This window comes from Polyodon spathula, chromosome 13 (assembly GCF_017654505.1).
Source record: "Polyodon spathula isolate WHYD16114869_AA chromosome 13, ASM1765450v1, whole genome shotgun sequence".
NCBI classification, from domain to species: Eukaryota; Metazoa; Chordata; class Actinopteri; order Acipenseriformes; family Polyodontidae; genus Polyodon; species Polyodon spathula.
The window spans coordinates 43,009,101-43,081,189 of record NC_054546.1 but is presented as its reverse complement, the minus strand read 5'-3'; the positions used below and the strand labels follow the sequence as shown (position 1 = coordinate 43,081,189).

Here is a 72,089-nt window from a genome sequence, read left to right as displayed (position 1 = left end):
GTGAAACACTAATCCTTGGTTATAATACAATACCCAAGCATTTCTAGGACTTGCGAGACTTAATGATCATCACCATTCTTACTGTCTGTCTTCAGCTGATGCTCTATAATGACTTTATTTCAGAAAAAATACCTTGTACTATCTGCTCTCTCTCTCTCTTATATATATATATATATATATATATATATATATATATATATATATATATATATATATATATACACACACACACACACACACACATCACATACATACATACATACTTAAATATACACAGTGGTTTGCTGAGTTATAAATAATATGTGCACAGTTTTTCAAACAAACTTTTTTTATTCAACGCTGTAGTGGTTAAACTGAACACTGTTATATGAGGAGGAGGTTAAATGTCAGCAAAATTGGTGGCATAAGTATTCAGCCCCTTAAGTCAGTACTAGGTCTCTACTAGCTTTGCACTGTAGGAATGTGACATTTTTGTTCATTCTTCACTAGAAAATTGCTCTAGTTCTGATAAATTTTTGATTAGATTCAAGTCAGGACTTTGACTGGGCCACTCAAGAAAATTAATTCTCTTCTTGTTCAACCACTCCATTGTGGCTTTAGCTTTGCGCTTTGGGTCGCTGTCCTGCTGAAATGTGAATTTCCTCCCCAGTTTCAGAGTCTTGGCTGACTCAAACAAGTTTTCCTCAAGGATTCACCTGTACTTTGCACCATCCATTCTCCCCTCTATCCTGATAAGCTTCCCAGTCCAGAAGAGAAGCATCCCCATAGCATGATGCTGCCACCACCATGCTTGACAGTTGGGATGGTGTTCACTGGGTGATGTGCAGTGTTGGGCTTGCGCCAGACTTAACGCTTGGAATTCAAACCAAAAAGCTAAATTTTTGTCTCTTCTGACCAAAAAACCTTTTTCAATATGTCTACGGTATCATCTACATGCTTTTTTTCACAAACTCCATACAAGTTTTAAGATGAGGCTTTTTGAGTAATGGCTTCTTTCTTGCCATCCATCCATACTGGCCTCTCTCTCTCTCTCTCTCTCTCTCTCTCTCTCTCTCTCTCTCTCTCTCTCTCTCTCTCTATATATATATATATATAGAGAGATATAGAGAGAGAGAGAGAGAGAGAGAGAGAGAGGAGAGAGAGAGAGAGAGAGAGAGAGAGAGAGAGAACTGCCTTTTGCAAAGAGAAAAAAAACACATGTATCTGTTCAAAACTATAGCACATTGACATTCAACTATTTTTGTGTGATTATTTGTGGCATTACTATTGTGAAGAAAAAAGTTCCTCTAAGTAGGTGTTCCAGTTTACAGGCCACAGTACAAACGTCTTTCGATGTCTAGCATTGCTTCTTATTTACTTAATTACTATTTGTACTAAAATCAGTTGTGAGGTAAAACGTGTTACCCTTTTTTTTTTGTATACTAGCTAACTGTGCAGGAATATGTGATAACCTTCATCTTAGACAGAAACAGAGACTAAGTGCCATTGTAGTGAGTTGTAGACCACCATGATTTAAAAGCTTACAGCATTTCTATTAAGGAGTGCTTGAATCCAACACAAAGTTTATAGAACAAAAAAAAACACTTCTCAATAGTCATCAAAAGACAATAACTGAACTAGCCAATAATATCAATGGTGAAAAGAGCGGACCACAGCACAGCTTTTCAGGGTGTTGTACAGAGATTAAGGGAGAGACGGATGTTATTACAGAGTGATTGGCACATTCACACAGAGGAGGCTGCTGGTGAAAAGGTCTCGTGTCAGAGATGGCACCTGAGCAGCCAGGAGGGACTAGACAGGCCCTTTCCTTACCAGACTCTGCCATCATTTAAAGCAGATGGTGCATCATCTGTCTGGGCTTATTTTTGGGAGTTGTTCTCTGGCAGACATTTTCATAATTGCTGTTGGGCATGTGCTAACCTCACTAGCCCAGGCTTCAGCCAAACCATGAGGGTTTACACAGATCTCAGTGGAATCCCTTCAAATTTGTGACATTTGCTTTCCTCATTCCAAGTCTTCTCTGATGGCAGAGTTTCTCTTACTCCAGACCTGTCCCCCGTCACTACCCCCCCTTCCCCTTCCCAGACCCCCATATCTTGTTGTCCACAAGACAACATGAGGACTACTATCCCTCAACCACGTTGCTTTCTCAAATAACCAGAGCTTTACATGGGAGTTAGTCCTCGATTCGTGTTTGCTTTCATTCACGATCGGCCACCTCCTCCACCCAACTAACCTCAGTCTGCCTGTAATTCTTCAAAGAGAGTCAGTCGTCAATTATCTGTCCCAGGAATACAATCTATCCCAATGTACTGTGTCCTGAAACACTGTTAGAATGTATCTGAACTGCAGGCAGTTTTACAGGTCTATATAGGTGTGTTAATGCAGGGGCCTGATGTTAGTTTTGAAACTCATGACCAAGAGTTCAATTGAAATGTTCTAACAATCATTTAACTATGTCTCCCGGAACCAGATAAGAAATTATAGCCTTTTAGAAATTTGACTAAGGAATATTCTTATCTTTATACAGGCTTCTGCAACCCCTTTTAAACCCAGATCAGATGAACGAGCGTTCGGAGACAACCAAGTTGAGTTTATTTCCATTTGATTTAATAGTAGTGGAAAATGCCTGTTTGGATAACAGGGTAGTTTGGAAAAGAGGGCAGTTCAGATAAAGTGGTGGTGAGGTTTACGTACATATGAAGAATAAAAAAAATCACTGGTAAAAGAAAATAAAAATGCTATTTAAAAAAAAATACAATATTGTCACAAACAACTAAGGGGGTCAGTTATGTGAACATGGCAATATTTCCCAGACTGAGACCTAAACATTAATTGGCACCTGGCTATGCTTATCTATGTGATTCTTCTTATCCTCCTCCATTTTAGAACTACCTTTAGGAATGACCTCCAGCTAGGTCTGGCCCTTGTTCCATCAAGCTTGACGCTTCTTTTTTTTTTCCTTCAGAAAATAAATTAAAAAGGTGTGACCTTGCTGAGGGCTTGCAGCGAAAATGAGGTCCATCTTGTCACAAGCTGAAGAGACGATTTGAGACAAGGTTTGTTCAATTTGAAAGGCTGCTGCTGCGCTCTGATCGAGAATTAAGATAACAGAGATGGGATGAAAGGGGAGGGGGATGAAACATTTTCAAGAGACAAAATGAAAATACGACACTGGAAATTTGTATGGCAACACACTAGCCCCATTGTGAGCAAGTGTGTGAGTGTTTATATAGGCCTCATTGGCCACACCTAGTCCCTGCACTCGGAATACTGCTCTCAAAGCCCTGCAGTGTCAGCGGAAATGAAGAGGATTGCTCACCGATAGGAATCAGAGGACACGTTTGCCAGGCAAACACTACACCCCTTCCTCACAGCAGGTCACCGCAGAGATGAAACAACCTGCCCAGATTTTACACACTTCACAGAGAAGTTGGCCAATCACTTCATCTCTGCAGCTGTGTCTTCAACTCTGTACTTTCAGGCCTGTTGTACTGTTGATATCAATTAGGCATGTCAGTTACTTGAAAAGATCCCTTGATCGGTATCTAAAAATGTGTTTACTTGGCTGGAACGTACTGTTGGGCTTGCTCAGGGTTATGTACCAAGCTAAAATTGATTTACAAGAAGATTTATTTTTTTTAAACACTTGTCATAAATTTTAAGGTTGAGTGGCTTCAAATCGAACGTGAACATTTTTTTAGATGTATGTTTTAGATTAAAAAAAATCAAAATATTACGCAATGCAGCAAAGAACCACTAAATTACAGCTCCTGTTATGTCCTTATGTTCTACCTCACGATTTTAATGTGTTTACAAACATCGGCCAACTTCTCAGTGCTTTTCATTTTTATTATTATTTGAATACCAGTTTACTAAATCCACAAGACAACAATAACAGTGCCACAGCGTTTACAAAAAAGAACACGTGGTTTTGAAACAGCTGCTTACTGTACATTTTGGATGGCTCCTTTCAAGACGTGTTTTACTTCAGGATATGTGTTTTTGAAGACTCTGTACGCCGAGGGCAGAAATAGATGTTTACCAACTGGCAGACCTACAGACTGCTTCAAAAATGTGCATCTTATATATACCAATACATTGAATTAGCATTAACCAGGGATCTAGCCATTGGCTTCCCCATCAAACACTACATGTTAAACCCATACACCAGTGTAGATCCTTTAACCAAACATCGCTATAGTATGTAAACTCCTTTCCTAAAATATGTATTTCATTACTCGTATTGAACGTGACCATACCAGTGGTGGAGTGAAAACTTGTACTATAAAAGCAATATTGATATAAAACACTACATGTTTCTTTATGAGACACTGCACTTCACCTCCAAGTTCTTTGCCTTATCTTGCATGCAAAGGACTTGACAATCATGCTTATGGGTTCTACAGTGTTCAAATCATCTTTTAGTTTTCTCTCAGCAATGCTTTCTGTCTGTTGTAATTTTAAAGCAAGACTAAAAGAAAATAAGAAAAGTTGATGAATGTTTGAGCTATTGCACACAGATAGGTAGGCAGGCTCCTGGAACTGGGGTTGGGGTAGAGGTTGGGACTGACCCTGGGGCTGTGCCTGTTAATAATTAAATCTCATTAATCCTGCAGTGGTCCTAGTGTTAAATAATGTTGTGTGTGTCTTGAACACTGCTCCTGTACATGTACTCATAATTAATCTACAGCTGCTGCTGCATTTTTAACATGTGTAAGGGCACTGTGTTAATTTATTTGACAGTTTTTGTAAACTTTAGTTTGTCTGTTACTTTGTTATTATAGTTTAATATCATACACTTGCCTATTGCTTTTCTTCTGTTAATTTCATATGTTGATGCACATGCGTCATGACAGGTAATACATATTTATTTATTTATCGATTCATATTGTGCCTGCTGGTCAACTCCATCTTAGAAAACACTTCACTTGCTACTCGAGGGGTGTTCTCTTAGCCCAAGACTACTGTATGTGTGTAATATATTATATATATATATATATATATATATATATATCTATATATATATATATATATATAGATATATATATTTAATTTCTAAAAGATTTGCCTTCTCACCTATACATGATGTACTATAGACCCGTATATCAAACTGCTAAAGTGAGGTCTATCTTTGATTTAAGCTGTGCTAGTGCTGCATGTCAATGCCTAATGCATTGCAAGGTTTAAAGGTATCGTGTATCATGGCTGTAATTAGGAATGGAATGCAGAATGCTCCCTCAATCCTACCACAATATGCTTTAATTGACATCCAGAGGAAAGGATGAATAACAGACTCTTCCTATTTGAGTCGAAGGTCGTCCATCGCCAGCGTGTAACAGTGAATTTGAAGAGTGACAGAGCTACAGCAAAGGTCAAACTGACCTCAGAACTCGAGCAATGTCAGGCTCATTAAACCCTAAGCTGTACAAAGACACATGACTTGCAGGCACACACTCCTAAAAGGATTAAGGGAAGTGTCCCACCTAAAAGCCTATGAAAACAAAGATTAATCTTGAGACCTGGAGAAAAGGAGTTTATTTTAGTTTAAGCAAAAGAGGTGGGGGGGGGGGGGGGGGGGGGGGGGGGGGGGGGGGGGAGGGGGGGAGGAGCTACTGGTTTATACTGCTGGAAGGAGTAATTACTAGAACAATACAAGCTATTTCAGGCTAAAGCTAGTATCTCCTTGCAGTTTGGTTACTGTAGAAACCATGCAATAAGGACTAGGCTTAACGGTTGTTTTATGTTAGGGATGATTATGTTTCCAATGAAATCAGTGTATTTAACTATCAACCTAATTTCCTATCAAATTTAGACATCTAAACAACCATGCCTCTATTTTTTGGGGGCTCTTAAAAGAAACAGAGTCTATCTGGATTTTCATGTAATTTTTTTTTTTTGTATTGTGTTCAATATTTAAACAAATTGAAATACATGAGACCCAAACTGGCGTTTCATTTTCTCTTCACTCCCCTTAATTGTCAATTTGTGTTTCAAAAGCAAGTGAAAATGTATATAACAAAAAACTATCATCCTCAAAAAAGGATTGATAATACCATGCAACTGAAGCATGATGAGCTTTAACAGACAGTAGTTAATTCCTCTTCACAATGTCATCGGAGCAAGGTGGACATGACTCTGAATACTCATCTCTTGTGTTCATCTGGTTTTTACAAAGTTTGCTGATTGAAACTTGTAAGTTTTCTCTGCCTGTCATGCACTGCTCAAGATCACTGTAACTCCCAGAGCTTTATGATGCGTGGGATCACATTTACGACCAGCACGCCCGGCCACGGCAGCAGATCGGAATAGGTAATGTCTCAATGACTGTCATCTCAGGTCCCCATTTCTTATGAGCACCTCTAATAATGGATCAATAAGTTTAGGAAGACAAAATTGTAGGACGACAATAGCATAGTATAACAAAACAAGTGATGAAAAAGTCAAACACCCCAAAAAAAGAAAAAAAAAACAGGGTTATTGCACTACATGGTAAGCAGATATAGGTTTTCTGACGGGGTTAATGATATGACCCTGTTCAACCCATCAAGGCTCATCTACTGAAAGCACTATTATGTCTGAAAGTAATCCAAATCCAAAACCAGGGCAGAATTCACATTTTCAATTTATAGTCTATAACTTTCTTATAACATTTTATAGCAAATGTAATTTTAAATATAGTTGCGATCCAGTGTTATAGTTTCTTATCACAGTTTGTACCTGTTAATAGCATGTTTACAGATCGCACATAACTACTTATAAGGGTTCCCTAAACTGAAGTGTTTTTCTAGTCTGGACAAGTCTTTCAGCCTGGTCCTGTAGCTCACACCATTAACTCCTGGGATTGGCCAGGTTGCCTGGATTAGCTGGGATTATCTCCTGTCAACTCACCTTTAAGGAGCAGGAGGCTGCAGCTTCACTCATGAGGGAGCCACTCTCACTCTTGAGGGCCTGGGTGTCACAGTGCAACTCCTGCCAGCCCTCGGGGCTCCCCTCATGAGCTGGAGACACCCCAGAATCACTCGCTGCACTTTCACAGGCTTCCTGGAACAAAAAAATAAGAAACACAAATCCTCACTATTCTTTTTAGATGCTGTTTCCACAGGAAATAAATCCTAAAAAAAAAAAAAAATTGTTGCTTTTCCATGTAAGATCTGAATGATTTGAAACAGAATTATTTCAGATAGTTAAATAGTTTTTAAAACCACTGGCTCGATTTACACAATGGGCAAATTGCCCATGTACTATGTATTATCCCTAAGGATTTGCCCATAGCAGAAAAAATATAGACTTGTATCTCATACCCAGACTTATACCTGAACGCTTCTGGGCAGGAATGTGGTAACAGTGCTATACTACAAAAAAACAATATTTAGGAGAATCAGCCACTATTGTTTCCTCCTTCAGAAATGCCATCCCATTATGCAAAATAACATTCCAGCATAATGGAAACTCCCAACTATACATTCATATCTCTTTGAAAATGAACAACATGTAGTTACACATTATAATTAGAACAGAAGGAAAGTTGGGGAACGAGAAAAGGCCATTCGGCCCATCAAGGCTCATCCCTTCCTGATAATATCATATATTTACACCTACAGTGACGTGGCCATTGAAATACACTCATGTTGCACTTTGCAAAAGTCATTTTTCAAAATGGGAATAGTTACAGAAAACACTTGTTTCATGAAGTGTTTAGCACCATATCACTTCTACATAGGGTGCTACAGAACAGAAGCCATACTAATCAGATTTTCTGCTGTAAAATGACCTGCGGTAAGTTATTAGAAAAATAAGTTTTGTAATGCAGAGTACAATTAGTTTCTTTCTGGTTGGTTGGTTTGATGTAAAATAAATAATATGTTTGTGTAATCTTTAGAGAGTTTTCAAAATATTGTAGGTTTTGAAACACAATCGTGCAAAAAAACAAATGTAATCATAATATGCAACGATTTTCATTATACCCTTCCTCCCCAAGAACGACTCCATGAGAGAAACAAACACATCCATTTCAACAGCAGAGCAGGTTTTCGTTTTTGCTTTGGCGTCTTACAAAATTACCATACAACTATTTGCAAAGCTATAAAAATGTATTGTTGCATCTGTGAAAGTTACATCCTTCACAATCATGGAACAAAATGAAAATACCTGCATACTTGTTGCATGCAATTAAGATTCAACAAAAGACTGCATCAGCAGTTTAACATTTCATAAGGCAGTCATTATTCTTTAACTGTTAGAAAGTGGTGTCCCCCAGGAGCTAATTACAGAAAAGCGCTCATCACACACAAGAAATATACAAACAAATCCTTCAAGCACAAAGTAAATGTTTAAACATTAAAACGGGATGAGTATAGGAAGCCATACCAATCAGTTTACTTCAGTTAATTACTAATAAGAATTATAGCCTTGCTGTGTTAGATAATTATGACACCAAATCACACCTCAAAAGAAAGGCCTCTGGCTGACTATAATATAGATCTAATAAAGCAGTGTAAAAGTGATCAAGCAAAAGTGTTGATAGGCTGCAAGCAACGTGTATAGCACAACAGGCTTATTAACAGGAGAACACTATTTCTTCTGCACCAAGGAGGGAGATGATGGAAACATGCGTAAAACAGAAAATTGAAGCAGAGAGAAAATGAAGGCTCCCCTTAGAATGATCGTCACATCCGGCACTATTCGATGGAGGGGATGCAATAAATTAAATGGATTGGTATTGAAAACATATGATCTAGAGCAATTGCTTTTGTGTTGTGCTAGCACCATAAAGTAGACAGCAGCAGACAGACATTTTTATTTATCAAATAATTAAAAAAAAAATAAAGTAAAATAAATAACTCACAGTCACAAAGCGTTCTTTGCTAAACAAAAAGCACATGCTCTCTACTGTTTAAGGAGATTTCTTGCAAATCAAAAGACAGAGCACAACAGGGCAGGGTGCAAGATATTCTTTAAGAAAGAACATCCAGTCAACTCAAGGACGCCTTTCAACAGCAGATTATCCTACCTGCTTAAACACTGGTAATGCATATCTTTAGTTCAAAGAAATCTGTGAGATAAATACATCCTCCCATGTGTGTTTACATTGCTGAGTGCACTTCAAAAGTGCCACAATCCTTCACATGTTTGCTTAGCTAGGGGTTGCAAATCAAACTATTAATGAATACAGCAGTAAAACACACTTGTTTTGGTTTGTCAAAAGTAGCGTGAACATGTATATGAGAACGCCCCTTGCTTCTGTACTGGAACACCCCACTTTTGTTTTTGTTGTGTGGATGAAAACCACTGTAACTGAAAATTTTGGAAAATTGTCAAAACAGGCAAATTAGTGATTACCTAATGTAACCGATCATTTTAATAGGCCACGTGTAGAATTCACTTAATATAGTAAAGAGAAAAAGATTACATAGCCACAAATGGTAAAAGCACATTTGAGTGCCTATTGTTTCTATATCCCCGGTTCCTGACTGAAAATTGTAATTCTCACATCCAGAGGTTTCATGCAGGTAGGTATATAAAGGATACAAATGACACATATTGAGGTTTTCCAGTAAAATTTGCATATTACTGAATGAAGAATTAACATGTTATTAAAGCAGAAGTATTAATAAAATGCATATCAATGCTTTAGTGGAAGACAACAGAAATGCTATGTAATTAATTATGAATGAAACTCTATAGTGTTAACCATGCAAGTCAAACGATTAATATAAAGCACTTATACGAAAATGTGACCAAAACATCTGCAGCATAACCAGCTTGAAATGTATACCTCTATTTAAAGAGACTTGGATTGCCAACCTTTAAACAAGCTAGTATTTCTGTAACACTTTACATGGGTAGTTATGGGTCATTATAAAGCAGGCATGCAGTGTTCTGAAAGTCATCTATATGCTTAGCAGTAACCCTCTCGTATATCGAAGCATCTACTTCAAGTCCCCATTCCTCTGCAACCGAGTGTGTGCAGCACATGAAACTGGATAAATGTGCAATTACTGTACCGTCAATAAGAGTTTCAATATGCGCCTGAAATAGAGACACAAACAAAGCTGTGTAAATCCTATTTGGGTTAGAAGCTGCCCATATGTAAACTCACAGACGACTCCTAATGCCGCTAATAGGATGTTCCACTCTTAATGGAGCTTGTGTTAATACGGAGATTTTCATTCATGCTGGAAATTGTAGTTTTTAAAATTACACTTTAAGGAAAAATCTAAAATTAAAAAATTTTTTCCGTCACCACCCCCACCCCCCCACCCCCCCAAAAAAAAAAAAAACACCTTTACAGCAACATGAAAATTACCAGTCTTGGAATTTAGCTTCAGCTTCTCCATTGTGGACCAATTACTATGCAATCTTTTTCTTATGACTGAATAGCTCACTGTTAGCAAATAATGAAAAGGCAATTATGGCAAAGCTGTGTTCATATTATCCTCTTCATTTTATGCAGGCTGTAATTATTGTCAATCCTGGAGGCTTACTGTACCATGTAAGTGGCACCGGGGAAGAAAATGGAGTGGGCTGGTGCATAGAAAATTGCAAATGTCACAGCTACTTTATTTATTCTATCTATCTATCTATCTATCTATCTATCTATCTATCTATCTATCTATCTATCAGCACCATTGGACCTCTACCATTAAAAAAAAAAAAAGCAGCAAAAGGTCTGTGTGTTTTGCAAATTCTTTCCCTCAAGCTGCTGCAGTGACTACAGTACTGGCAGCATCATTTTTTTATTTTTTTTTTTAATCATAAGCTGCTTTTGTTCTTTTTTCATCAATTCCCAGAAGACACTGCTTTTCTGCCAGTGCCTGTCTAGAAACAAAGTCATGGAAATATTCTCTTTTGCCATGCCTCTCATTAACTGCCTCCATGCTGTTCTGCAATGGGGAGTGGCATATAAATGATCCACTTTCAGGGGGTTTGATCTGTAATACTGAGAAGAAGTCTGCAGCATATGGGTACCCTTCCTTTCCAGCAACAAAAAGAATAATAGAAGGATTATGACAAGTGGCTTGCAGTGTTATTATTTTGATGGGCGACTTTGACCCCTAAAAAATAAAAAATAAAAACACATTTCAGTGTTTCCCTGTAGTACCAATATATAAAGTACATCCTCACATTAATGAAACAATATGCACATGAAAAACAAAACAGTTGTGAATGGCAGAGCACTGAAAATAAATAAATACATAAATAAATAAATCTCTTTTGTCAGCATGGTTACATGGTTTTGACAAGTGAAGATTCAAGGTGAGACCGAAAGCCCCTAAACTGTCATGTGTAGAACTGCACCCCGAGCTCGTACAGACACTCTTGTATTGGGTACGCAGTTATTACAATTTCAGAAGCTACTGCTCCTTTTGTGTTTAACAAGATTATTGAAAAAGGAGCACAAGTGTAATTAAATATATATATATAATTTATTTTTCTTAAAGAAATGTGCTGCATATATAACCCTCAGAATCTGCTTTTCCAATCTGTAGCGAAAGCTGTCAGAGCTGTAAAGTAATTTCCCCAATCAGGTTCATCCCAAAAAGAACACAGAGATACAGCAAATTGCGATTCAGCACAAAGGCTTCTTTTAACTTTGGAAAAACTTTGAGTTCTAAGCCCAGACAGACACAGTTGTGAACAACTAGTTCATTTCTGCTCCAGACAATGCAAGCACTACCACCTGCATATCTGTCAGCCTCCCAGATGCATCTATAGCAATATTTTTGTCTTTATCTATGCCGTTTGGATAATGCCCATTATTTAAGACTTGAATTATGTAAATACTCTTTAACTCTATAGTAATCCAGCTGGGATGCTACTTACAATACAATACTGTATTGTGAAATGTAGCTTGTAAAAAAAAAATATATATATATATATATATATATATATATATATATAATATATTTAAATATTAAAATTTTTAAGGCTTTAGTATTAAGATCTGCCATTGTTTGGATCATTAAAAAAGGCTGATATTCAGCAACGTAATCAATAGTTAATACATTGATTTTATGCAGTGGGGGCAAAAAAAAAAAAAAAAAAGATGTTAACCTTTATTTTATCTTTAAGATTGCTTAAAGAATAAATGTTTTAAACAATATCTTGGACCGATTTGAAATCAATCTGAATCCGTCCTGTTTGCTGGTTACATACAGGAGATCTTTGAGCCCTGTGTTTAAAGTCTGATAGTAGACTGGGTGGCTTTAATTTCCACTTGAAATGGCAGAGTTGACAAAGTACCAGGTGCAATTAAAAACACAATACATTCAAAGCCAGTACACTTAAAACACAATAAAATGCTGATCAAATGAATTAGCTGTGTCTTTTAAACAATACTATATAGATGAGATAAAGTGGCAGTGGAAAATAGTGAACACAGTAACTCGTGTTAATCCTCTGCTATTTAGCCTGGCTAACCCACTCCTACTTCTGCATTTCATGCCACAATCTTTTGACTAGACAGCATTGTTTTGCAAATTAAAATATACACAGTACTGGTTCAATAATGATGCACTGGTTCCAAGCTGAAAACTAATTCATTTACATTTTGATAACTTTATACATGTGCAGGTGCTTCAGGAAAAAAAAAAAAAAAAAAAAAAGCTACAAGGAAAAATGAAATAAATTTTTAAAAGCATCTTACTGCTGAGCCCAATATCATGGTTTATGCAAAGCTGGCAATTAAACACTAATTTAATGCTGTCATTGTCACAATACCTTCAAATAATTGTCCTCTATATTGAATAGAAAAGACACAATTCTCTTTGAAGTTTTCCCTGCCATATATCATTTTCTTCAGCTTGATGTTCTTTGAATATGTTTAGATGCAGTTTGGAAAATTCATTAAAAAACAAACAAACAAAAGTTTCACTTTTTTTTCTTCAGCTCCAATTGAGTTAAAATGTTAATTGATTGTACAATCTTCAGATCTGTGAAAATTCTAGTCAATTGAAATATAAAGGCAACAGAGTATGTTCATAAATAAATGCAACAGCTTATTTAAATACTGAACTGAACAGACAGACACAGTCAAACAGATGATCATAAAAAAGATGATGTGTAATTGTATTTGCTTTTTAATTGACAGAACTATTGACTTTCTGGCTTGTGTTAAACATACATCATTATGCACTGAGTATGCAACACCTAAAACAATACAATAATCAGCAGCCTGAAACCTAAAGGGTTTAAATGTGCTGACAACAGCAGTAGTTTGGGTGCAGGAGGATGCCTCAGATGGAGGGTTTGTAGTGCTAAAATAGAGTTTTGTACATTTCCATGCTCCTAATTAAGTTGTAAAATCTCTACTTCAGATTAAGCTAAGTCTACAGCAGGTTTTATAGGTGTCTTCACATCATCAGTGGCTAAAGATCTGGAACACCTGTTAATCTTGACTAATTAAGCCAATAATTGGTTCAATTAAGTAACTGAGAGATTGGTTGAAATGAAAACCAGCAGCCACAGTAGCTCTCCAGGACGAGGGTTGGAGACCCCTGGTCTAACAGATCACAGTTTAAAACTTTGTTAACTTAGTGGTCCGACTGGGAGCCAGAGAAACTTAATCGTACTATTTTGTTTTTCATTGGTCTTATTCACTCAATGTGTAGCTAACTAGCTGTCAGCAGTTTATCTACCAGGGTGCTTGTGGTTAGGGTAGATGAAGTGTTCTCATTTAGTACCAGTATAGAACCTGTTCTATTTCTTGCTCACCAACAGATGCGTTATACAAAACAAGTGGAACTATGCAAATCCTGTGTTTTATTTGGAAAATGACACCTTATTAATCTTTTGCTTCTGGTTTTAAAAATAAAACAAACAGACAAACAAAACAAAAAAAAAACTGCTGTAGAAAAACACACGATTTATTACAAAGTTCTGTATGATGTCAATGCAAATTGATATATCCCACAGGCATACTAATAAGCTCCATGACAAAATACCTTGCTACATTACACCAGTGGGACATTAAAATGATTCCAAAGATAACACAGTGCAGCCCCCCCGAGCAGCAGGACACTTCCACACCGGGTTTTAGATGTTTAATAGTTACTAATCGTGGGTTTGTCTGGAAAAATGAAGAGGAAATACACGATTTTAAATGCGAGATACTAAATGAAGTTCCTACCTCAGAGGGATTTATAAATTATACATTGGGGAGTAAAACATGTAAACCTACAAGTGTGGGTGTGTGCATTTATACAGAAATATAAAGCAATGAATCTCTTTGCGTAAATACAAACCTTTATATTTACACAGCATTCTAAAAATTAACATCTTTTCAGTGTTCTTAGAAAATATATGTAGTGGCTCATTTTGAATTCATGAGATTCATTTTATCTGTATTTGTATTACACTCTCTGGGGACTGCATGCAGTGAACATACTTCTAACAGCCTAGAAGAACTAATATTCTGAAAGTATCTTGCTCTTAATTTGAACAAGTGTGCACAACGATTTGATGTGTTTCCAAGTTATTTAACGTTCTAAGCTACTGGTCATACTGTTAAACTCACACCGTTGCAGTGGTTAATGTCAGGTAGGTGGATATATTATATAAAAGCATGATTATTTTATATCTAAAAGCAGAATTAATTTGATTTATAAATTGAGAGTTTAACAAAAGGTTATCTTCCAGAACATTTGTTTTTAAATTTTGTTTTAATTAATTCTAAATTAGCATTCCAATAGAAGCCTTCCCAGAAGACCATATCTTGTCTTCTGCCTAATTTAAAACAAAAATACAATAAACAATAATGATATTGATATTATTAATAACAACAATGTTTGATTTGATTGTTAAACATTTGTATGTATAATCTAAAGCTTTCTGCTCTTGGTCATTGCTAAATAGAACACTTCAGTCTCAGTGACACTCACACCTGATAAATATGGATATACTTATAAAGTATCATAGCCATCTGGAATGAGAACTACAGTAAGGAGGAGATAAATGAATGGATTCGGTTGCAGGTGTAATATTGCATTGCTGGCATGTCAGTTTTAAAAGATAACACATGTTGAATATTGCATTAACACCCAGGTTAATTGACATTTTTCAGTTGTTAAAGGCCTTTTAAAATGCGAATATATGCTTCCTGTGCTGAAGAGACAATGAAGTTAATGATACATTTATTTTCTTGTGGCATCGGGCTGCAGCAGCCGCAGCAGAAGCTGTATCTTCGTGATTCTAATTATGCACAAGGATCTAAACTACTATCATAGCCCTGATGTGCCTGCTCTTTAGTTCAGTAGTTACGTTTATCCTTTAATTAGCTTCCTGGAATGGGATTTGTTTTGTGGAGCTCTGACTGTCAGCTTCTGCGATGCTATTGCCTTTCAAACTGTTATGGCAGCTACACTTGTTTTCAGCTTTGACCTGGGCTGCACAGGATTTTTAGTTTTGAAGTGCGTAAAACACAAAACATAAAACATAATTTGCTAAATACCGTACAACAGTAATTGTAATCAAACAGGCAGTGTTCCTGGGATAATCAGTTAGCCATACCATATGAATATAGTTCACTGTTACAGTACTTGGTCACGTTCCAAATTTGTATTGTCAAGTGTTGGAATATGGCACATTAAACCTGGTATACAAATGTACCATGTATATTAACTGCATTCTGTGTGACCCATCTAGCACTGGAATGGTTCTGAAGATCTGTGATGTTGCTCTCAGCTGATCAAGTAGCCTGGTTTACAAACATTCTACAACATTTCTACAGTATGGAGTACAATCATATCAGTTCTAAATAGGTTAAATATCAAGGTGAAAAAAACACAAATCATGCAACGTGTGTCTTTGTAAAGCTTTGTAAAACAACAAAAGGTCAAAGCTTTTTCCTTCAATTTGTAAAAAATGGCACCTGGACACCAGATACAAGGCATTCTTTCTTTTATAATATTCTATTAAAGTCAACAAGGAAAGAAAATCAAAGCGTTTCCTGGCTGCGCATAGGATAGCTTTTGAAGACAAACACTATTTTTAGGCTAACACAAACCAGCAGTTCCAGACTGAAGCACGGCATTGTGCGCACAGATGTTCCGATAATCATGAAAGAACGGACAAGTGTCAGCTTCTAATGGTTTCCTTTCTGATGACATCATCATCATCATCATCATCAGTTCAATCAAAGCCACCGTGTCCTATAGGTGACAAGTTATAAACATGCAGGAATTAAGAAATCTCCTATCTATAATGATATATTAAAACAATGTATATATAGCTTCAAAATGCTGAATAAACAGTTGTCAGATGCCCCCACCCGTTTCATTTTATTGTTTCCCCTGAGATTTTAAAAGCAAGGAGATATTTTTGTCCCTCTTCCTCTTTTCCTGTACAGTTAATATATTCCCAACTTGGTTCCACTGTGGTGTAAAAATTGATAGAGGATTTTGTAATTATACATTTCAATGCATTAATCAAACAATTTGCTCTATTGAAGTCCTTGACGCGTATGTCATAATCTGCAGTCTTTTCATTCTGCTTTCTGGGATTGCATAGTCTACGCGAGGAGTGAATGCAAAGTCCTTTTATGAAAAACTCGGCTTGTGTAAAATTATTTTTGAGGTCAGACTCTTTGTACGCTCCATGCAGTTTTGGAAAGGTTGTTCATGCAAGCTTCTCTCAAAGTGACTGTTAAACAGAGGAGCGATCGTTTAGAAGTCTTTAGTTGAATTAAAAGTGTGGTCCGCATACTGCTACTCACATAACATGGTAAATGTACAGTACAGTGTCGGTTTACAGGGCTTATAGAAAGCACAGGCCATGTCAGCAAGAACTTTGAAGACATTTTTTGTAATATGTTTTTATTACAGTAGACATTCACACAGTAAACAGAATTTTAAAATATATATATATATATATATATATATATATATATATATATATATATATATATATATATATATAATACACAGCAACAGTGTTGTGGAATGGGCCTTGTGCAGGATTCTAGCTGGCTAGTTCCAGTAAAGTGAATTCACCAAAATGCATTTCAGCCCAGCCAAACACTAAGCACTGTAAATTGCATCTCACTCACTAATGCAGGCATCTAATCCTATTTGCATTCATATTAGTCCGAGTGGTATCCGAAGATTTGCCTATTTGTATGCTTGTGTGAGTTAAATAACTGTATGCATGATAGCGGTATCTTTATAATTTAAACCTATAAAAACCCAATCCCTTTTTAATATACTTCCCCAAGAGCAGGTGAAGAGAAACCTAAACTTATTTCAAAAGCTGTACAGATCAGTAAACATGTACACTGAACAGCAGGTAATGGACTCTATTATAAATGTACTCAGAATTAAATTCTCATATAGGATCCACTGTAGTGTGTTGGACAGGCAAAGCTTAAATCTCTCTGCATGCATTTTGACATGCAGTCAGGATTAAAAAAAATTCATCCAACACAGGTCTATTTATTCTGCTGTTGATATGTTGTGTGTGTGTGTGTGTGTGTGTGTGTGTGTGTGTATAAATATATATATATATATTATTATATATAATAGATATAGATATAATATCTATATATAGATATATAATATATTGATATATTTAGATATAATAGAATATATATTATATGATATAATATGGGTGTATGTATGTTAGATATAAGATCTAATATATAAATATATATATATATATATATATATAAATATAATTTTTTTTTATTACATATATAATTTAAATTTTTTTTTACTGTATATATTAAATAGATTAAAACAACTTCATATAGCAAGTGTCCTTCTGATTTTACATGATTTGCATTACTGTGCCATTTACAAATTCGACTTAGTCATATTTGTATGAATCTTTCATAAAGTAAAATGCCAATGCAGCACGGCCATACAGAAATGCTATTGGAGATCATTTCTTGGGAGAGACTACACCTTCTAGTCCCCTCCATCCCTCCTTATCTTACTCCCCACCAACTGAAGGGAACCTGTGTCCATTCTGGGTTCATCAGGTATACTAAAAAAATGAAGTATATTAGCAAAAGGTAACAGGTTTCATTGATTCAATGTATTCATTATTGACATGACTGGGGCAAGACCTGGACTGGAAGGGCCACTGTTGCCTTATGTGGGTTAGGGCATGCATGCTGTATGTCTGTGAATCGGATTCAATATTTAACTAATAATAATTGATTATAATATTTTACAAGCCAATAACAAGAGGATTTTACTGGTGGAAAAAAAATAAAAATAAATAAGGCATTTAACCCAACATGTAGATTTTAAACCGGTGCAATAGTAGCAATGTAAAAAAATATATATACAAACTGAACATCTAAATAATAGTATCAACATCTAAATAATATGCGAGTATCCAAGCAGTATAGGTCACATGCAAAAAGGCTGGGGTCATGAAGAAATTGTCCATCAGCCAGACAAGCAGAACTGATTCGGATGCTAAATAATGGTTTAGATATTCAAAATTCCATATATATGCGAAAGGCTTCACTGAGCATTGGATCTTCCCATCAGAGCGCTACTCTACTTATACAATCCTTTATGCAGCTTTAGTAAAATGCAGATGAATTTTAAACACACAGGCTTGTATGGAAGAGCGGCTGTTTAGCGAGCGTTTGCAGGTCAGAGCACACGCCCAGCTGGGAGTTTAGATTTCTTTGCACATGTGTGCCCAGGTCAGCTCACACCACACCTCCACATGGGAGGAGGAGCAAAATACATGCAACACCTCACAGCATCCTTCTGTTCAGCAGACATTATAAAACTGCACGTTGTGACAAACGCCTTTTGTATCCATTTAAAAATCTAACTTAGAAAAATTAATTGCTGGGTCTAATTAATGAATGCAATTAGCCAAGTATTGTAATACAGTAGAGATTATAAAAACAAACTTGCAGCGGCAGAATGTTATACATATCAATCCATTTTTATATTTCCATAGTACCTTTCCTGCAGAACATCTCAAAGCGTAATGTCTGAAATGCATGGTAAAAGTAAATGTGTTCTCAATCGATATTTGCAATCATAATTATTAACCTGAAATGTTACTGTCCTATGAAGTAGCTGTGAAATACACAAACCTGACATTCAAGTACTGGGAGGCTGAGAAACTTGAGAAAGCAAAGCTGCCAAAATAACCAGATCAAATACTGAGGTGTGCATTTTAAAACGCTAGCATTCAAATCAATGGCTTGGCTCATAAGGTAACAACCACATAACCACATATAATCCTAATGGACTACATACATACTAACACACACATATACTGTTCCACAGTTGTTTTAAAGATATTGGTTGAATATAACTGGTAATTCACTCTGCATTAAATAAATATATTATCCCTGTGCACAAACATGTACAGTTACAAGGCATTCTTAATATTTTTTTTACTGTTTTAAATTAACCATGCGAGACAGAATTCAAACACAATGTAAAAAACAAGCAACTAACCAAAAAAAAAAACAAACACTCACCAGGTCTAGCTCTAGCTCTTGCTGTGCTGGGAGCTTGAGGGCTGGAGTCTGTTTGCATATGGTAAAAGCAAGACAACATAAACCATACTTCTTTCAGACATACCTTTGTAGATAAAAAGAAACAGATGACACCAACTCCACATGCCCCACGGATACCAGCCAGCGCTTCTAAACAGGTTACAAGAACACTCACAACCACAGAAGATATATACATATCTATATATCTATATCTATATATAAACGAGGATTACATTTTATTTGTGGTTCCAGTGGCTTTATAAAAAAAAAAAAAAAAAAAAAAACTATGATAGAGATAATGAATCTCTTTGGAAAAATTAAGCAATGACTTTCTCCTTTCTCACAATAGAGTGGTATTATAATTTAAAACTTTATCTCAGACAGTGTACACATACAACTTTTTTGTTCTGTTGCACAATTATATTTTCCCTATGGCAAGAGTAGCCTTGACAGGCATTATACACACTGCTTCACCGAAACTCTAAACCTGGCATTGAAATAGTGCTCCATCCATGAAGTTGTTTGTACTGGTTTTTATCTGTAGGCAAGCTAACATTTGCAAGCCATTTTATTTTGCAGGTCTTGACTGTTGTGCATTATATCTTTAACAAGCATATCACTATAGGGTTCCTCTTGCTGCATGCCTGTTCCACATCATTACCATCCGGTTAGCGTTCTTTTTATTTCATGCATACCTGTTAGCTTGCCATTATCTGTATTCTACCTATACCCTGTCAGTTTATAATGAAGCAGCTTGAAGTTTGAGATCAAACAAACAAACAGCTGTATGCACCACAACATTGAACTGTTACCTAATTGGAACTAATGGCAACACTTTCTAATTGGCATCTTCATTTTTAATTGGCGTTTTCATTCTAATGTATTTACATATGAACAAGCATACGATTCACTGTTAAATTCAAAAGTAGTAACCAATAATTCATACTTAACCCTAACGCTAACATTAATTTATCAAAATAAGCACTTTTTTCTTCTTTTTAAAAAAAAAATCATTATGTATTGAATATACTCTGAATTGATGCTTGCTTCATAGGAAGTATTTCAGTTCAGACATCATTGTATTTCAATTTCTGACACTTATGTGTAACCAGTTCAATTGCGGAACATCAATATGTTCCAAAGATAGTTATGGAACATTGCAATAAAACTGGATGGAATGATGCCGTTTTAACATTATTACAGGACATGTGTATGGTTTTGATGCTCTTATGCAAAGTATTTGTTATTAAATAAATAAAGTATTTTTCACTGACATGACCACAGTTATTTGATCACATGACACATTAGCATGTTTCCATTGAGTATGATGGATTTAACATCATTCCTGGAATTAGAGTAAGTGATTAAGTCATCTCGGTACACACACACAGTCTAAGCAACATGCTGCCTGTATTCGTTTGCATATAGTTTTCAACAAGCATTTAAACGGTTGCCTTTAGAGAGGCTGTATAGCCTGTTCACATAACAATTACCAGAAGCTGATAATGTTTTATTTATTTTTTATTGCCTTGCATTTTGAGTTGCAAAAAAAGCTACAAGTAAATCAAAGCATATGGATAACGTATAAATAAAAATGAGCTGCTTGTTTCACAGATAAACGCAATTTAAAACAAACTTTAGCTGAAGAATGAATGATGCAGACATGTAAGTAACTGTGGGCTGTAGACTGACAGACACTGTTTTCTTTTGTGAGCTTTTTTGAAAGAAGAAGAAACAATGCAATTACTTTAAATGGACCATACTTACCATGCACAGTATTCTGTATTACAAACAACTATAACAAGACCTTGCAAGTGTATTTGATAATACAACGGTGTGGTTTCATTTATGCACCTTATACATTTATAATGTATTATAAAAACACTTCTTGAAGTGGAAGGAACTAGCAATCTATAAAACAAAATCAGATCAGTGTCTGCTGTACAGTGTCCAGTCAAGCATTAGGATCACCAATTAAGAGGTGACAACATAAAAGCAATTGCATTTTCCTGTAGGGGCTTCTTAAATAGGGCACTGAGCTTAAACTGATATATCAGTTTACTTTCTTTCAGAAAACTTCAAAAGAGAGGACCACTTTGGCTTGTTGTGTCTGTCCCACATCAATCACTGTTCTCATTTGGTATCATCGCCTCTGCAAGCTCTGGATCGCTGAGCCCTGTTAAAGTCTCCCCATCGCATGGCTCATGTGCTTACAGGAACATTTCTTTGATATCCCAGTTCATTGATACAAGAAAACATAACAGTTTTATCAACTCACTGTTTGCAAATACATGTAAAAAAAAAAAACAACCAGCTATAAGAAACATAAACCTTGTCGGCTCTATTAGAAATATTATAAAAAGAAAATAGCTGTATAACAGACTTTTTAGAATAAGCGTGTTACTTAGTCTGTGGGTGGTTTGCATTTATATATATATAAACTTACTTTAATGGTTTGTCAAATTCATCAGGATAATTCCAAATGTATGACACTTAGCATGACTAACTAAGACAAGCTTTTCTCTTCTCTATTTACTCAGCTTGGCGTTCTTTTTAAAGATATCAAAGGCGTTGTGCAGCATGAGCCCCGGAGGGCTGGAACAGCACTTCCATTGCAACACCTCGACAATGAGAAAGATCTTCTATGCGGGTATAAAAGGAATCTTTGTATTAGTTTGTACTTCAAACTTTGACTTAACCAGTTTTGTCAAACAAATCACAACTAAATACAGTGACACAGTACACATGCAACAGGATCTGCCACAGCAAGGGACTTGGAAATGAATACATTTCATCCCTGTTTAGACATTGTTAAAAACTGAAAGGCCTATTTATGCTGTACTGTATCGTCCCTAAAGATCTACTTTAAAGTTTGGAATGTCTGCAACTCTGAGTAAAATGAGCTTATGAAGGGAATCTGTGTTTAGGACAGTGCAAGCCAATTCACCACCCTGAACTTACTTACTTTCTTTTTCTCCGTTCCATTATAGACACAGGCCACATGTACAGTAACATCACTTCCATGTATACAGTGACTTCTGGTTCCCATATGGTGCATCTCACTAAAAAAATATATATTTTCAACTTGGCACAATGTAACATTAGCAGCTTCAATGCTTGAATAATCACATGTACTTCTTAATTTAAAAAAATAAAACACAGCTATGGACAAAACCACTAATCAGAAATGCAAAATACCAAAACATGCAATTAAAATCTGAGGAAAGACATTCAAGAGCACTAAATTAGCCGAGATTAAAAAAAATGGAGAAACTGTCAGCAGTGCTATTTATTTGAAGTGATCAGAGACATCATTTAGAGTGAGAACAAAGACAGCAAATGTTTTAGGAAAAAAGGGTCCACACGCGAAGAGAGAAAACAAAGGGGTACAAGTGTAGTGTATATCAGCTGAAATTTATGAATACAAATCAGCCTAGATGAGAAGGAATTTTACATCAGGTTGGGTCTATCACCCACCTCATCTGCCTGTGTGATCACTACTTCTGGTGTGCCGATACTTCTGTCAGCTGTTTCATCTTCACACCGTTTCTCTTCTGTCGGCTTCAGCTTCGGGATTCAAGGAATCCCAGTCTTGCACCTTGGCAGGATCATAGTCCTCATCCTCATCAGGGAAATCAATGCTGACAGAAGTCTCTGAGCAGTCTGCAGAGGCTGGCAGCACAGGTTACCTGAGGCTGCTTGGAAGACTTCGGTACTACATAGGTCGATCCCTGGAAAGCAACACAAGACCCAAATTACCTTTAAATACAGCACACTTTAGATTAATAACTATTATGTGTTGTCACCATGGGTTGCAGAAACAAAGCAGTCTTTCTAGGTTTGTTTGTGTTACATCATTTTTTTTTAGGTCAAAAAAAAAAAAAAAAAAATCTCGTTCTACCTTTCCATGCAGCAGCAGCAGCAACAACAATTTGAAATCATTCATTTTGGGAAGCGCTGCACCCAAGCAGCTCACAAGGGTGAAGTAGTGTGTCACAAACCAGGTGTTTTCATTTGTTTCAATTTGAAATTATAATTTCGATTTTGTACAAGGATGGTAATCTGGCATATCGTGTCTGATAACATCTCATAGTCTAGTGAACCACGCTGTTACTGTTGTTGGTGATTATTGCTTCCACGTTTGCTGAAATCCAGCTCCCTCTAATATATTATGCATGGTGTGTATACCATGTTTGTTTTTACATTCACCCAACCGGAGAATACATACGTTAAACATTTCTGATATTTTAGAAAAATACAAATCATCACTCCTGGTACTAAATAAGCAATTAATGTCTTGCTACAGTACTGCCACCAGCAATTTGTCAAATGTTAGACTCAAGGCATAAGATCTTTCTTTTACTTGCATTTTAGTCACCATGCGGTTTTCCATGCTAACTTGTTCTTAAATGTTGTTTATTTTCTGGTTTGAGTTTTGCTTTCCAAATTAACACACACACACATGTTCTTGTTCTGGGCTGCCATGGTCTGGATTAAATCAAGAATTATAGCACCACTTCAGTCAGTTTAAGGCTACATCTTATTGCATGGTTATATAATTGTTTGGATAATGGAACATTTCTTTAAAACAGTGGTATGAAATTTAAACTGCAATCCAAAATGCATTTTAATTAATGCTGATCCCCTTGTTTTTTAATTTTTTTATTATTTAGTCCCAAGCCCTTATCAGCTCTGCCTATTTTTAAGACACTTAACATTGCAAACAGAAAAAAAGGTTTCAAGATGCAATCATTACCTCAGTTTGATCTCTACAACAAGACGTTGCCCAAACGACTAGCAAATTTGAAAATTGGCAAGTTTGTCACCGCCTAAAGCAAGTATACAGGGATGTTCAGTTAATATCAGCAACACACTTATTAAAAAATAGGACTATTTATTTTATTATGCTAACACTGTATGCACACTGTATTAGTACTGCATATACAGGTTGTATACATAGCATTTTGTTTGACTATTTCTATTCCACAACAAATTATGTATTCAGGTTGTGTAGAGCTGTTTGCAGGGCGAGGTTCTGTGTTTGGCAGTGGGAGGTTTGTTTAGTGAGAGTGCTTTGATGCTGTTGATATTGATGTTGAACAGAAATTTTCTAGTAAGTGATATTCAAACTGTAAGGAAGGTTCAAGATTGAGGATACACAGCAGTTAAATGGCGCTTGTGACAACAATTCACAAAACACTGTGCTCTTAAGACAACTTCAAATATCAGCTTAAGGTTATTTAAAAACATGCAAGAAACATCTCCAGAATTTCAGACATTGAGCAAAAATGTTGGCATTTAAAATTTATATTAACACTACTTTATTTTTAGAAATGACCTTGTGCAGTATTTGAAATTAAGTGTTATTAGCATGCCCCACCCTAGTAAAATATAGAACATAGAAAATTTGACCCTATAAAAAAATGCATCAAACATTCATTAAAATATTGTTACCAAAATATATAATATGATCTGCAATTCCCCCCACTGTATAGATTAAAAAATATGCACAGCTATGCATGTTAAAAGAAACATAATAATGTGTGCAACCTTCCAATTAACGGGAAAAAGTTCCATTAGGCTTTCTTGAATTTTTAGAAGCATTTCAATAATTGCTATAGAAGTACTTCAGACATTACTGCAGGGTAGGTGTGTAAATGTGTCAGGGCTGTATGTACATGTGTGTGTTTGTTCGTGAAAGCGATGAGGTGTGTGTGTGTGTGTGTGTGTGGGCAGGTATCACTATCAATGTGCGGACAAAAATGTCCCCCTAAAGACAGTAATTCTTGAAAAAAATTCACAATAAAAGTGCCAAAATATTTAGTTTGTTGTCGACTTTCACTGTGTGGAGTTTTGTTAGTAATAGTAAATAAAAATATAGTGAGAGTCAATGAGAAGTCCCCACAAGTATAGGAATGCAAACATGTGTGTCTGTGTGTGTGCACAATGCTCTACTACAGGGGAAGACAGTCATATTGTGGAAATGAAATGTTAAATGTTTGCCAAAACAAAGCAGAACAGTAATTAGATAAGTGGGCACAGCTCCACACCTTCGTGGCTTAATCCAATTATGTTCAAACGTTGCTGTGATGAGCAATATTGCTGTTAAGTAGCATCAATTCATTTGCCTTCACATTTGTGGGGATGATTCTTTTTACTGTCAGCGATGCAGTGCAGGACAGGTTTGTTACAGTTCAAGCGTAAAGACAGAAAGAAACTCAGTTCACTGACAAAGTGGAACACTGCACTGTGGAAGAAGCTGGCATTAAATTCGAGTGAGAGGTTACTTCTAAGGGTGACAGAAACCTGATCCAGCCTGTCTAATTACAGAGTCTTGCCTTCACAAAAACTGACACAAATGTTGGGCTGAATTAAATGTTATCTAATTAAACTTACACAAGGCTTCAAAGCAGACCTGCTACATGTTACTTAATGAAGCTGCAGGAACATCAGGGCCTGAGAATGTATCAGTCAACAGAGACTTGCCATCTCAGCTAACTGCTACAAGGTTAGAGCAGCTTTCATTTCCTCCCATCGCTCCTCTTAGTGCACTGTCTGCTTGTAATATTGCCAGACACAAAAACGGTTAACAGCTTCACACAATAAGGGCAGAACTTCCATTGACTCTGAAGTCTCCTGATGATCTGCCAGGAGTGGTTGTGAATGGCCTGGCTGATGGGCTGATGACTGATAAAAGGAAAACAAACATTGTGGGTAATTCAAGAAAATATACACTGCTATGACAACTAAAACTGCTGAGTGACAGTTGTTTACATAAAGACTCTTTCAAAAAGACTCCTTGTTTGTATATATACACACACTGCATACACAACTGTTTTGTGTAAATTGAAAAGAAATCTGATTTGCTCAGTCAGGATCTGTCCCTCAATCTATCTGGCGTATTTTATTTTATTTTTGTGATCAATACTGTGTCGCACAAACGCTGGAAGAAGGGTAACGTTTTTCAGAAGTCTCACTTTCTTCCGAGGCACAAAGGACTTGTATTCTCTCTGGAAAAGCTCATGAAGCTTGAGTTTTCTTCCGTGTACTGTCATCTCAATAGAATCCTACATATTCTCGGACTGAAACAGCCTGGGATCGCCCAAATAGCATATCTGCTTCAAGTGTATAATGTAGATTACCCTAAAAGGAAAGTTTGTGGGTCCATACATCCATCCGTCCCCACCCCACCCCACCCCTTCTAACACATGGAATTAAATAATGGATAACAACGGAGTACAGGTTTTACAGTATCAACTGGAAACTATGCCTAGTGAGCCCTGCACAGTCCATGTGGTCTGCAATGCAGAATTCCAATAGGGTTCATTTGAAACAGATCTGGTTGTATGATAGAAATTACTATAATTCCTTTCCACTTGTATTTCAAGCACCAAAGAAACCACAAAGGGTACTTACTATCCGCAAAAAGACATTAGGCATTAAGACTGCTACAAGATGTAATGGTAACTTGACATCCTAATGATTTAATTTACTGATTAATAAAATGTTTACCTACATAACGAGAAAGAAGCAATCACAGTGATACTCAAGCACAGAGGCTGTAATGTTTGAAATAGTCTGAAATACTTATTGTTACAAAGGCCGACAACACACACACACCTGTTGCAAACACTCTGCAGTTCAATGGTAATGTTTTAAGAAATGTATTTTTAAAATTATAAAATTGTTTTAGGAAAATATATAGTATACTGTACAAATATTAAAAATGTTTTTCTTCAGAGATTTACATTATTTTGATACTGTGGTCTGATTTGGAAAAGGTATACAGTAATATAAATCATATGATATGATATATATATATATTTTAAAGAAAAATCAGACTGCCAACAAAGTGCTAATGCTGAATTCACTCGAAAAAAAAGTTTTGTGTTTTTTTTGTAAAATTAGCCGGTGTTAATTTAAACAAATTTTTAGATGAGAAGGTCAAAGCGAGGTCAGTTCTGTTGAAATATTTTAAGCAGATTATCTTTCTCCCTCTGCTTTTTCCAAATATGAAGGAGCCAGTTCTTTTAATGATGTTATAATTGCAGCTACTAAAACTACTTTCACATATTGTTTATAAATCTAAAATCCTAGTGCGAGCTGAGAGCAAAGACGTTTAGTCTAAATAATTGTTATTATTACTTATCAGTAGGTAACCTAATGCCGCTTGATAAACAGAGCCTTTGCAGCAGTCGAGTTCTAAAGCCCCTGCACGGCGTGTTTAAAATGAAAAGGGAGCAGTCGAGTTCTTAAAGCTCCTGCATGGCTCATTTAAAATGAAAAGGGAGGCAGCTCTGTAGCTGGCTTAAAGTGCAGCTCAACTGTCAGTGTGTCCAAACCAAATACTTCTCTGCAGTTAATTTGGTGAATGAATCCCTCAGGGTCTGCAAGCATTCCCCACTACAGCTCATTAAAGCTCAGTTTCAGACTTTTCATGTTGTATCACTGAAAGCAATTGCACTCAAAATGTAATTACACTTTAACCAAACAAGAGCCCATACCCCAACCACCCCCTTCTCTGCATTTGTAAAATGACAAAAACATGGAATCATGTCAGGGGGTATTTTGGGAGAAAGCTAAGGGTTTCACCCACTCATGGCAAGACATTGGCAGGGAGTGTTAGTTAGAAATGCAATTCATGCAATTAGAAATCTAAATACTTTGGGTAATGCGTTACCCCTGGGAATTAAACTTGCAGATTTCTTACAAATGAGTAATGTGGCAAGACTAGCTGTCCAATGAGGTGTCTTATTGAAATATCCCAGGCTGTTTCAGTTGTCTCAGCTGTCGTTTCAGCCATTTGCACTTACACTGCATTTCTTTCATTACCAAAATAGAAATTTGTGTCCCAAGTGCTGTAACATTACTAATGCTAAATATTTAATTCCCCGGGGTACTAATTATGGCTGAGTACTGGCAACACGGATTCCACTTTTTTATAACAACTGTAAAAGCAATTTGAGCATTTTGCAATTAATTAAACACAGAGTCTACGAGTAACCTCTTGTCATTTTGCCCTCCAGGACCTCAGCTAATGTGTAGAATAAAACCTTCATATATATTTATTCTACACAAATTAGTTGGAGGTCCTGGAACTAACTAAACCACAGTGCTTAGGATCTCCTGACCTGTAAGCTGTAAACCTGTAAGCAAACAATGAATTACTAATTAATTAATTTTAAAATAAATAAGTACTACTGTTAAAACACATGCAGAACATGGTGCTAAACTGAATTGGAATCCTGAAAGTGAATCATTTTGAGTTAAAATCACATTCTCTTACATATCGTCATTCATGGTGTCTCTTATACTTTCACATGGGTACACGGGTCGGAACGTCGACTTGTTTGATGGTTGCAGTTCAGATGCAGGTGTGAAAATTTAATTTTCAGGTCGGGCTTGGGTATGAATTTAAAAAAAAAAAAAATTGTGTACAGGACTTAGCCTTTTCTCACATATTGAATGTGCAAAACGAAAAGGTTTCTTCATTGAAAACGCAAATGCCTTTCCATTCCACTGAACAAATTTGAAGTTCACATCTTACACAAAATCATCATGTTCATGCACCCAAAACTGAAAAGTTTCTAACTTCTGGAAAGCGAGGAGGACATTTTAAGTGTCCATAATGAAGTGCAATGCATGATGACTGAGATTCTGGACCAAAAGGAACAACCCTGTGCCACAGCAGGTACAACAAAATGCATACCTGCAAAGAAAATGACCGGGAAGATTGACAATTTAGCCGATGTTGAGAACTCCAGTGATGACACAAACGTTTTGCCACCAGTTGAATTATAATGTTACATCAACTAACAAAGACTTTCATTTGGATCTCCTGTATGGGTTGAAGGACCACACTTCTGTTCATCCAAGCTTGGCTCAAATGGCTCACTTCGTGTTGGCAATCCCAGCACCTGGTTCTCCAACAGAGAGATTTCTCAACTGCTGGGCTCGTTGTACAAGAAAGAAGAACTGAAACCAAGTAGAAGATATCCTTTTCCTACACAGTAACTTCAACAATACATTTTAAAAGTACAATTTCAGTTTAAAGCAATATGTTTCAACTTAATTTAGTAGTGACTGGAATATGCGATTACTTTTTTTTTTTTTTTTAATTAATAGTTTTGTTTTGAAAAGTAGACATTATTGGAAATGCATTTTGTTTGTCATTACTAATAACAGCAAGTTTAGGAGCAAACATGGTATATCTTTTTTGGAATATGGTATGTCTTTGTTTTGTCCCATATTGCAAAAACATTTTCCTGACTCTTCTTGTTACATGATTTAAATTTAAACTATACTGCCATAATGCGGCAACAACAATTTAAATATCATCTTTTCATATTGGTTTTATTTGGAATAAAGCTCTTGCAGTTTCTCTTCTCTTTATTTTCGTGTCACTGTGGTTTGAAAAAGTGATTCTACAAATTGTCATTAGAAACAGGTTTCAATATGTCATTTATCGTAGTCAAAATAGAAATAAACAAACAGGAACAAAGAACTTTTAGATTTAATGAAAATTAGTGCTTTAAGTTAACAGAGCAAGAATGTCATTTAATTATTGGATTGCCAGTTCGGGTCGGGTTGCGGGATAGAAAATGGTGTTCAAGCGGATTGCGGAGTCGGGTTGTGTAGTAGTGGGTCCCGGGCCGGGAGCAGGTCATAAAAATCAGACCCGCACATGACTTTGCCACGTGGCATAAAACTGTCAACTCCTGAACAGCCTTTGTTCATATGCTACATATAATATAGTCCAGCAGCCGTTAAAAAATAAATAAATAAATAAATAAAAAACTGCCTGGGTAGCAAATCATGAGATACTGTTGAGTTTACACTTCTTGGAAAGGATTGGTTTCCAACCCACAGTGCCGAAAGAGTTACTGTGATGTTACTGTTCTGCTGACAAGCTTGTGAACCATGAAATGAAAAGGGTTTAACAACTATGGAATGTTATGGCAGGAGGTGAAGTAAAACTCCTGGAATCCACTCCTGGATAGGAATGTAGGGATGGTAAAATAATATAGGTTTAAAAAATCCTAAAGTGTGTTTTACTCATCTCTTACAGCATTAACACAGCATTTTAAATGATAAAAAAAAAAAAAAAAAAAAAAAATGCAATCTTGCTGTCCCACATTGAATGCCATAATAGCGACCCCCTGATCGCTCTGCATGCATCGTACAGTCTCAATGCGTGTTGCTGGGGAGTTTACTTAAAAGGCGGACAAAAAATTTTAAAAAGTCCCAACTCGTTGGTTAGATGTGATTTAAGGCATACGGCAAAAGGGGGTAAAACACAGAAATGAAATAATTCTCGTGAGCCATAAGCTTTTCGTTACTGAAAGAGTGAGGACTCTTACAGCTCCTCGGGTTGGCTGACAGAGGGTCTCGTGCAGCAGTTCCAGCCCAAGACAGCTGCTTAATGTGTCCTTGCGATGCACACCTGAGAGTGGGCAGAGATCACAGTGAAATTATATTTAATAAGACAAAGGCATCAGTGATGCAATGAAATTGATCAACATGCATGCACACACACACTGCAGACAGACTTTCAGACAGCTACGTCTTGTATGAAAAATAAGTAGCTGTGAGATTGACCAATGACAGGCCTCCAACACCCATCAATTTGAGCCTGGATATATTATTATTATGGTTTAGGATTGAGTAGATAAAATACAATGTCTTACCAGAGGGTAAGATATTATTACTATGATGATGTTCAGGAATTTACTAGATAAGAGTTCTAAGAGCAAAAACATTTTTTTCACAAAATACTTCAAAAGCTTGCACCATTTTTTTTATTTTTCAAAAAATACACTTCATGGGAGATAAATGACCTCTTCTAAAAAATATTTTGTATACCGTTTAAAAAAATAAAAACATTAAAAGGTATCAATCAATCTTTATTTTAAATACCACCTTTCATAATGGACCACCATCACATATGCATTTAGTTTTGTACAGAGGAGGCTGTGGTCCCAGTGAACTCATTTGTTTCTGGCCTGAGTCAATAACAATATTTTTATTGGAGTCTGGCATCATTTCATGGTTTCTCAAATGCAGGCCCACTAAGGGTTTTGCAAGGTCTCATTTCAGGACCAGCTTCTTTGTTTTCTTAGATGACTGCTTCCAAAAATACTGAACCAAAGCTTAACTTTCGTGTCTGCAAAACATTAGAGTGATGTTGAAAGACAAGGAAGCACAAGTCAACCCACCTAGTGCTAAGCTGTTGGTAGAGTAATTACACGCAACACTGCACAGAGTCTGATTAGCCAAAGTTGTCTGTTAAAAATGTACTCTGAAACACAAATATGCTTGAGCTTAACAACGTTTCCATTGATTCTCTTATAATGATGTTCTTTTTTCTGGTGTGAGGCTTTACTTGTCAGGCTTCTTTTGTTTACTTTCAGCATCGCTCGCAGCAAACCACTTGAAAATGTGCCTCTCCCCAGTCACCTGATGCTTCAGTAAATGTATGCTGACATTTTCAGGAGGATGTGCTTCAGCAGCATGCCTTTGATATTGCCACATATCCATTTCTCTTTCTCTCATTTGCATTCGTTTGGTGTGTGTGTGTGTACCAGTTTGGGCTGCAGATGTTTTAATGCTGAAAGGTAAGCAACCACAGATGGAAATGATACTATAAACACATTAAGCAGGAAAAAGAAAAAGAAAATCCCAAGAAGAAAGTAGCACAAGATTAGGAAACAAATAACCAGCAATAAGAGTGTTGTGTGCGTGTGCTCTCAAAAGAAAATAGAAATAAAAAATATCAGCATTCGATTTGAAACATAACAGCAGACACACTAATGTCTACAGTAAAAAAAGTCGAATTTAAAAGTAATGAAAAAAAACAAAACACAAGGCAACCTCAGAAACATCCTCCTTTCTTCAGCCCTAAACTAAACTTCTTGCAAGCATGGATAATAATTTGCTTTGGTTGTCCAGCTTCAAGAGAGAGAGAGGTTCTTGGACTCTGAAATGTAGAAATGTGAATTGTTAAATACCCCCCTACTTCAAAGTCTTCAATCGCAAGTTAGTTTTGGATCCTTTTAACGGCTCCCTAGCACAAGGATATCAAGTTAAGAGCAACAAAAAGTACGTACTTCCTGAGGTTAAGCAGAAGCTTGTTTTTGCAACCTAAAGGTTTGTCAGAGGTCACATGGCCTCCTTTCCTTACTGTTTAGATTTGCAACTCATTTACAAGGAGGCTGTGAAAGGACTGCCTTGGACACAGGCAGGCTGTCAGTGAAGGCTAATACAGTACAGGATTTAACAAGTATAGGCTAGAATAAATTAATTATATATATATATTACACACACACACACACACACACACTGATAGACAATGAAAAAGCAACAGTAAGTTTTACATTAACAGCTCATTGGACACATACATAATGTTATTTACATTTTAAATAGTAAGCAGATAGGTTTGTTGATTGTTTGAGTAGTATTGTTCCTTGGGATAACAAAATACTGAGCTCAAGTCATTTGATTTCATAAAAACGGCAGGTGCTCAGTGTTTGGTATTTGCGTTGAGTTATAATTGCCAAAATTAGTTGATTAAGAATCTGTATAATGAGCCATTCGAAAAGACATAATTTTAATCAACGCAAGAACAGTGAAAAATATGACCATGCCTCGCTTGAGTAATGAAGATCGCCTGGTTGCTATCAGCATGACTGACACACTCAGGGAGGTCATACCTGACACTAACCTGGTAATGTTTTAATTTTGACAGTGTGTCACATTTCATACTGAAAACTTCTGACTCTTTGATCTGTATTTTTGTTCACATTTTCTGTAATTTTGTTTGATATCTATGTTTAAAAGATTTGATTAAATCCATTAGAGTCCTGCATTTCTTATGTACATAAATAATATAATATTCAAATGACAAATAACATTATTTTTCCCCCAAATAATGTTTAGCCTGTGTTTAATGTTTCCAATGCATTTGTTGAATTATATCTTAATATTATTGAGTTCACTGCAGTAGATCAAATACCACTACTGGCTGATCACAAGTTTAAAAACATGTGTAATTTGTGAATTCATGTGCAATAACATGAATGCAATTAAAGAAGTTATGTATACACAGATATTTAACATGATTTAAACAGAATATACAAATAGCATTATTTAACTGAATAAACAAATCAAACAGTAAAATACTCCTTTATTAAACCGCTTAATTAAACTGCAGTTATTTTATAGATAAAATGTACATTTTATCTGCCTATTAAATATTTCTTGAGTCTACAAAAGCACTGAGAAAAGTGTATAAACTCATAACTAATTACAACATCAGTGCATTCTTTATATCATCCAGCTAGTTAGCAAAAGTAAGACAAACAACATATGCCAAGGACAGGTGCATGTCCTGCAAGTGATTGATAACCATGGCTGTCTAAGATGTTAAGCCTGGGAAATAATTACATACTGCTTTCTGTCCTTGCAGAAAAAGAAAAACACACCTCTCATTAAATAAATACAGCTGGATAGGACAGTGAAACTGTTCAGATTACTTCATAAAAAATACATCTCCTCGATTTGGTCCACAAGGTGGATTTACTTTAAAATGCACTGTTAGACCTTCAGAGAGGAAACCTTCATTTAGGATATTTGCAAGACTGCAAGTGTTTGTTTGTTTTGTCCAAAGTAATAATACAGCAACTCAAACATAGCCATCGCTCATCAATTGTGGCTTTTTCTATGTTTAATTACATCTACAGAAAGGTTATGTATGTTGCAACAATACATTTTCAAATTAGGTTGTTCAAGTTGTTTGTTCATGTGGATATTCTGTTGACTATGTTTATAGACAGGGCTTGTATATAAAAATGTATACAACCCAAAAAATAAAACAGTATTTCAGTTTATCCGTAATTGTTCTTGTTTGATGGAAATTGCTCTAAGTGTATCTATTTTTCTGTTTATTAAAAGCTCAATCAGTATGACTACATTAGTATATTGCCAGGAGCAGGTCAAAGTATACATGAAGCACCTTCTAAAACAGCAACGCATTTACAGTGTCTTTTGTAATGACATTACCCAATAACATAACTAGATGCTTTGATATATGAGTACAAAAACTTTACTACAAAGCCATATGGATATTCAAGTGTTTTGACATTGTACTACTATAAAGCTAACCTTATCACTCTTTAGGGGGTGAAAAAAAATAATAAACAACACATTAAAGAAATGTTCACCCATTTCAAATACACTCCAATTTATATGGAAGTTTTCCCTGTTTGCAACAAATTAAATAAGATAGTGTATCAAAGACATGAAGCAGTTATAACTACTGAAAGGGTACCACTGCTGCAATGTGATGCATTAGAATTTACTTGTATAGACCCAAGAACATGTTTGTCCTGCACTGTAAATTAGTATATTTACTTTAGATTGAAGTTTCCAATCTTCAGATTAACATCCTACAAATTAGCCAGCTTAATCAGAAACACTGGGGTTACTGTAGAGTGTACGGAGCCAGGGAAGTGTAAACCGCAAAGACAAATTCAATATTCTGTATTTAAAGTGGTTAAATGAAAACCATTTTAGAATATAATTATTTAAAATGAAGGTGTCTTGGACATGGAAGCGTTCTGTTTCCAGTGTACAGCAATCAGCGTGGAGTCCAGATGTCTGCTCATCACTATGATTTTCAGTACCTCAAAATGAAAATTCCTGTCTGGGATGCCATTGTATTTTTGTTTCTTTTTATACTCCCGTGCAAACATTACAAGTCTAATTTGAAAATCCTTTGCAATTATGTGCAACCTCCAAGTACGGTTTACTCCACGACTTAATGAGACAAAAACTGTATACAAAGTGCAAGGAAGGACCTGATTTAATTAGAAGCGTCAGTATGACGGTTGAAAGTGTGTTTTGTTTAACCCAAAAGAAACTCAATGAGCTCATGAGTACCCAGAGGATCCTTGAATTCCATTACCGAAGTACCGAATAAAGAATACGTGACTTCCTAATTTGAACGGTTGCCACACTATAATTTGACAAATTACAGGTAGCAGCACGGAGCAGTTGTTTGGGGCTCCTGTATCTACCAGAAGCATTTCTTAATTAAGGGGCTGAACGACCCACTAGCCTGTATAGTTTTGAAAAGGTTTGACTGCATCATCTTACTTCTTACAATAATTCCTTGGATACTTGCCAGATTTTACTAACCAAATACGATTTTGACAGTTGATTTTACTGCAGTCAGAGGTTACATAAATTCATAATCGTGGACAATGAAGTGGAACAGTATATTTATGTAGATTTGTCATGAGGAATCGACTTCAAAGCAAAAAAAAAAAAAAGAATCTGGACATTTAACACAGACCACAAATGTTCCAAACGTCTTTCAATAGACAGAACATTTTTTCAAAGCATGCTACCAATAACTCTACAGCACAGACATTATTGCTATTAGGACTGTAGTGCCACACTGTGACCTGCAGTCATGTACCCTGGACTAGTAGAAAGCTCTGTTGGGGTAGAATATGACCTAAACAAAACGCAGGCCCCGGAGGAATCCCCAAGAAACCACACCACGCCATTTACACAGATAGTTCACAGAACTAGTTCCTACAAAACTAAGATGTCTGAATAGAAACACAAGGAAGCATCTGCCATGCAGCTTCTTCAAGCAACTCCTGCAGCTGGTATTTTTTTCCCAGCAATTTGCCCACTGTCAGAGTTAAAGCAACAAAGGGGCTTTGATTTGAGCACATTTACATAAAAAAAAAATTAAATTAAAAATTAAAATCAGCTTGTTGCTTAAGCATTTCAAAGGTTCGTGGTCTTTCAGTCCCTGCCTGAACCTCTGTCCAGTGACCGGGGAAGACCACGTGTGGACTCAGCTTTGTGTTACTCTATTCCAGGTTCCTCTACTTGATCTGTGGTCACTGGGTATGTAAGACACACCAGAAGTGTTTAACCTGAATACAATCCAGCAACTGTCCAGGTTTTAGTTTCTCAACAGACCCTCCAAAACTAAATTAGATTGCAGTGCACTGGATGAATACCACCACAAGGGGATATTTACCTTGTATGCACAATGGAAAGCAGTGCTGATTTAAAATGCATATTTAGGACTTTAGAAACAGATCTCCGCTTTATGTAAAACACACACACAAATATATCTCTATCTATCTATCTATCTATCTATCTAATACATATATATATATATATATATATATATATATATATATATACACACACACACACACACACTGTGCGTTTTATTTGACGTTACTGTCTTTTTCGAAAATGAACCCCTATGTGCTACTAATTAAATAAATAATTGATTAATTTAATAAAATACCTAATATAATAGTTCAAATACTGAGAAGAAACGAAGTTAGTTACATTATTAATAATAACAACAACTACAACAGAGAAATGGTGAACATAAGTGAAATTCCAGTACAAACCATTATTCTGATATTTAACGGTGGTTTTGTTAGTTGAAAGGCAAACAGAAAAAATAAATAAATAAATACAAATCCTAAACCTGCTGCCTGATTGAAACTTTGCATTTCAAACAGTTTTGCTGCAAACACACGCCCCTACAGCATGCCTCCTAATCACTGTGCTGTATACAACACAGAGGCAAACAGAAGGGTTAACAGCAATATCTGTCATCAGCTGGGCCCATGTGTAGTATTTATACTGAGAAATGGCACTGAATCTGCTAATGATCTGCCTATAATCTGCATCATTTCACACAGCAGCAGTGAAGAACGAAGCCACTGCTGCTTCTAGATAAAAGGAATTCTTTCAGCAGGCTGCTGCGAGGGCTCGTTTTCACATTACTCAGGCTTCATTATGCTGAATCAATATTCGTTTAGTCACCGGGGTTATTGACATATTCTAAAATAAAAGCATACCCTTCAGTTGCTGTGCTCATTACAGGTAATGTGTCTTGTCATGGAGCAGGGAACATTATCCCAGACTTCCAAGTGCTGACAGCCATCGGAAATCCCTCCCCATGGTTACAACTGTAAATCATTTTTAGGTAAAATATTGAAAAATCAATGACTGCTTCCTGCAATGTGTCACAAACAAATCAGTCATAAAGCAGAGGAGCCGACAGTGTGATACGGGGGAGATGAGCGCAGAGGTAATCTCTGTCTGAAATCTCTCCTTTCAAAATCACTTCACATAACGGTGCCATCATTTAAACACTTAGCAGTCACTGAGACGGCCATTCACGGTGAGCAATTGGTGAAAGCACACAGGAGGAGGAAGGAAATGCCATCACTGCAATATATACAAACGGTTCATTTACATGGCTGTTACTGCCTCTGCTGCTGTTGTGGCTGCAGTAACAAGTCCCCACAAATGAAGTCAGCACTATCTGCCAAAGTTATATACTGGCTAATCAATGATGCTTTTCCACATGATGCAAATAAAGATTTTTTTTTCTAATCAGTAAATTAGCTGAAGGAAACTAATACTTAAAAAAAAAAAAAAAAAAAAAATCTAAAAAATTTTAGGAAATTATAGGAAAGAATTTTAAAATGTTCTGCTCTATATTTTAAGTTCTCAATTTCTAATTGAGAACTTAAAATATAGAGCAGAACATAATCTACAAAATAACATAATCTAAAAAATATTCAAAACCAGTGTAACTTAAATATAAAAATGCATTGCCAAAATAAAATTATTTTAGATTTTGTAATAATAAAAAAAAAGTTTCAATTAAAAATACTTCTAACTAATTTTAGTGCAAGTACAAATTCAGTAACTTCAGGATTTAAAGAAAGTAAAAATCACATTCATATCTGTATGGGAATAAGGTAACATCAAGAGTCAGGAAGGGTCACACAACTCCCTTCACAGACATATAATTGTAGATATTTAACAGACATGTCCCGCCCAGCACCTCACACTGCACGTCGTGTTCCTCATTTCAAGCTGTTGTGCAGATAGCCCAGCCAATATCACAACGACATCCAAGAGATGTATGGAAATGTTACGTTAAAAACTGCTACTCCCTCATATAAATATATATCTTGTTATACCTGAAACTTTTTGCAGATTCCGCTATGTCAAGCTGTCGCTGCACATGTTCATCGAGAGCTACAGATGCTTATTAGATGATAGCTGCAATTGTCACATACAGTACAGAACAGGTTTTATTTTACTGCTGTTTTTGAGGTTTTAGAGTGGGGAGGAATTACAGGTTCTGCATTTATAAACTGAAAAGGTACAGCCTTAGAACAGCTATTCAAATGTAATGTGTAGTCATTTTCAAACTAATAACGGCTCTCAGAAACATAGCCTACTGTTAACATTCTACTACAAACATATAATGAGCACTTCCTCTCGGGATCAGTAATGAAGACAGGAATATCATAGCTTGGTCTAATATACGGCTTGGAAAAATAACAAAGTCATCTAAGCTTAAAAAAATGTAATAAAAAAGGAGAGAGATATGATGCACCATGTACGTTTAATATACGGTGTGGTGTTTTTCATACCATGATGGGTTTTCCATGGAAATTGCTTGTGGCTGCAAGAAGGGAAATCATTCCTGAGATGGCCAGTTCAACATTTACAACTACAATACTGGGATAGACGAGAAGTTCTTTGTGGTCTACCTGTTCATTCACAGCACACACGGGGAGTGCTAACCAATGATCCATCACTGTCAGCCGAGGGGTCCCAGCTCAAGCCCTGCAATGAATCAGAAGTGCATACTTAAACCCTGGCCAGACCCACTCATTACCAAACGGGTCTTTACAAGAAAAAAGAAAAGAAAAAGACAATTCAGGTGAAACTTTATATTTACAACAAAACCTGTGGCCATCAACGAAGCTCTGAAATGTGTGGGAGTATTAGAAAGCAACCATGCGTTTCACTCCCGATGCAAGCCACTTTCTTTCATTTCTTTTGTGGGTTCCTGTATTGGCACTTCTACTCTCCCTGCGCTGCTCCAGGGGGTAATAACCATGCAGTAAATCAGGGCCCTTTCAGGTAACGCACAGCAGGTGCAACACGTCTAGAGGAATGTTGGTTTCCTAGCAGTCTGAGGCACACGTGTTATTAACACCATGAAGGCAGGCAAGGGGTTCTGATGAGTCTGCAGAGTGTGGTGTGGTCTGTGCTGTGTGGAGTGATGCACTTACCTTGAAAGACGGTTGAAAGTTCAAAAAGGGTATATCTTGAGAACATTGTTGTTTTACATTCAGTACTTTTAACAGAAACCAGCCTTTATGCAATACAGAAGTCAAATGAAATATTATATTTTAGCTCCTTTAAAACATATTGTGCAAGATTTGTATCATGCCCCCACACACACACCCCGAGCATGTTTTGTATTATTAATATTTTTTTTTGCTGCAACGTGCACAAAGCGTGCAAAAAAAAAAAAAAAAAAAAGAAGTCGAGGTCAATTATCTTTTAAAGCATCTGCCTTCATAATTCACTCTGAAGAAGATGTTTTCTCAGGATCTTAATTAAGATAATGATGAACACCTGTGTAGTCATTCTTTGTCGAGACAGCATTATCAATCATAATCCTTTAAGTATACTCAAAGACAGCAAAATTATATGACGGAACAAATCTGTTGCCATTCTTTGCGCTAGTTTTTTTTTTTTTTTTTTGGTATGTGTTGCCTGTACCCAGAGTGATTATGCATGAAGAGGCTGTAATAAATATATGGATATATGACGTTCTTCTTAAAGCTCAGACTCACAACAGCTATTAGTGTAATTAAATAAAGCACAGAATAGCGGGTATACCCACAGTGCTAATGATATATGTACACACTGACCACCCCTTGCTCAAAGTGGAGAGGATTTGCTTGTACATTCTGGGCTCTTCTGCTACATACCCTGCCGTATTCTACTACTGCTCTTAATTATTCACTGTACACTTGATTTTACTCATATTCACATTTTTGGTAACTGCTCTTATTTGAAATTGTTTTTATCCATTTATCGTACTTCCTATGTGCTCTTAGTGGACTTTACTCGTATAAACAAATATTTTATTTACAATAAGTTAACTGCTCTTGGTCGAACTCGCTCTTAAAAGTAATTATTTACTGTATTTTTTACTTTGCTCTTATTTGAATTTGACCTTATTGCCTACTGATTTTATTGTACTTTATAACTGTTCAACTCTAATGTGATTTTCTGTACTGTGATATTTTGTAAGGTGATGCTTTGTATTGTGGTATTTTGTAATAACTGCAAGTTGCCCTGGATAAGGGCATGTGCTAATAAATAAATAAATAAATAAATAAATAATAATAATAATAATAATAATAGCAGGAATTCCCTGTAAGGCCTCATGACAGAACCTTCCTCTGCTTACAACACAGCTGCAAAAAAAAAAAAAAAAAAACTTTGAGAATGTGCAAAAAAAAAAAGTTTAGAAATGCAGTTTTACAATAAAAAGTGAAACTAAATATTCACTGCTCTTAAATGTATCAAATGCACAGTTCAAACTGTTTCAATATCAGATGCGTTGTCACTGCCTGCGATTACAAAAAAATATAATAATGGCCTGGCCGTTGTCCGTACAAATCACCAATTCATACAGAAATGTATGTCTCCTTGCAACATAACTTAAAAGTCTTGTCAATCTAAAGAACACCACCCCTCCCCCTTCCCCTCCCCTCCATGATCTCCCGAGACCATATCAGATCAAAGAAGTCTAGATCTGGTTCAGTAGATGTCTAAGCTTTGCAAAACCCAAAAAAACATTTTCGTACAAGTTGAAGTCCCACAGTCAATATAATCCAATAATCTGTACGATTCCTCAAGGGCCACACATAGTTTCAACTTCTTTATTCAACAGCGCCATAAAGAGCCTTGCACTGAAAAACAAACTGCGCACAAAAGCCAAGTTAACCTTAGAAGAAGATAACATTGATAGTACACTTCACCCTGTTTACATTTACAAGGCCAAAACAAGATCAATCGTTCGATGCAGTGAACAGCAGGAGGCCACCATAGGAAACTACAACATTATGTATGCTTCATCTAAGCTTACTTACACTGCAGAATTAAAAGCAATAATGATGAAAATATATCTGCACAAGCCCAGTGTGGGATATGTTTTATGTAATGCTGATGCAACTGTGTTGATTTATAACACTTTGTATATATGAAAAGGATATGAAACAACATAAAAAAAAATATTACAGGTTTTTTTTTTTTTTTTCTTCTGGAGAAATTAGTTCCAAATTTAGCAAGGAATGAAGGTGACAAGCACAGCAATAGACTGAGAAAGGCTAACTGCTTCCTACAGGGGTGTTTATCTGTTCAGTGTCCATTAGGGTGGTGCACAAAACACATGTTTGGGAAACCTGTAAATGTTTTTTTTTTTTTTGAGTTATTTGTCTCATACAGGTACTGAAGTATCACTTACAGTCAGACTGGTTCAGCCTGCAACACTGTAAACTTGTGCTTTTTTTTTTTTCTTACCTTGAGGTACTCGAGAGAACACAGATTTACTGATACACTGGCTTACTTACCTCAGCTTTCACAACGCTGGCCATGCTTAAAAAGGAGACACTCAAAAAGTTCCCTTTGAGGATCTATTTCAATAACGGTAGGTTTTTATACTTCTATTTAATCAAGTAACACACACATTGATATATAGAGGACATTTAATAATAATAATAATAATAAATTTAATTCAATAATTGAATTAAATTCTAAACCCAAATTATAAAAAATTGACTAAATTATGACATGTCTTTTCACTTATCGACGAATTGTCAATTTCATACATATGATATAGTATACTTATACTAATTTATATCTATATATATATATATAGGATAATATAGTATATATTATATATGATAGATATATATAATATATATATAACATGTGTGTGTATGTTAGTAAAATAAAATTTATTACACATACAATCATTTTTATTTTAAATAATCTGTGAATAAAACTAAGGGGACTGGAATATAATATAAATAGTACCGTTGTACTAAACAACATACACTTATTGCACTAACATACCACACACTTTTTTTTTTTTTTTTTTTTATCATTTAATTAAAAATAAATGCAAGGTTAAAAAATAAATGCCATTCATTATTTGCAGAAGATATCCCCGCGGCATTAGAAGCCAAACTATTTAGAAAGTCAATTGACTGCCAAGTGGCAAAAGCCCTGAGCGAATACATCAAAGCAAATGTGAGCAGTCTACTAATCGAGTTAGGACACAAGATTTCGAAATGCTGAAATCCACATGAACTGCCGGAATCTGGTGTGTGTATATGTATAAATAATGAGTACCTTACCAATAGGCATGCGGGCACATCCATGCACTCTTCAACCAGCAGCACAAGCATGCTGGGAACGCTTGCTATACAGTAACTATTTAGGTTAGACGACCCCTGTATTTATGCAGTATTTAGTTCACTACAATGGGCAATGCTTGCTAATAATAGTCTGCAAATCCGAATTAGATTGCGCCTTTCCTCCCGCAGGCATTTAGTACTGGAGCTCTGTACTGGCTGCCTGAGGTGCACACCGGTTACTTTCATTTATTCAACGCGTATGAACTGAACATTTGATAACCCGTGCTTCGGTTCCTGGTGTTGTGTGCTTAAAAACAAACAAAAACACTACTACATGTATGAATTGTGTCGTTTTATTTATATGCAATTAACAATAATTACCAACAAATACAAAATATATGTAATAGACATTTATCATCAGCATAATTTAAGCGTAAGCGGTATAATATTAAACTGCAAACTGTATAACAAATCAAGAAGTATTAGTCTTGTGTTGTTTATGGATTGTGTATTTATTATGATTTTAAGCACAGTGCGCACTTTCTTAAACGTTATGTATCTGTGCAGTCTACATCATATCGTGCGTTTTAATTTGTATTGTCAGCACGAAACAGCAGCAATAAGCTAAGTAGAAAATAAAAACTACTTTCCTGGTTTGTGAAGTTTTATTTTCAAACCTTTTAAATTCACTCCACAGCTGCAGTACAGGTGTGACCCTTACGCGATAGCGATAGACTGCGTATATGAAACTGCTTAAACGGTTCAGGTGCGCAGTTTTTAGAAACAATACAGTCGTTACTTACCTCTTATCTCTTCATCTGGGTGATACAAAAGCGGCCTTAAAATGTTTAACATGTCCCGGTATGTGGCTCCTCTTTCTTCTAAACTCCATATCCAGCTCCATTGGGCTCAGGGAAGTCATTATTGCTGTGAAAGCAGTCTATCGATGAATGATGACGTCACACATCCAGACAGCCGGCTCGCTGGGCTTCCGGTATCCTTGACAACCACGTTAGCCAATCGTAATTTTAATATTGTAGCCTGGGTTATGTAGTCTTATCGATTCAAAACCTGAGTGAAATTATTCTTTCTTTCTTTCTTTCTTTCTTTCTTTCTTTCTTTCTTTCTTTCTTTAGGCTACTGATTTATTATGGGTTTATAGTATATTAGCCCCTAGAGCTGCTAATAATAACAGCATTAGGCTAGCCTATATTTATGCAAGCTATCAATAAAAAAATAATGATATTATTAATAACTAATGAATATTTACCTACCATTTTAGCTCTGTCAGAAGAAATGTTAATCTAAAAATGAACATTTCTTAACAATAAATGACAGCTAATGCCACTTATCAAGCACAAATAAGCAGGAGAAAAGGAGTACATATCCAGTCACAATTACTATAGTCTATAGGCTTAACTGCAGGCCTGGTCGATCAAAGCAACACGTGACAGGCCGCTGGCGAGCGCGGTCGCTTCTTTGCGCCTGCAGCGATCTCTTTCGGCTCACTGTAGATTATTATTGCCTGCTTTATAAAAAGGCACCAAAGCAGAAGTAATAATTACTCCTCGTCGCGCTACGGAATATTAACAAACGATGAACGTATTCGTTAGAACTTGCAGAATTAGTCCAGTGCATTTGTAGTTAAGGTTGTATTATTAATTCTTATTGCCCATAGATCAGTGATTTCTTTGAGATTAATTATGATTGGATAGGGCATATAGGCTACATTAGAAGCATATTAGTGTGTGTGTGTGTGTGTGTGTGTGTGTGTGTGTGTGTGTGTGTGTGTGTGCGCGCGCACTGTAAATAGCTCAGTTTACATTATTTTTTAACACAATGGAAAACAACGACTTAATAAATTAAATGCATTACAATTGCTGGTTGGTTTCGTGTAATAGTAGAGTTATATAAGAAGTAGGGTAGGGCAGATTAAGAAGTCATTGATTTTGCTGGGCACTGCAGCCGCGGTGCTCAACAAGTACAGCGGCTAAGCAGACAGTGTGGATTAAACACATCGGGATATGATCGTGTCGGGAAATAGATCTGCTGGAATCAAATAAGATTACATCCTCAGACCCGCGCGGATTTATGCCACTTCATATGCTTCTAGTCTGCTTTTTTTCCTTCTCTTTGTGAGTGTCAGGACAGGAATGCCTTGCTCGCTTATTCAGACCCGCTGCTAAACATTCACTTTCCGTCAAGCGGCATTTGCTTTAGTTTTGACTAACGACGTGTCTTTAAAACGGTGATTAAATACTAATAAACCAAATGATTTAACACAACCACTCTCCAATTATAAAAAATGACAAATAATAATAATAATAATAATAATAATAATAATAATAATAATAATAATAAAATCATCATCATCATCAACAGGTTCTATTTTTTTCACCTCCACATCTACAAATAATTAAGCTAGCTACTTCATAACACACGCAAATGTTGTATTTTGTATTTAAAGTTTGTTGATATGTTTGTTTTGTTAATTTTAATTTTAAAAATGTTTTGTCAGTTTCAATGCGTGCTAAATCATAGGTACAAGGAAACATGAATAAAAGACGGACAAACGCTTTCTGATGTATTAAAAAAAAAAAAAAATCAGTAGAGAAATTAAACATTACAAATATAGTATTATGTACCGTAAACATTTCAATAATAATAATAATAATAATAATAATAATAATAATAATAATAATAATAATAATAATAATAATAATAATAATAATAATATAACAAACAATTCCAAATACTGTATTAAACATATTTGTACTTGAGATAAATTGATTGTCAAGTCTCCCGTGGCCGACACCATTACCCCTATTATAAATCATGTGGATAAAGTGACGGCTAGAAGTATTTAAATGAAGAAAGTTATACATGATCTTTTAGAAGGCTTGTGTGTGATTGCCATCCAGGGGCCGGCGCACTTGAGCCATGCAGAGAGCCTTGTTAGAGAGCCTTCCTTTGTTTTCTTTTTAAATTCGCCCTCTCAACCTCTCCCTCACTCCCTCAGCACTTCCTCGCTCTTTCCCTCTCTACCTCTCTTGCCCTTACCTCTCTCGCTGGCTCTCTCTCTCACCGTTCCGCTCCTCATACTCCTCTCAGGCTCTCCTACTCTGCCTCTCTCCCTCGCCCCTCTTCTCTCTTCTTCGCACCTCTCTCCTACTCGGGAGAGGAGGGGCGGCGGGAGAGTGGGAGAGGGAGTGAGGGAGTGAAGGAGCGAGAAAGGGAGAGAGAGAGAGAGAGAGAGAGAGAGAGAGAGAGAGAGAGAGAGAGAGAGAGAGAGAGAGAGAGAGAGAGAGAGAGAGAGAGAGAAATCTTGATCATTAGTCTGACTATCGCAACCCAACAGGATCCTGCCATTTCTTCCACTGACAACACCCCGGGAGAAGGAGGAGCGTGGAATACGTAGTGGGCGTCAGAATCCTCAATTTCCAACTTAGCATCTTGGTAGGACATTTTCCCAAAGCAAAGCCCCACAATCCGACGGCTGAAAAACTTCTGCCTGATAGAGAGGGAGAGAGAGAGAGCGAGCAACCCCCCAAAAAGAAAGAAACCACGGAGCGAGTAAGCACTGGGCGCAAAACTTCTGCAAGCTGACAGCAACCCCCTCCAAAAAACAAAAAAAAGTATTAAATAAATACATACAAAACAGGCAAGATCCGCTGCTTGTCTCTATGCATTCAGATCAGAAGTGCACGAGTGAATAAGAAGAAAGTACACGAATAAGTGTCTTGTTTTCGGATGCTTAGCCATGTCGTATCCTCAGGGCTACTTGTACCAACCCGCCTCTTCTTTGGCTCTGTATTCGTGCCCGGCTTACAGTACGAGTGTGATTTCTGGACCCAGGACTGAAGAACTTGGAAGATCTTCTTCGGGATCTGCCTTTGCTCCGTATGCCGGATCCGCCGCGTTTACAAACCCATCCCCAGGTTACAACTCTCATCTCCAGTACACCGCGGACCAGGCGGCAGCTGCTACCTTTACTTCGTACGTGGTGAGTGAGTTTCTGTTTTATATTGCTCTGTGCAAAACCCCAAAACAATACATGCAGTTGCTTTGGTCAAAAACTTTCAAATCAATTATTTTTATTTTATTTTAATGATGACAGAAAATAATGTTTTCATTTGTTTGTGGTATTTAGAGCTGGTATTTCTTCATCTCAAGCGACATGTTTTCAAGGGGCGGTACTGTATTTTTGCAAGAATAGCTTCTGCGAAAGCACTTGACGGTTTGTCGATAATTAAACAGATTGTATTTACACTGCAGGCAGCACTGTAATTATTAGTGTTATCATTTCTTATTGCATTCTCGTACATTACAACCTGCGATGTGGCACAATAAATAAATGTAATATGCCCTGCATATATAAAATATGAATATGCGTGTTGCTGAAGAAACGTTGTAATAATTGTGTAAGCGGTTGTTTATGCTCTCATACACCCTCGTCAAAGTGTATTGTTTCGGTTTTTCCACTTCATTGGGGTTTAGCTGGTAGTTACCCAATTCCTATTTTGCTCTCTTTTCATAAACTTTTTTTTTTTTTTTTATTTAATTGTTGCATTTTTGTACAATCAAAAATAAGTAGTGTGTTCAAATGTGCTCTCAAGTGCATTTGTTTAAGACATGCGGGTCTGTAGAATGGATTCCTTTCTTTGTTGTAAGGAGTGTAGATATTCATGTGTGTGGTTATAGCTGCAAGCTGCCACTGGTATACATTTTAGAATATTAGTTCATTGAGACATTTTGGCACCAGGAGCTGAACAACAACCAGCGCGCATTTAAACGTTTTACATTGTTCAGGGATTGTTTTACAAATCAAAATACATCTGGGACTTTTTGCACACTTTTAAGACCCTTTAATATTTATTTTTACAAATATAAAAAAGCAAAAGGAAATACTGAGATGGGGGCAGTATTAATGGATAGGGTATTTTCCAAACCATTATTATTAGTATTATTATTAAGAGTGTAGTTTTTTTTTTTTTTTTTTTTTTTTTTTTTTTTTTATTGTGTTCCTCTGCTCCACAAGTGCTCACTGTGTTCGGTCTGTTTCTCCTGTCTTCTTGTCAGGGTTCTCCCTACGATCACACGACAGGGATGGCTGGCTCTATGGGATACCATCCTTACGCACCTTTGGGCTCTTACCCCTACGGAGACCCCGCTTACCGGAAAAATGCCACCAGAGATGCCACTGCCACGCTTAAGGCCTGGCTCGGCGAGCACAGGAAAAACCCTTACCCCACCAAAGGGGAGAAGATCATGCTGGCCATCATCACCAAAATGACTCTGACCCAAGTGTCCACCTGGTTCGCCAACGCCAGGAGGAGACTGAAAAAGGAAAACAAAATGACCTGGACCCCAAGGAACAGGAGTGAAGACGAGGAAGAGGAGGAAACTATTGACCTGGAGAAAAACGACGACGGTGAACCTCATAACCCTATAGAGAAGGGCGACTCGTCCACAGACACTGAGGCGGGCGGTCAGTAAAATTAATGCATTTTTCATTCAAGTCCTTTCCAATCAGAGCGCGCAATTCATTGCTGCTTAATGGTGGTTTATTATTTATAATGCAACAATTACTTTAAATAATAATAATCAGGCTGTCTAGTATAGTTTTCATTTGATTTATCACTGTAGAATAATGTTTAAAGGAAATTAGTTTTAAATCTAATCAATAAATACATTCAGAATTAAATAACACAGAGAGTGAGATTAAAAAAACAAAAACAAAGAAAAACAAAACAAAAAAAAAACACGAATTGCAAAGCTTGCTGCTGTGCGAATTCGATAATGCAAATGCCATGTTCTGCATGTGTATTGAATATACTGCAACAGCAGCCTTCTTATTTCTTACTTTTAAAACATGTACGGAGCCCGATTCGTGATTCCACGCGCTGGAAAATGCAATCATATTCTTATAGTATTGCACAGCAGGCTACATCATTAAGTACCAATTAATTTAAACTTTTTTTTTTTGACAAATTATAGGAGACCCGAAGATGGACTCGGAGGACATCGCTTGCGACAGGTTTATGGAAGAATCCAGTGGTAAAGAAACTGGCCCCGTTCTGTCTGATTCGGAACTAAAAGACCAAGCAGAGAGAATAGACATTCTCCCCGACTCCCCCAAAGCAACAACCTCGTCCCCCCCAACTGTGCCTCGACATGGTCCTGAGATCATTGTGCAAGAAAACCGAACAGAAACGCTGCCTTCCTCAATCGCGGCGTCAAATACAGTAAACACTGTCAACGGCAACGCCTCGTCTGTGATTCATTCACCGCCGACTGCTCCCAAACCCAAACTTTGGTCTCTTGCTGAGATCGCCACATCTTCGGACAAGTCTAAGGAAAGTAACGAGTCGCCACAGCCTTCAGGGCCGGGTCAATGCAGTGTAATCGCGGGAAGAGCCTCGTCTCCTTCCCGGTCCCCCTCGCACCAGTGCCCTTACCCGAACAGTGCTGTCCTTTCCCGGCCAATTTATTACACTTCTCCATTTTATACAGGGTACACGAACTACAGCACTTTCGGACACCTCCACAGCCACCATGGAGCGAACTCGGCATCTACGACACATTTCAATGGATTAAACCAGGCTGTGCTGAGTAGAGCCGAGGCTCTGGTAAAAGAAACAAAATTCAGAAGCCAAACACAGGTAGATCTTTGTAAAGACTCACCTTATGAACCGAAGAAAGGTATGTCAAACATTTAATACTGGCTTCCGCTCCCATCACTTGGACAATTTTTAATTTATTATTTTGTGTTGGCAAAAAAAAAAAAAAAATATTTTCAGCGAGGGAGAAATTCACAGATTATAGTTTGCATATCCGATTAATCCGAACGGTGTCTTCAACTAAAGAACTGTCTTAACCGCAGCCGAAAAAGAGAATTTGTATTAAAACTAATATGTATATTTAATGTAGCATTTTTGTATTTAAAATGGACAATATAATTCTTTGAAGTAAATTATGGAAAAAATACCCTTGTACATGTATCAATGTGTTTTATATATATATATATATATATATATATATATATATATATATATATAACGTATATATATATATATTTAATATCATATAGTGTAAAAAAACAAAACATTTTTTTTGTTTTTTTTTGTTTAGGTAAAACGTAAATCCGATAGAATTGTGTTAAACAAGAGGACCCATGCTTTGACTTTATTTATTTATTTATCTTTCTTTTTTTTTAAAAAAGAATAGCCACGGTGAACACTGCCATCTAAATCGATTTTAGCGAAAACATGTAAATATTTATAAATAATTTCTCCCGCACGCCATGTCGGGAAACGTTTATTATTATTATTATTATTATTATTATAATTATTATTATTATTATTATTATTATTATTATTATTATTATTATTATTTAGAATATGTACAAAATGCATAACTCGTTTTAAAAGAGCGCACCACTTTTTTTTTAATAGCCTAATATCTGATTATACACATTTTGATGAGGAAATGCAAATTCCGAAAGAGATAAACACTGATAAACTAACTGAATCGTAAATGTTGATTTTTAGAGGTCAATGCAAAACAGGTGGTCAAAGAATCCCAACGAAGATTAACCCTTTGGAGGCGTGGGGATTTTTAATATTGAGGCAAAACACAGTGCACATTATTATTATTATTATTATTATTATTATTATTATTATTATTATTATTATTATTATTATTATTATTATTTAACTAAAAGGTGTCAGACACATTAACATCAGTTGGAAATTGATATAATAATACCAGCAAACACTGCAATCTCTTAACCTAATTACATCCAATCAGTGTCGTGTTTTATGCAAAGCAATCAGGTGGCGAACTTTACTAATGAGTTCGATTTTATGCCAAATTTAGCCCTCATTGCTATTAGCAAGGCGATGCGACGCTGTAGACACACACACACACACACACACACACACACACACACACACACACACACACACACACACTGAATGGATTGTATCCAGTATTTTATTATAGTTTTCTTTTTTCTCTCTCATGTTTTGTTCATTCCTGTTGTAATTAGCTTTTATAACCCTATATCCACGGTACAGCCTGTTGGCCTCGATGGATGGCTTTGTGTGCTGTTTCACATGTAACACATACAGCCACTGCCAGCCAACCACCACGCGGGCTGTGTGCAGACTTTCCCACTTTCACAGGTATCCACAGCTGTAGTGTGCACCCTTGTTCTTCTAAGTAAATTAGGCTGCAGTTTTTCCTAAATACGTATTTACTGTATATATATATATATATATATATATATATATATATATATATATATATATATATATATAGAGATAGAGAGAGAGAGAGAGAGAGAGAGAGAGAGAGAGAGAGAGAGAGAGAGAGAGAGAGAGAGAGAGAGAGAGAGAGAGAGAGAGAGAGAGAGATGGGTCGTGCCACACTAAAGCGAATTCACCTGGTTTACAAACATGTCTGCGCACGATACACGTAATAGACATTTAAAAAATACAATGTGTCGGGTTTTTTTTTTTTTTTTTTTTTTTCACCTATAAAATAATGTAGAAGCAGTATTGAAAGGAGGTTTTTTAGGAATATAATGTGTAGCATTCAATATATTATTGAAAACGTCAATCAAAACACCAGGTTCAGTGTGCAATCCCAGTCTCCTCAAGTTTGCTACCCAGTACAATGATTGCACAGTTTAAAATGACCTACATTGGTTTTCTTTCTTTCTTTCTTTCTTTCTTTCTTTCTTTCTTTCTTTCTTTCTTTCTTTCTGTATTCATTATTATTTTAAATCCGCATTGCATTTCATTGCTGTTAAACATTATACTTTATAGATCAATGAAAAAATTTATATTTTCCAATGTTTGCTTTTGGAGTTTTGTGCAGGAAGTTTTAATATATGCACACATACAGAGACAAATAAACCTAAATTGGTTTTAGTTTACAGAAAATATTTTAAATGCTGTATTCATGTGCAATTCAGGGGAACCAATTATTAATTGCAGCAACAAAATACGATATATTTTTTAACAGAGGGCGTATTTTAATAGATTAATAAAACACGATATTGCCTAGTATATAGTTCATACGTTTCAATTATTTATCGTTGCTGTCAGATGTGGATTTTTAAAGTATTATTATTATTAGTATTATTATTATTGGTATTATTATTCCAATGCGCGTGTTTAATGGGGAGCTTTAATGCCTTGCTTAGAACTCATTTGAAAAGGATTTTCTCACAATAAAAGGTTCCCACATCAATCTCCATATTTTACTGTTTGCACTCCAGTGCAATTCTCCCCAGGGCTTTGCGTAATTCTCTGCTCCAATGTCCTCTATTTTTCAGGCATACAGATCTGGGGGGTTCTACTTTTAATCAGGCTCAATGCGTGGCCGTCGTGATTGCGGCACACCAGTAAGCAAAATGGCATAATTATGCATTTTCTTTCACACCCCTCCAGGAGTTCAGACCGTCAGCGCAATTCTGCCTTTAACAAACTGCCACTTAAACATCACGTTTACTTCCAGACAGAGATTCGCGCATATAGGACTCTCTCTAGCCCTCTTTGTTGCTTTCATTTATGTCAGTAAGAAGTTATTTCAAAACGGTGGGTTAATCTTTTTTTTTTTTTTTTTTTTTAACTAATATTTATTTAAGAAAAGTTAAAGCACATTAATCAAGTTGCGCGTTTAGTATGATTGTAATTGTTCTTCTTGAGCGATTATATAGTCATTTTAGTGTATTTGTAAATATATGCAAGGTTGTACTTTTTATTAAGTGAATTTTGTTTCTTTATTGAGAAAGTAGAAGTTGTCATGTGTCGCGGAGGAGAGAAATAATACTTATACAGATTTCCACATACGGTGCGTTATTTCCAATTTTAAGAATGTGTGTGTCGGTCACTTAGAATTACGACAACTTAAAATGTCCTCGCACTTGTAATTCTGAATATACAACAGTTTAGGACCCCGCATGTGTCGTTCTAAATAAAGAACATATAAAATGCATCGCGTTATCAACCTGTTTTATGATGTCAACAGCTCAGGTATTTCGTTTCGTTCACACTGGCCACCAATGATGCACAATTATGTCTGATAAGCTAATTTACAGCCTTTCGCATATCGCTTACATGACTTTACATAAATACGAATGTACTTTTTTAAAAACATGGATGAACTTGTTAAATATATATTTATTTTATTAAATGATACTCTCATTCTAGATCAAATGTGTTCTAGTTTATAAACAGGCCCCCTTTTTAATAAAAGCTGTTAAAGGTCACGTTTGGCTGTGCATGTATTGTTTAATTAACATGACATTCGTCTTTTACATTATTAATGTATGCTTGTTGGTAAAAAAAAAAAAAAAACACTTATTAATAGACACACAGGTATGTTGGCTACACAGAGAAGATAATTGAGCAATTATGAATCTGGTTGGGTTTTCTGTAAAACAAGCATGGGTGAAGTCATGAAGCTAATTAATGGAAAGATTTATATGCACTAACTCTGCCCAGTCTCGGTGTGTGGGTGCGCTGGGGTCTCTTCTTTCACCACTTGTACTGTCTTTCATGTTCTGTTTGTTTTTAAGAAAAGGGGGGACAAAAATGGTATTGTGTAAATGAAGCTGAGAGACAAAACCCAGTATCTTCAAAACCAACCAAAGCATAACCAAAACCAGGTCCGGTCCCCTCTCTCTCCATAAATATAAAATACCTTTATCTAAATACAGATGCGTTATATACAATATAACTTTTTTTGGTATGGAAATCATAAGTATCGCAACTTTTCAAGGTTGTTAGCATTGGTCATACTGAAAGTTTTCCTTTTGTTTTGTTTCGTAAACTCCCATTCCGGTCGAGTTGCCCGGTGTATTGTTCGGAAGCGGGGCATGACCGGCCGATGTGAGAATGTTAAGTGAGGGTGAAACAGTTCCCACGTGTGGAAAAGCTACAGTGAGCTAATTGAGATGGCCTTTGTTACACCATGTCGTTGCCTTTTATTGTGGACATTATCGTATATGTGAATAATTGATTTCCTCTTCTTCCAACACTAACAAACACCATTCACATTCCGCAAATTTCGATAATCGATTTTGTCATTATGAAGTTTTTGGTTTAAATTTGACATAATAAAAATAACCTGCTTGGTTACATTTGTCAATGCCTTAGGCTAAATAATAATAATAATAATAATAATAATAATAATAATAATAATAATAATACTATTTTCAATGCCGAACCTAAACTTAATGTAGGCTATTCACATTTTAAATAAACCAAAAAAACAATGTCTAAACAAAATGCCATTGCCTGTCTGAACTTTAGCCAGTCTTTAGAGGAGTTTTTACATTGTGCTTCGTTTGATTTTATGAAGGCTAAACACGAAGCTAGCTGGGTCTTTATTAAATCTTCTGTATAGTTTCCAGAACAATGGCTGTGCTTCTGAAAGGCGTGAGTTGACTGTTCGCGTTTAGTTTCAATTTTGTATGTCTATACTTAAAAGCAAAGGGGTGCTCTGCGCACTCCATAAATAACTATTCGGACAGAAAACTGAAAACGGGCTACAAAATCGAGTCCCTCTGGAAGTGACGGGGCTAATGAAAGACTTTCCAGACTGAAATGTGAGACTGATCTCTGGAACTCCGGTCTCCAAAGAAAACCCCATTGAGCGTTCCGCGCTACCACTCCAGGAAGACTGCTACCACAACCGCGCAATTTACACGGCAGCTCGTGGAACGTCTACAGCTCACTGTTTCACACAAGGCAGCCCTTTTTCATTTTTATTATGGGGGATAGGGAGAAGACAACAAATCTCAGCTCTATGTGTTCTTCACTGTGGGGCCGCTCTTTTAAACGCCGAGCCTGTTTTCTTTATTTTCTGAACAGTTTATCGCAGTGCTGTAGAATAGCGAAAGCATTTCGTGAAAGAGAGAAGCAATATATAAATATATATTAAACGTTTGTTTGTTCGTTTTTAAATAACATTTGAAGGGAGACTAATTAACATTGCGTAAAAGCTGTAATTTATAAACGATTAGACATTGTTTGGAAAACATTACCTAATTAGTTTATCTTGCCTTCAGCTAATGTTGTCTTGACTTTAAGCAGCTTGCAAATTGTTACCCAGAGAACCACTGACAACTATATTGTTTTATAAAAGTGCGTTTAGTTTATACACAGGTACAGGGGATATGTGAAAACAACAAATACAGCATTCGTGTACATTCAGCGTCGTCTGTTTGACACATTTAATAGATAAACGAAAATATATATTATGATCTGGATACATTTTGAACTGACAACTTTTAACGAGAATGCTCTTGAAGTGCCATCATTTCAAATTGTGGTCCAGTTGAGTCAGTGTGCACTGGTATCAAGGCATTGAATAAAACTGCCCGAAAGGAACACAGTGTACTAATTGTAAAACAAGTCATTTTATTCGGTTTTTCGTTTATTTAAATGGTAATAGATGCCATCCCCTCGCTGATAAAACAGTTAGCGTTTAAAATCAGTTTATCTTTCATGCAAAAACGAATCATTGCAAATAAAGCCATTGCAGAGAAGTATTTGAAAGTGCAGGAAGGAACATTGTTTACGCTAATGACCAGGCTCGGGAATGCGCGTGTTAACGTTTTCCACACCTTCGTAAAGAATGCATCTGGCATCCCGAGTCTTTAAAATAAGAAGTAGTTATACGTTTTCCGCAACGTTCGTAAGAATTGCAATGTTTCTTTAAGACGGAATTTAAATTTTAAAAATTAACTGACTGGAAAACAGAGCCGATGAAACGTTCTTAAATTAATTAAAATTACTGTAAACAGAGCGCGATTATTAATATTATTAGTATTTTATTATTTATTATTAATAATTAAATGCTTTTTTTTTTTTCAAATTAAAGGTAGTTCTGTTTTCTAGTAAAGCACAAGGGTCCACGGGCGTCGTTTTTTTCTTCACGTGTAAAAGTATTTAAATGATATAATAATTCCCATGCTTTAAATGTGACACCCGAATACCATTGTCTATTAAACAAATAGCGTTCCTTTTTAATTGCATAACTGCAATATGCTGACAAACAAAGCGATGTGTTGTTAATGTCCAGATGCACACGTCTAGTTCCACTGCTTCGCGTAAACAAACAACTTCACTACAGTAGAAGCGACTAGAGCACACGAGAGACCCTTAATGCCCGGCTTCTCTTGTGCAGAATCAAAGTTCAGAACACGTAAAGTGATACCTGCCTTTCTATGAGCTGCTTAGATTAGTAGTAAGGGCATCTGTGGCTAGCACCAGAACAAGTGTTTGCATAAATAAATAAATAAAGGCACAGGCATTTGAATGGGGAGAAAGGCGGACCTTTACAGCACAAGTGGCAGCTTTGAATTTACCTTCTGTTTGAGCCTCAAACACAACGTTGGGGTATTTTCTATCCTAGAGAAAAGAATCACTAATCTGCTCCAGCCCCGCCCTCTCTTTCCAAATCATATGACCTGACCAGAACAACTGGAGCGGACTAGACGTTCACTGAAATCACTTTGGGACCGAGGGCTTTACTTTATTCAATCATCAAATCCCAGGAATGGAGCTCTTAATTCATTATGGGTGCTAAATATTCAACCCAGCTCTTTCTGCTTGGCTCCCATTCCAGTGGAGAAAGACGCCAGTCAATACTGAGGTTTGCTGCAGTAAATTCAGGATAAATCAGCTTTCCTAAAAAACTGAGGCAGATGTTCTGCTGTCTCTATACACCCCTCCAGCCATTGTTCTTCAAACAAAACAAATGGAGGTTTGAAAATATTGTGCAGAGGAGTTGTTATCTATGTATGACTTTGCATTCATAAATGTTAAAAGTCCTTTTTAAATATTAGAAGAGGTGGAATAGATTATTTTATTACGCAATGTCATTAAAACAATCCCAGTCCCACCAAAATAAATAGTGTGTCCCATGTTTTCCCAACACTAACAGCGCCCTCCTGGAGCAGATTACATGGGATATTTGCAGCTGTTTGATGTTTTAAATGAAGGCCCAGATACTTCATCTCCATCTTCTCATTAGAATTGCTAACAGCTAATGATAAGCGTTGCCCTTTGCTGTGAATGGGAGAGAATGGTAGTGATGACAATGAGCATTTCACTCTAATTAACCGTGGTTATCAACGAGAGGCCTTGAAGCTGCATCCAATGTACTTTTTTTTCAAGAAGAATGTTCCTGTAACAACAGCAACATGGTACAGTAACAAACAGGGAGCAGTTGGACTGGATATTCTCAGCTGCCTTTTATTAGTAAAGGGCATACTTTGCCATGTAATAATTCACAAAATAGTGTACATTGTACCTTTTTACCATGTAGTTACATGGCTATTAAAACACAGTCAGTTCCAGAGAATACTGACTACTTCACAGAAATAGTTTAGTAAATCCGACCCAAACTGTTTTGTGCTAGAAATGACTGTCCCATTTAAGGAACTCACCACCTCTTTTCTAATGTCCATGATTTTTACCAATCGGATTAAAGCACAGGCACACCTCCGGCCTCACCATTCCTGCTCTAAACTGTTTCTCTCTCTGCCTCCTTCAAGCAGACCAAAACCTGGATCAGAGCTGTCTCTTTCAGGTCATTTCTTCTTAATAAAATCGACCCAACTTGTATATTTATCTCTGTATGATATATGTTGACACTGAACCCACAAGCAGTTGGATGATAACAACATACATTTTAAAAATGCAATCAATGTTTTGAGAAACATTTTACATTATTGCATTGTTACGAGTCTTGTACAGGTTTGATTACTCTTTTTGTTTTTACATCCCGAGAACAGACTTATGAAAAGGCGTGTTGTATATTTCTAACTGCCTTGTTTTTAAAATCCTGCACACAGTTTTTTTTTTTACACCTTTTCCAGCTTATTACTTAAATGTGATGCCTCACAGCCCCACTGCAGGCTGTTTAGATCAGAGATAAGCCACAATTATTTAATATTAATCTGGCATGTCTTGTTCAGACACCTTTTTGTGAAGAAATTGGCATTTATTTGCTTAAAGAAAACCACAGACACTCCAGTTCATGCCTGATGGATGCAAATGTAAATGTGCAGTTATTTAATTGGATGAGCTACCAAGATAAAAGAGATAAACGGCTCCCAGTTTGCCAAATTATTTTCAGAGGCATGCAGCAATGTGTGGAAGAAAAGTTAATGAAGAAGAGAAGAGACACTGTACTTAAAATACTTTGCGTCTAGACTTGTTGAAAGAGAGAGAGAGAGAGAGAGAGAGAGAGAGAGAGAGAGAGAGAGAGAGAGAGGGGAGGGGTGGGGCAGAGGGAGCAGCTCATAATCTACCGCATCCCTGAGAATAGAAGTGAAGCAATTATTTACTGCTTGATGTGACAAGTAGTGTTTTTAAAAATAAAAAAACGAGTATGATTAAGAAGACATTATTATTATTATTATTATTATTATTATTATTATTATTATTATTATTATTATTATTATTATTTTATTGCTGTCTTTACTTGTTCGGTTCTGTGTTTTACATCTGTGTGCACAAGACATTAACGGATAGTTATTGAAACAAACCTACTTTTGCCGCTAAAGACCCTTCCAAAACAAACTCTGGCTTGGTGCCAGTGTGTGCATGGTGGTTGAAGCAGTCTGATTAGTAGGATGACTTTCAGCCAAACAGAACAGATGAGCCCACCGAGGCAGCAATTTAAAGAGATAAGACAGTGCCCCCTGCAGGGCTGCGCTGGAAACCACCTGGCAAATCAAAACCTGCACCACTGATACCACAAACAGTCAAACAATCGATTGGCCTCAAATTAAATGCAGTCTCTATTTCCAGTTTCTCCGGTAATTCGTTACCTCCTGACAATAGTACCATCTGGATATTCAACCCTATGTAAGCACCTCTCACCTGTCTCCCTGCTTGACCAGGAAGATAATTCAGGATGCCAGAATCCAATGGTTACAATATTGATCTTGTTGTCACAGTTACAATCCTTACAAATAGCAAGACAATAGGACCAGCCCATTAAAAAACACAGGGTCAAGAGGCCAAATCCTGGCTTCAAAAAGATCCCTTTTAATTATTAAAAAAAGAGGGAAGGAAATAAACAAAAACAACATTCTCTTCAGCAGCTTCCCTTGATACACAACGTTTTGCTCCACTATAAAACGACAGGGCTTTGATCTGGGGACCATTCGCTGTGGCCGTTTGGGCTGAAATCAGCGGTGAAACTATGTGGACTTTATTGTTCACACTTGCTGTTCTCCGGGTTCAGAAAGACCTGATTTATTAGCTTGTCAAGGGAAGCATTGTTCAGGAAGGCAATCAAAAAGCACTTACCTAGCTAAACTAAAATTACTGCCTTTTCAGGGGCTAATTTGTATAACTCCCATGGAGGAGCTTGGGAAGTGTTTGATGAGGCATACAATGATGATTAATGAATGTATTGCCCTGCTGCTCATCAAACAGTAGAAGTATATCTTTCTTCTTTTGGGGCGTTGTGTCGTGTAGTTATGGAGCCTGTTTAAAGCAACTCCAATTGGAAATTTCTATACCCCCCTTTTAACCTGGCTGACCTGTGGAGCAGCTGAATGTAGCGCAGGCAGTACCATGGGGGCGAGGAGACAAAGGCCAGTTTAATAAGAGGTTAGATGAGAAATGGGAGCAAATGTCTAGCTGCAGGCTAGAAGCGCTCAATTTTCAGCTTCCAACTACCTTGGCTATTGAAGTGGGGGAAATGAAGAAGTAACCAGATATAAAGTACTGAAAAAAAATGACAAAACAACTTAAAAGGATACTTTATCTCATCTGCATTCTCCTATTATTCGATTCCGCACCTGTTTAATATCCCTTCATTCATTTCTCTTCTGAATGAATCTCTATTGTTGTTTCAGCTTAGATCATTATTTCACGTTTACAAATGTTCCATTAACAAAATGTCCTTCGACAACGTCTAAAAGCCGAGTTTTTGAAATGACCACTAGGGGCATGTGACTATAATTTTACTCCTCTCTGAACCTGTGACTCATGTATAGAGATTGTCCATTTGAAGTCGTCATTGTTGTGAGGGGATAACAATTACAACAGCACACCCCTAGTGGTCATTTCTAAAACCAGCTCCTTCAGAAATGCAGCAGTGTTTACTGGATTCATTATCAAGCATGAAAAATAATTCATTGAGAAAGACAGAACACACGATAGAATTTTTAACAAGTCATTCAATATTAATCCAATAAATAATATAATAATAATAATAATAATAATAATAATAATAATAATAATAATAATAATAATAATAATAATGGAAAACTTAATTGAACAAAAACAAAAGGAATTTCAAAAACACAGGAATACAGAACGATAACTCCTAGACAATAGCCTTTACACATTCGTTGTGTTCAAACACATGGTTGAATATTTTACAGGCAAGTTTAACTTTCTGGTCAGTCCAGCTTCCCTGGCTGCATGCTCCACACATACGTCTTTACAGACTGTTGTCTGAAAGTTTACTAACAGTTGAATACCCCCCCCCCCCCCCCCCCCCCCCCCCCCGTGATCTTCGTGTAAAGTAATTATAGCCAATGAAGTCATTATTTGTTCTGCACCACTGACAACCAAAGAATGGTTTGTTAAAATAAACACATCAGTGTGTGCTTATGAATCTGACCGTTTAAAATATCAAGTCAAATATATACACATTAACCAACACTGCTAGTGCTTTGTAGCCCAGTACACTTCGACATGTGCGGAAAAAGACTTTTTCAACAGCACTTTTGTCTTAAAAATGACCACTGCCAACCCAAGCCTTCACACCGAATGACCACTGGAACTACGAGAATGAATTTTAATGAAAATACGCACACAGAGAAAACAAATCTAAACCACACAGCAGTATTGTACCAAAGTACTAGAGGTTAAACTGCAATGCAGACAGAAACTAAGGTCTTTAATTAAGGATGTACTCTACAACCCAAAAAACAATGCTGATCTTTAGATTAAACATTTGGGATTTTTTTATTGGTATTTGTTTGCAGCTTTCGAAGAATGGGTTTGGAGCCCATGGCACAGATACATCTGCACAGGGCCAGCAAATCAATATGCCACCACTCCTTTCACATGGAAGACGAAATGAGATTTTCTTTAACACAATGCCACCCGCAGGTTAAGGGACTATTACAGCTTGCACATAAACATTTATTACCTGATTGCTGCTCAACAAGTTTCACTTCTAAGTCCTTGACCTGATGACTGCTTTTACAAATGCACCACGTTCATTAAAGGGTCACATTGTAGCTGCCCCGTCATTAGTAAATACATCATGAGTATTGACACATACATATAAAATAAGGAGCACATTCTGTCATCCCTTATTTTTACCAGTAAGGCTGTATGATTTTGCAGTCCAGTTCAATTTGCATATATATAAATGGCAAAACCACTGTCCTTTAGCCCATAACAGCCAATAGAAATAAAAAAAAAAGATTTATGATAAAATATTGCATAGATAAAACTTAAAAAAAAAGATGTATTAGGCTACATAATATGCATACTGCTAGACAGTAATAGTTTGTGAGCATAATTGCTTTAATGTGAGCAATTAAGACTAAGTGCATACGATTTTAGTGCCTGCCCTACATTCCACTGAATGATTACAATGATCAATACACAAGATTTGTAAGGCCCTTCTTATTGATCGAATAGTAAAATGTATGACCTTCCTTGAAGGAACTAATTTCCAATCCTCAGACACTAAGGAAAGACTTTTATGTGGGACAAAGGCAGGTGACACTGGCACACAGAAACTAAAATAACTACTGTGTACCAAGTGCCCTTCCCTTTCGATGAGAACTGAGCACCTATAATCTCATCCGCAATAAGACAGAATACTGTAAACTGCTATATACTAATACACTATTTTAAGAGTGCTGACAAATACACGTATCCGAGTTGCAATGGTGTGTGCATGCCATAGTATTTTCCATAGACTGTAAATGAAGAGTACCATACCAAACTATACAGGGCCCTTCATGCACAAGATGCAGACTGATATGTAAGCAAGGCAGGTCATGTGAAAGAGTGCCAGTCTCAGTCTTTGCACTGGCAGCTAGTGACCCGAGCGTTTTCACAACCTTCTTCTGAGTTGCTTTGACGGTCCTTTAGCAGATCTGTACAGAAACTAATCTGCAACGTGTCTCAGTATGTATACTTGTGTAACTACAGGTAATGCACACACAATGGGAGGTAAGTTATTTGAAGACTTATGCACTGTTTTATAAACAATTGTGTCTTAAACTGATTGTTCTTTGTTGTTATTCAATCACTTTTGATTAGACTGTGTTATATGCATTCCCTCATAAAATGTTCCCATAGTAAAAGCATAGAAAATACAGCATAGTGAAAGCATGGTAAAGCATGAGTAAGCATTGTAAAGAATAGCGACCTATGGTAAAGCACATTAATAAAAACGTAACGTCCCTTTAAAGTTATATTGAGTCGATTCTTAATTAAACTCTTGGAAAGGCGTTGATTGTGAAACAAGATCACATTTGTTTTTTTCTCCTGTAATTTGACTGAGACTATGTTTCTTTTTCATTGATAATGAAACAGAATTATAGTCTCAATCTTACTGGAGAAAAAACTAAATCAGCACAATCAGCACTTTTCCGAGAGTTTCATTGATCGGAGTCAGCTCAAAAAAGGGACATCATGTGATCAAAAATAAAAACTGAAAACGAATGGCCCTATCTATGTTGAATGCATGGTATAACCATGGGAAAACTGCAAATACACTGTGCAAAAATACCGCGGTCTAATTATATAAGGATTGCCACACTTGGTTGTTAGTTAAGTGACTCGTTTTCATGGTCTGTAATGTCATCAAAACATAATGAGAATGACCAAACCCTCACAGACGGGTTTATTCCTTCACATGTCATCAGTAATCAATTGGTCTACATTGTGTTATAGGGGTGTATAGAGAGGCATGTTAAACACCATTCTGCAGTTAGCAGCTACACCACTCTTCTCCTTATATTCAATTCAAGCCGGTGGAAATGGCACAGCTGGGTTCTTTCACAAATATACACCTTCAAAGTTTTTAATGCACACTATTTGGCTTTTTTAATTTTTTTGTTTTTAATATTGATTTATTTTTATTTTTTTACATCTTTTTGTGTGGTCTTGCAAAGTATGTTACTTCAGGCATAATGTATACATCTGGCTGCCAGAATAATTCACATTCAGTTAGCACAAAGTTAAAGTCTGCAGTCAAGATGCCATCACTTGGGCTCCTGAGTTGTGCATCCAGTAAAGGTACTCTGCCCGGAGTGCAGGATGCACTCTGCTTGCAGGCCTTCCTGCGCAGTGAATCGTTGTTACTGCGCGGCAGCAGCACTCTGCTTGTAGGCCGTCCTGCGCAGTGAATCGTTGTTACTGCACGGCAGCAGCACTCTGCTTGCAGGCCGTCCTGCGCAGTGAATCGTTGTTACTGCGCGGCAGCAGCACTCTGCTTGCAGGCCGTCCTGCGCAGTGAATCGTTGTTACTGCGCGGCAGCAGCACTCTGCTTGCAGGCCGTCCTGCGCAGTGAATCGTTGTTACTGCGCGGCAGCAGCACTCTGCTTGCAGGCCGTCCTGCTCAGTGAATCGTTGTTACTGCGCGGCAGCAGCACTCTGCTTGCAGGCCGTCCTGCTCAGTGAATCGTTGTTACTGCACGGCAGCAGCACTCTGCTTGCAGGCCGTCCTGCTCAGTGAATCGTTGTTACTGCGCGGCAGCAGCACTCTGCTTGCAGGCCGTCCTGCGCAGTGAATCGTTGTTACTGCGCGGCAGCAGCACTCTGCTTGCAGGCCGTCCTGCGCAGTGAATCGTTGTTACTGCGCGGCAGCAGCACTCTGCTTGCAGGCCGTCCTGCGCAGTGAATCGTTGTTACTGCGCGGCAGCAGCACTCTGCTTGCAGGCCGTCCTGCGCAGTGAATCGTTGTTACTGCGCGGCAGCAGCACTCTGCTTGCAGGCCGTCCTGCTCAGTGAATCGTTGTTATTGCGAGGCAGCAGCAGCAGCACTCTGCTAGTTTTCACACATGAAGAGCGCTGCTTTCCAATCATAGACCCCACTGGCATGACACACTGCATGAAAGCATTCATAATGATGTGGAGCGACTATAACAAAGCCTCCAGCGTTTCTCTCTAATACGCTTTTTAACCTGAAGATTAACAATGACACACACCTATTAATGCTGATTGAGATTGTGGAGAGTCTGAAAATGTCTCAAGCTTATTTTGGAGAAGTTTTATGACAAAGACAAGATGCTGTGCTCTATGGGAAATAAAAGTAGAATATAAAACTAAAAAGTGAACTGTTATCATGTGGCTGTCATGGACTTATTTCAAAAGCTTTGCTTCATGTGATGATTTTAAACTAATATTAACACAATGTGTCTCTCCTCTATATAATGAAAACAAAACATGTCAAGGGAATAGGGCTTCGAATAATAAAATATGTTTAATATTTATGCTGAATAGGTGAATACTGAATTATTGTAGCCATGTAAATTGCTACAGTTCTGTGTATCTCTTCCTACAATTGAATGGAACTGTTTTTCCTTGATTTGATCTTGCATTATTTCATTATTTTTCATTGTCTCTTCCTTTCTGAATACTCTACCCCTTATAAAAGTTTCCCACAGTAAAAGCATAGCAAAGTGTAATAAAGCACTTGAAAAAATGCCAAAGCATAGGTATGCATTATAAAGCACATAGGCATGTTAAAGCAAATTTAAAAACGTGGCGAACCAGGGTAAACTGTGGTACATGCATAGTATCACCAGCATGGTAAAAGTGCAAAAATGCCACTCTAAGTACCATCAACTTTCAACCTAGCAAGTTCTTCCACTAACGGCCCTGAAAACCTGAATCCCTCTATTCAATCACTGCAGTTAGCGATACAGTGGGACTCATTAGGAGGTGTTTCCTTGTAATCAATAAGGACACATCTGAGAATATATAAACTCCCCAATTCATTAGTATACTTAAGTGTGGGTCAATAACACTTCTTCTAAAGCACCTGGACTGAACAGCGCTGCAGCTCGACTGCACAACCCAAACACTTTGTTTCCATCTATTTTTTATCCCAAATCCTTTGATAATATTGATTTACTGTATATTTATGAAAAGGTAAAGATACATCACCTTACATAATCTCACCTGAAACATACAAGAAATAAAGACCCCAGGTTTTTTGTGTTTTTTTTCTGATTCTTGTGAATTTTAGTGAATATCAGCACTGACTACTGTAATATTGATGGCTGGTACAAGATTCTACACAGTGTTCCACCTTGACACCTCGGTCCTACCTGATTACGACCCTTTCTCAAACAGAGGCTGTCTGTGTATCTCTTCCTACAATACAATGGAACTGTTTTTTTTTTTTTTGTATCTTGCATTTTTTCATTATTTTTTTTTTTTTTTTTTTACAAATGAATACTCTACCCCTTATAAAAGTTTACCACAGTAAAAGCATAAGCAAAGTGTAACCACATTCCACACTTGAAAAAATGCCAAAGCATAGGTATTTATAAAGCACATAATGTTAGCTGTATTTAAACAACGCCCTCCTGGGAACCAGGGTAAACTGTGAATACATGCAGGTTTCACCAGCATGGTAAAAGTGTTCCCTGCTCCAGCACATGCCACTCTAAGTTTGACAACTTTCAACCTAGCAAGTTTTCCACTTCAAATAGTGCCCTGAAAACCTGAATCTGTCTTTGCTCAGTCACTGTTCTGGCTTTAGCGATACATAACAACTCACCTGTCTGCAGTCTCATTTCCGAATTCATAATCAATACAGTGCTTTCTCACAGGCTGAGAACGTGGTTATGAAACTGTTCCTGTATAAAATTAGTATACAGGAAGGTGTGGGTCATGCAACACTTCTTCTAAACATCCAGAAGACCCAACAGCTCAAACCATTCTCACACAGGCACATTCTCCCTTCAGTTTAACACCTTTGTTTCCATAACTTTCTATTTTATCCCAACATCTCTTTGATAATATTCTTTTACTGTTCATATTTATGAACTCCCTCAACACGTGTACAGAAAGATACATACCACCTTACATAATCTCACCTGAAACATTACAAGAAATAAAGACCCCAGGTTTTTTGTGTTTTTTTTCTGATTCTTGTGAATTTTAGTGAATATCAGCACTGACTACTGTAATATTGATGGCTGGTACAAGATTCTACACAGTGTTCCACCTTGACACCTCGGTCCTACCTGATTACGACCCTTTCTCAAACAGAGGCTGTCATTGGGATAAATTCTAAATACAAGGTTTTTTTTTTTTTTTGTATTATGCTTTTTCTTTTTTTTTTTTTTTTTTACAAATAAAGTTTAGCTGTGGAACGCACAATAAAATACCATGGATAGAACTATAATCAGTGATTAAACCACATTCCACATTTGTTTGTGTTGCAAGGATTTATTTTTAAATGGTAGCTGTATTTAAACAACGCCCTCCTGGGAACCACAAAAGTGAATGAATATCATGCAGGTTTCAAAGGAATTGCACAAGGTCTGTTCCCTGCTCCAGCACAGGGCAGTCCAGGGGCACGTTTGACAAGTTTCACTGTTGACTACAGTTTTCCACTTCAAATAGTGCCCTGGAATGTGAATGATATCCTGAAGGAATGAATCTGTCTTTGCTCAGTCATTGTTCTGGCTTTTGTAACCCATAACAAATCACCTGTCTGCAGTCTCATCTCCGAATTCATGCCCAAGACAGTGCTTTCTCACAGGCAGCCAACGTGGTTTTGAACCTGTTTCTGTATAAAAGGAGGGGAGCAGGAAGGCCAGGGTCATGCACCGCTGCTTTGAACATCCAGAAGACCCAACAAGGCCTCAAACCATTCTCACACAGGCACATTCTCCCTTCAGTTTACCACCATTGTCTCTATAACTTTCTATTATAAAACAACAACTCTAAATTACCATTCTTCTTACTGGTTCATGGTTTGATAACATGAACTCCCTCAACACGTGCTTTACAGAAAGACTACCCTAAGATACCTATCTTACTGGTTTCAACGTGTTATACTGCACAATACATTGAGCATGGCATAGATATACAATATTAACGTATTAGAATACTTTACTAGTCTGCAAGTTGCAAGGACCTTATTTTGGGTAAAAGCCTCCTAAATCTTACAATGTCTTTATTTAAACAAAAATGTGTGTGTTGCATTGGTTTCAAAATATATATGTATTTTTTTAATTCAATCCTGAACTCTCCAGAATAGTACAATTAGAGCTATAGGAATTACATTAATATTTGTATCTTTTAGTCTGAAACTGTAAAATCATTTTAATAAATTCAAAGCAGTATTGATAGGTGCACTTTTGACATTTCCATGCAACGAACAAGCAAAATGACATATTGTCAACCGAAAACAAAGATTAAAGAAAGTATCCTGAATATCGGTTTCAGTCTGTAACACCCAGGAGCTAAACACTCATTATAATCTGTCTCGGTTTTAACTCTCACAATCAGTGCAAACACATCATCTCAACAACAGTTTGACAACAGTCTAATACAAGCAGAAATAATTACACTGGGCTTTTATCACCCTTAGGCCCAAGGTTCCAGAGTCCCAGGTATCAGGTATTGGGCAGGTATCTGTTATCATAATAGCGTGGGTAGAAAAGACAGCAATGACACTTGCACTAGAGGTATGACTGCTGTCTGCTCAATAAGGCTCCAGCCTGGATCAGAAAACGTATCTGTTTTACCAAATCCTTTAGACCGCACACTCACAATAGAAACTGTCATAATGCTTGCAATATATAATTCAACTTGGAGCCATTTTTCATAATGTTCAGACAAGCCTCTATTATATTTCCTCCGGAGCCCTGCTAAGCTGCGAGCAGATTGTTTATATAAACCCCATTTTGCAAGCGTTGTGCCAGCAAACAGTTTGGAGGGAGCAGGTTGAGGTGCTGCTGGTCATTTAGTCTTGTGCTGCCTGGTGTGGGCTTTCTCTGTATAATTTTCATTCTGAAACGATCATTATCTAAGAAGAATAAAAACACATGATACATTTTTTCTTTCCACAGTTTTTATCTATTGTTCTTCCTTGGCTAGGATTCAAATGCTGACTCTTAACTTAGCGATTCTTTATAGCAGAGCAACAATGCTACACACACATACACACACGGTATTTTGGATCCTCACGTCGTCATGGACAAAATAATACCAACAGTAAACAAGAACTTCAGTCCCATATAATGTTTCATTATGGATACCTGCAATAAAGGAAAACATTGGCTTTGCTATTTACAGGTATAATACTGCTGTTGGAATTGTGCCTTCATACATTTAGTGAACTATAATCAAGTGTTTAGGCTATATATAGATAGATATAGATAGATTAGGCTATAAGTAGATAGATGACATCTCTTATTGTTATAAGATCTGTCCCATGTCTGCTGAAACTACACACTTTGTCACAAAAATAAACATTGCATTTGTGAACTGCTATTAAACATAAAACAGTGTTTGTTTTTAAACTTCAGACCTGTGCTCTCAGTTCTATGCACAGGATGACATATTTAGACAGAATAAGATGTACTAAATGTCAACAATGCAGATTTTAAGGCATAAAATATTTATTTCAATGATTGTATGGTTTTAAAAGCAAATATCACAGTCAACAACACAGCATTATGTTAAATAGCAATAATTTAGTTAATTTGCCTTTTTTTTAAGATTACCACAGACTGATAACCTACTGCTTAAAAACATTACCTCTCAGCAGATTTACTCTATTACCTGCTTCTCACCTGTACAATTACATGAAACTCCACAGTGACTCATGGCTTTAATTCAATCATTACAACCCCGGCTTGTGGTCATGTCACATCCTGTCATAATAAACCACAGAATCAGTATAAAATAGTGCCAGGGTTTCCACAACCCTTGACAGGAAATGAACGATTCCTGTCTAACCTTCCCTTTCCCTGTAGTGTACGGTATCTATCTGCCATCTCACTTATTTCTTCTCTCAGTGAGATGAGTCATATGAAGGGAATGGAGAGAAGTAGGAAATTAATGTGTTGGAATTGATCACTGCACCGAGCCTCTCTCATCCAGCTTCGCATTGAGCCAAAACTGAACTGACCAACCACCACTGTGGTCCAATGAGCCCTCAGAACAAGGGATAACAAAGCAAACACCACTGCGGTCCAATGAGCCCTCAGGACAAGGGATAACAGAGCAAACACCACTGCGGTCCAATGAACCCTCAGAACAAGGGATAACAAAGCAAACACCACTGAGGTCCAATTAGCCCTCAGGACACGATATAACAGAGCAAACACCACTGTGGTCCAATGAGCCCTCAGGACACGATATAACAGAGCAAACACAAGTAGGGCTGCCATCGGACTCCATGTACACAATGCATTCTGGTATGCTTTACCTGTTTCAGGTACCTTTCAGAGCAGGGCTACACTTACCAGAATGCATTGGGCATGAGCTGAAAAGCTTGAACTGTCCCACACTGCCCTGTGTACATGGAGTCATATTGTAACCCTACATACAAGGGAGTAAGCAATTTAATGACTCTTACACACTAATTCGGTTCCATCCAATCTATAACTGTTCAGAAGTAATCCCTTTTCCAAGCTCTAACTCTGGTTTGAGGATTATCCTAGGTGGTTGGCTGGCAGGGTGCTTCTGTATCCAAGACTTCAATCTTGTTCTGTAGAAACAGCAGTGTCTCATTTAAGCTGACGAATATAAGTATCATGTGTACTGCATGAGGTGAATGTTTCAGTATTACTGTGTGTGTGTGTGTGTGTGTGTGTGTGTATATATATATTAATATATATAGATATATATTATATATATATATATATATATATATATAAAGTCGACCTGGCAGTAATAGATTGTGATCGATAAAGTGTGCTTAACTTTAATCCCTTGATTCCTGTGAAAAGCTGATGCAGCCCCTGCTAGTGCTGCAGGTATTTGGATTCTCTGTTAGAGTGGTTAACGTGCCTTCTCTCTCCCTCACCTAGTATATACTGTCTATGCAAACGCAGGGTTCAGGGGTCAGACATACAGACCGTCAAGGGGTTCCTTTCAATCCTGCCACTTATGTGTTGTGTTTGCAAAAGTACAGGGAAACAATTTGGCTCATCCGAAGTGTGTATACCATATTCGCTAATAGCAACGTTTGGATTGCATACTCCACTGAGATAGGAGTCGACATGTTTAGAAACATCAAAAGAAAAACCTGATACCTTAAGTATAAAAAGATTAACATTTACAGGGATCTTGAGTTTAGGCTGTTCCAAGAAGTCTAACAGACATCGCCAGAAGGGACAACTACCAATGAATTGGCACCAGTATTCTCTCATTTATTTAACACAATCTGGCACTATAAGCACACATCTTTAAGACCTTCTTTTAAGGCTCCTTCCAGTATCAGCTGAGTTACATATTCAGAAATGTGACGAGGAGAGACAGAATGGAAGCTGCTATAACATGCAAAGGGAAACAAAGCCCTAAGAACAGCCCCTGGTACAAAAAAGCTTTTGTAAATACAGTAGTTAAACAAATTTTTACATTTTATTCGCTTTGGGTTTACGCAGAACAACTGACCAGCCCGAGCCACAGCCAATGTGCCAGCAGCTCCATAGAAACCCTGCATGAACTGCATGCACTGACCGCACTGCGCTGATGCACAATATTAATTAACCGGATGCAATTATCTGGAACATTGGCGCATTGCAAATGGTTTTGACAGCTTGCCGTCCAGAGGGGGAGATGATGCACCAATGCAAAAAGGGCAGATGAATAGAAATAATCGAGAACAGGTGATGTCATCTAGTTTGTGGTTAACTGACACTGACATGGTGACCAAGATAGAGCATGGATATTCTTTCAAAGACTTTGTGGGAAACTGGAATTAATGCTTTCACCCGCTACAGCCGAAGCCGGTTCAAATCCAGTCCAACCACTAATGTAACTCCCTATCACAAAACCAAACACAGCATTTGAAACAAACAATAAAAACAAACTATCTGAGGTGCAAATTTAACACTGGATTAAAGGAGTGGTAACCGAGGTTTCAAAGTCCATTTTCTTATTATCAACGGTCTCCCTTTTATTCTGTGGAGATCTTTTCATTACTTGCTCATCAGTTACTGCATGGGCCCACATAAAAAGTTTATCTGACCTCCATGTCCACAGACAGAGCCTGTTTGCTCTTTCTTATCCTTTGAGTGTTTAACACAAAATTGGCATGCTTTAGAAAGTGATATTGTGGTGCTCACAACATTGATTTTACACGTTTCTTTAATTACAATTACAGCCCCTTCAGAAATGTGTCAAAATGTGTTCACCAGCCTGCTAAAGAGATCCCTGTTGTACAGATTCAGTTTCATTCATTTATTATCCCGAATGTTTGAGGTTAATATCCGGTTTTCATATCTTAAACAGCCTCACAACAGCTGGCTTAACTTTTTTTTTTAAATTAATTGCATAGCCATACCACTCCAAACAAAATGCCGCCTTCTAGAGCAGCGTGCCAGCATGCATCCAATGCTGCCAATAGCACAGATTTCAAATAGGGATATCCTATTTCTTTCTTTCTTTCTTTCTTTGAGCAGCTGTATTGTTTATTCAGAGATCAGGTAGAGCAAACAGAAATGCATCTTTGACCTTCACTTTTAAAAGGCAACACTGAAGTTCTCTTCAAAAGAAATAATACCACCGTTACAATCCAAATCAGTTGTGTGAATCAATAATAACTCAAAACAACCATAACACAGCTTTTAAGCTAGGTCTGAAACAAGACAAAATCAAACAAGGGTTTCACCGCTTCCTTCAATGTTAGCCGGGACTGAAACCAAGGAGAACTTGCTTCTAAAAAAAAAAAAATCTCTTCATGGTTCTGTGGGGCAGTCCATTGCAGGTGAAATATAAACATAAGAGTGTCAAGCAGGTACCCATTGATAAGCAATGATACTATAATAATAAAAACATGGTCAACCCATTGTTGTGGCAGAATCTATATTTTCAGCTGAATGCAATTCCATTCATCACTGTTAGTGTCACAGCTTGTTATTACAATTAAACTGAGTCCCTTTCCCTCGAGAGACTACTGGACCAGTGCACACAGACAACTGGATCAGTGCACACAGACTACTGGACCAGTGCACACAGACTACTGGACCAGTGCACACAGACAACTGGACCAGTGCACACAGACAACTGGACCAGTGCACACAGACTACTGGACCAGTGCACACAGACAACTG

At 36.9% G+C, this 72,089-nt stretch overlaps 1 protein-coding gene and 1 long non-coding RNA gene across 2 annotated transcripts; one reads left to right on the top strand and one right to left on the bottom strand.

Annotated features, from left to right (window-relative positions):
• Positions 1 to 22,811: 22,811 nt before the first annotated feature.
• LOC121326192 lies at positions 22,812 to 43,845 on the bottom strand. The gene is made up of 3 exons (XR_005951433.1): positions 43,569 to 43,845; positions 39,091 to 39,166; positions 22,812 to 23,205 (listed from the first exon to the last, which is right to left on the bottom strand). It is a non-coding gene; the product is annotated as an uncharacterized LOC121326192 (long non-coding RNA).
• Positions 43,846 to 46,101: 2,256 nt separating this feature from the next.
• Positions 46,102 to 49,752, top strand: irx5a (iroquois homeobox 5a). The gene is made up of 3 exons (XM_041267595.1): positions 46,102 to 46,768; positions 47,845 to 48,253; positions 48,763 to 49,752. Exons 1-3 carry the CDS (start codon positions 46,526 to 46,528, stop codon positions 49,482 to 49,484), a joined length of 1,374 nt encoding a protein of 457 aa, XP_041123529.1. The 5' UTR covers positions 46,102 to 46,525; the 3' UTR covers positions 49,485 to 49,752.
• Positions 49,753 to 72,089: the final 22,337 nt, after the last annotated feature.

Coding starts and splice junctions, on each gene's coding strand:
- irx5a (XM_041267595.1), top strand. CDS start 46,526: ATGTCGTATCCTCAGGGCTACTTGTACCAACCCGCCTCTTCTTTGGCT. Junction 46,769..47,844: donor CTACCTTTACTTCGTACGTG/GTGAGTGAGTTT, acceptor TCTTCTTGTCAG/GGTTCTCCCTACGATCACAC. Junction 48,254..48,762: donor CACAGACACTGAGGCGGGCG/GTCAGTAAAATT, acceptor GACAAATTATAG/GAGACCCGAAGATGGACTCG.